The sequence below is a fragment of the Pygocentrus nattereri genome, chromosome 8 (assembly GCF_015220715.1).
Source record: "Pygocentrus nattereri isolate fPygNat1 chromosome 8, fPygNat1.pri, whole genome shotgun sequence".
Taxonomy (NCBI): domain Eukaryota; kingdom Metazoa; phylum Chordata; class Actinopteri; order Characiformes; family Serrasalmidae; genus Pygocentrus; species Pygocentrus nattereri.
In genome coordinates this window covers 9898746-9969086 of record NC_051218.1, presented here as the reverse complement: position 1 = coordinate 9969086, position 70341 = coordinate 9898746, and the positions used below count along the sequence as shown (strand labels likewise).

Genomic DNA, 70341 nt, shown 5'->3' with positions numbered 1-70341 from the left:
TTGGACATTTTGAATAGCAAACAAAATGTCCCTATTTGAGTTGTAGATATCACGATGCCTGGTTCCCATCACTGCCACTGTAAAGAAATCTGAGCTGGTAAGTTTCTCAACAATTAACTATTTTATGTCAAACAACTCTGAATGACGGTTTACATCTCAAAGACTTAATTATGCAGAAATTTTTAAAAATTGATAAGATTCTGATTTATTTTTTCCCCACTTAGGAATGGCTGTTTTGAATAAACACAACAAAAGTAGCTGTGAAACAATGAACACTTACCAAAGGATACACACACCATGTTTTCTGTAGGCAAATTCTTAAAGGGGCCTTCCAGTATAACAATAGCCTTTACTATGCTCCACAAATACATCACACAACCAATGGGAACTCTCCATCCTATTAACTGCAGCGAAGACATCATGACTGGTAGTGTAGCCACTGAAGCAGAAATGAATATATCGCTGCTGTCAGAACAAAACCACATATCTCCAAAATGCCCGCGACCCTGACGGAGAAGCGGCTTAGAAAATGGATGGATGGATGGATGGATCTCCAAAATGATAACTTTATAGGAGAAGGAAAAAAACATTTTACTTTTAATATAAGTCCGTGTAGCCAAGTCATTTTGGGCCATGTCTTTTGGTCCATTTATCACAAACATTACATACAATTTAAAAGGCAAGGCATTTTCAAAATATGTCAAAAACTGAAAAACAGTTGGAGAAAAATTAGGTTTTGTTATGACAGCAGTGATATATAAACGTGGTATTCGGCTTTCTAACAGTAATGTTTTCCGACTCCCTTCTTCATTAGCCAGTGAGCAGGAATAAAAACATTTGTAACAGCCAACCATAAAGATCAGAAGGGAGTTTTCCCTAATCTTTAAAGATTTCACTTACCACTGCAGGAGGCAAGTAAAAAATTGGTTGATGAGGCAATAACTGCAGTTTCATTACGTGCATAGTGCCTCTTTATAGATTTGAAGACAGACCAACAAAACGTTTTTAATCTTGTACAACCACAGTAGTACTTTTAGTAGTAGTATTTTGCACATATGCAATTCATATTTATTCTTCTTTTATTACTGCTGTATCTGATTTCAGTACCGAGGTTCTTCTGTGTTTTATTTGCCCCTTCTGTTAGAACTGATGTACATTTTTTACTACTTTACATATAAATCAATAACAGACCGAGTTGCAGGGAAAGGAGTGTTCTTTTATTTTGGGAAATCTATTCTCAGTAAAGTTTTCATGCATGTGAGTAAACCGTAAACACCACAGTACCCACTACAGTTCACATGGCTTGCATATGACTGCGCCCTGTTAACATCAGCCAACAGTTTAAGCCAGCCCCATACACCTCAACGCCAATCATTTTCAGACAATAAGGCCTCTCGGTGAAGCTATAAGGCACTTTTTTTCCAGAGGGGGGGGTAATTACTGTACTGATTAACATACATGTCTGCTTCTAGCACGCCAATTAGAACTGTAGTGTAGTTCAGGACTAGACAGAATTTTCTACAAAGAACCTTCCTTAACAGCGATATTGCCGCAAAAAAACCTGGAAAATTGTACCTTTACTTCTACTTCAGCAAAGGTGGTCATCTAACAGACTATATCTGTCAATCTAGGGCAAAGTATTTAGCACAGAGGTGTCCAACCTTATCAGCAAAGGGCCGGTGTGGCTGCAGGTTTTCATGCCAAACAAGCTGGAGCTCAGCCGATTAATCAGTTGGTCTCCTTCTTCAGCAGTTGATCAGGTGAGCTCCTGTATTGCTGGAATGAAAACTTGCAGCCACATTGACCCTTTGTGGATAAGACTGGGCACCCCTGATCTAGGATATGTACTGATTAACAAACACAAAAAAACTGTTTAACATTGCCTCGGTTTGGTCATGCTGCGCTGTCAACACTAAAGCACAGTATTACTACATTACATTCAAAGCTGGATTCTGCTGGTGAGGTAAAGCATAAATATCAAAATTTACAAAGGGCAAAATACTATATAGTATAATAAACAAATTGTCTCCAAAATAGTTCAATATAAATATATCAAGATCTACTAAAAAACTGATCTGAATTCAGGACCCCAGTGGCCTGTAACCTGAAGTGACTCATGTTTCCTATACAGAATCTACTTTAAAGCCATAGTTTGTTTCAAACGAGGGAAAATAGTAAACCGAATAGTGAATGGCTGAGTGTTATAGTGTATGGAGGAGGGGATGCAAGCCGATTCACATTAGGGCTGGTCTGAACAGTGTTTCACAGGCTTGAAATGCTCGCTGAAATTTCCAAACAAGTCTTTGTTCTCAAAATGACTCTTCAAAACTATATTTGAAGTGTTTTTAGCCGTCCCTCTCAAGGAACAGATACAAAAATATAAGCCAGTATTTTCTCCATTTGTATGCGAGATCCAGTCAAATCACACACTGCCATTTTTTCCGTCTTCTATGCTGAAAACAATACTTCACCAAAATGTGATCTCCTCATTGGTGTGGTAGTTTGAAGTGCAGTTCCTGCCCCGAACTATCCATGTGTGGAGTATTGTCGCAATAAACAGATTCACTGTTTATGCTCTTGTTTAGACCCTCTATAAAATCGTTTAAATGGAACAGGAAAGGAGAAAAACGAGATGACGTTCTTGTCTGAAGCAGTTACGCGGGGGAGTTGAGATGGAGGATGTGTGGATTGGATGCATGGCAGTACATAGATAAGGATCACTATACTTACAAGTATGATATTCTCGACAAACTTGTCACGGCTGTGTCTCGTCTCAAATCGTGAACTGAGCATTGTTCTTCTGATGAAATGTGCTTAGACTAAATAGAGAAATGACTACCAATGTAACAAATAAATACTCAAGAATTTAAAGGATTCAGGCCAGCCCTAAATCACAGTGACCTATAACCAAACAAGTGTTGATGAACACTTCAATGCCTAAACCCTATCCCTGAAAAAGTGTTAAAAATGGTTATGAACTGTTAAAAAGAAACAATAGCAGTAGTTGCAAGCTGTGTAACAGCAAGATTAGTCAAAAAATATGAAACGGTTGATTTTGGCATTGCCCACAGTAACCTGTTAGCATCCATTAATCAAGTGCTGGTGATTTTGCCTTAGAAGACAATTTCCTTTGTGATAGTGACCATTGGCCTACATAACAATTTACTGATTTCACTTATTTTTAGATCATTTCTGTCATAGATGCACCCAAACAAACTCACTCACACACAGATTCCTTTCACTCCTGAGATTAAAGACAATCATGGTGCCATGGTCACTGATACCAAGAGCTGCCACTGCTGAGGTTCATCAGACAAATATTCATCGCAGTCATAACAAAATCTCATGTCCTCGATATGGTAACATCATAGTAGGAGAAAAAAATGTTAGTTTTAATGTACATAGCATTGTTTTTGTTAATGTAACTCGAGGCCATTTCTATTGCTCCTACAAATGTTTACTCAATATAAAGAGCAGCTTTTTTTTAAAAACTAAAAAAGCAATAAGTAAGGTTTTGAGATTTTGGTATGACAGCGACGATATACAACAAGTGCTAAAATCTGCTGAGCTCCGACGCTTTTCAGTGACGCTGCACTGTCCATTTCTATGACCTGACCAATTTGAAGCCCTGGCCAGTGTCGAGCACTGCCGGAGGGAACCAGTTGAGTTTGAACCTTCGCAAAAAGCGCAGACAGATGCCACAGAGCAAAAACAGGTTTAGAGCACTGCACCAATGGACCAGCTGAACCACGGGGTATGTCAAACGGGGGAAATACATCTTCCAGTGCTTAGCCACATCATTTCCTGTAGGTAAGTGGAGCTTGTAGTCCCCCCAGTGTCTCGAGAGGCCGTATATCGCCATTACAGTTCTCCCTCGTTCGGCCCATCGGACACAGCTGTCTGGGTTGCAGTTGAAGTCGACCCACTGGGAGGTGAAATCTCCAAGCTGAGGGGCATTCTGGATCTCCAGGTCCACTGAGTTGGATAATGTAGCTCCTTGTACGGCTACATACATGTCCTTCACCCTCCGCACCTCCTTCACCCAGGGGAGGGAATTCTCAGTGTCCAGAATTAGAATGAGGCGAGAGCAGTAGCCGGCATTCTTCTCTCTCCAGAGCTGCACGATCTCGTCTAGACGCAGTACGTCCCCACCTGAGGGGAGGAAAACAGACCAAAGGTTCTTAATGACAAGAACCTAACATACCTGGAACTGGAAAGAAAGCCATTTACATCTAGTGCTGGAGGAATTGCACCTAAGGCACATCCCCGCTGGCGAAAGAAAAATCATGTTTTCTAACACTATAAAAGATGCATGAGGCAGCTCTCTGCCCTGTGATTTCTTCTGAGCGAGCAAGTCACCTCATTCTAAACAGAAATTAGATCAGTAACTGCTTAGACTGATTAAACAGATCAGTAATAACAATAAAGCATGAATGAGTGATTTCTTGTTCAAAATGGCAGCCTGTGAAACAAACACCACAAACAAAATGGGCTGATCTAAATAAAAATCTCAGAATTTCAGCTGTTACATCATATTCTTTACATACTACATGATGGTGGCATTAAAGGAAAATATTCTATGAAATGGCAGAAATAGCACTTTCTTTGCACCTTTAAAGGTTAAGCAGCTCTGTCTAAAGCAGGTTTTCTTAAAAAAAGGCTCTAAAAAGTTATATTTAGATTCATAATTAGTCAACTGTTTTGTCACATTTCATTTATTTCCTCATTGCAGTTTCCCTCAGGAAAATATTCCATATGTGTCAGGGATTAAAGCATGTGGGCTGAACTGTAATCACACAGTACTTACTGCTAATCCTCCTTACATGTTGGGCTATACAGCTACACATGCACCCTAGTGCTGTGCTGTTTGACATAACTCACATTTGGTAGGAGGTGACATTTCAACTAATGTGATCCATACTAACGTTTAAATCGGCTAAAGAGCACAAAAAGGTATGAGAAAAAGAATCCAATCGATAACATATTCTCTATTCCTCAGATCCTCAATCCAAGCACACGGACATAGTCAGTTCCCAAATCACCTGAAGAAAATACAAGCCTGTAGCATGATAATTACCTGGGTCAGGTGTTTTAGGAGCTGGAAAAGATTAATAAACATAGGCTGGATATGTGACCCTGATTAGGTTAACAAAGCTTCCCTCTCTCTAACCTGCCAGTGCCCATTCTCCAGTGCGGTGTGTGTGGCCACTGTAGAAGAGGACATAGGTGTCAAAGCGTGGGCCGTCAGCTGTGTGGGCCTCTAGGAAAGAGCGGAGTTTGGCCTGTATTGTGCTCAGCGTCAGTCCGCTGGTGGAGTAGTCACAGCCATGTGTCTCGATCATGTGGTGGGAGAAGAAGCGCTGCACGCTGTTCAGCATGCCTGTGGAGCGCAGGTTCAACTCCTGCACCTGATCTGGAGGCAGCAGGGTGGGCTGACCATCCGGGCTAAGAGAAAGAGAGAAGAGAGAGAAGCCGACATCATTAAATATGCAAATTATGTCAAAATACAATTAGTCACTGATGATATTGATGGTTTTAAGTAAATAATGTAGACAGATAAATACATTTTATCTACCTGCAGTAGTTTGTAGGAATGACCACTGCATAGCCAACAGATGTACCTCCAAGGCAGTTTCCCAGTTCATAGAAAAACCCATGAGCAAGTGACTCCAAAGGCAGGACCAGCAGAAATACACTAATGAAAAGACTGTTGGATGGCTAAAGGATGTAAAATAAAATTTAAAAAATCATGTTATAATGACCTATAAAAACCCACACATGCTAAAAACCTTGACAGCTGACTATCTTTCCTTTAGTTTAAGTTTCTGTAATAAACTGTAACATCAAAAAAATTACAACAAAATGCAAACCACAGCTTACGTCCTTCACGACGCAGGCAGTAGGGCTGCACAATATATTGTTTGTTAATCATTATCGCAGATGTGCCCAAATAAAAATGTTTTTTTACTGCGTGCTGTGACAAATTTTTGATGCAGAACTAATATAATGCAACATAAGTAAATTATTTTAATGAACCTAATGCAGACCAGTCATATTATTGGTTCACCAATGCTCAATTAATATGCCACAAGGTGCGTCACAATATGTATCAACATAATCATAATTCTAGTATTTTGTCCATGTTGTGCATATCCCTAGCAGGCCACGCACAAACCTACCTGCCATGACAGTGCTCCAAATATGACTGTAGACAAGAGGCTGAGGAACACCAGGCGTTTTGAGATGAGGCAGAAGTGGCGCATCCCCCTGGAGGCCATCACCCTGTCCAGAGCTCCCAGCTCTGTCCTATGAACCACACAGGCTCTCTGGCAGTCGCTCAGCTTGCTGTGAAAACCCCACAGAGTGACCAGGAACACCACGTGGCAGATGATCCAGAAAATGCTTGAGGCTGAAAAACTGGGGATCACGATATACCACTGGTCCAGATTGCCCATCTTAAAAGCAGACAGGACCAGAAAGGCTATTTCGATGGCCAGAAGGGGCAGAAGAGTGAGGCGCCTCCACAGCCCACCTCTTCTCAAAAAGGGTGACCAGCGCTCAGTCACAGAGAGACCACTGAAATAGATGTCCAGGAGGGGCTCGCAGACCAGCCGGCTTAGGAAGCAGGCCAAAGCGTAGGGGTTTGTGGTTACCCCTAAAGACTTAAAAAAGAATACTGCAGTGACCACTGAGAAGCAAATCAGGTTGGGAAGAGCCAGGAAGGACTTCATTCGCAAGTCTGTGACTAGTGTAGCGACAGCCAGCGCCAGCACAGCCAGGCTCATGGAGTCCTGAGCCACTTGGGTGGTACTGGCCACTGCGAAGCCTGTAAGCTCCAAGGCCTCAGCAGACTTCAGCAGAGCAGGTCGATGCCTGGTGCAGCCACACACTCGCTCCACCAAAGCCCACAATGTCCTGATCAGTACACTGGCCACCAGCATGTAGCAGGTGATCTGTTCCTTTAAGTCCATGTCTAGGGAAGAGACGTTGAGAAAACACAGCAAGCCCAGCAGGAAACCCAACCACAGGTGGAAGAGACAGAGACTGACCCGTTCCATGCTGAAGTAGTAGTAGAAGATGCTGGCCATGCCCAAGACAAATAGGCCCAGGATAAAAATGACCAGCAGCACAGGCTGTGCAGTCCTCTCCCAGCGTACATACAGGCCCAGGCATACAGCTACAAGTAAGTTAAGAGTGGACAAGTAGCCCAGATAGCGAATGGACATCCACAGACTGACTCCTTTATTGATCTCCTCTAGTCTAGTCATCGCTGCATACAGCGAATGGCTCACACAGTAACGAAGTAGCCTGCACATAATCACACTTAACGCTGTTTCACACTGAAGTTTAAGTCAGAGAACTTCGTGTCTACTTTAGTGACATCGTAACTGCGGCATATAGCTACCCATTTCAGAATAACTAGTCAAGCCATCCTCAGCTGTGCAGCAGAAAAGCGTAAAGAGGATGTAAATGATACGACTACGAGTTTGTTTTCCTGCTAGCCACTCAGGGAAGTTGCTAGCATTTGCTAACTGGAGCTAGCTTCTAACAGTCTTTAAAAGTGTCGAAACCGCTCAAACTGTTTTGTACTCCCCCACTAAGTATGCAAACACAAACTCCGGAAAGCTTTTAGACTAAAGTGAGAAACAGAAGTAGTTAATGTCCTCGGCTAAAGCGATGTCAGTCCGCTGCCGGCATTGGCCACAAGCTAAGTTAGCGTTAGCATTAGCTTTTCCCTCGCTGGCGCTGAAATTTGAGAGACCGCTGACCGGACATTCGCGTCCGTCTGGGCTCCGGCAGGCATGGACTGCAGGGTCATACTTCACACAGTGGAGATCACCGAGTACGCGAGCGATTAATTCTACACAGCAACTCCACTACTTCCAAAACTTTACTTCACCATCTATCCCGGAGCTGTAAATAACTACGGCAGCCCTGCGGGGACACACTGAGATTTAGCGAACGCCACCCAAAGCTTCTCATCCTCTCTTCAGTACGGAGTCCCTGAGGCCGCACTGATTAACTTTCAATTATTCATGTTAATTGGGATTTATACGTTTACGAATTATACAATGTTGAGCCCACTATTTACTATTTCGAGGCCATGAATTAATATATTGAAGCCACAAGTTGCTCATAAATTGTGGCCCCAATATAATAATAATTCACGGTCTCAATTTAATAAGTCCTTGCTTCAATATAGTAAGTTGTGGCCTCAATATAGTAATTTGTGACCTCAAAATAGTAAATTGTGACCTCAATGTTGTAATTTGTGGCTTCAATGTAGTAAATTGTGGCCTCAATGCATTAATTTGTGGCTATGCATTGTTAGAAAAATAATCACTGTGTCACCTTAGTGGCTCCGTAATTGAAGGCTGAATAATTTTATTGAAGAATTTTAAATGATGAAAATAAACCTGATGTTTGCCTTGAGCATGTTCTCAGTTTTTATTATATCTGCCAACTATTATGTTAATAAGCAAAAATTAGCAACTGTACTCTGATGCTGCATTGTTTCCTTTGAAGTCATATTCAGGGCAAGCAAAGTACAGAGAAACTGTACTTCAGTATAGGAACTGTGTCAATATCTCAGTTTAAAGTGTAAGTATGAAGCCAAAAGGTAAAAGTCAGAAAGTATCAGCACACTCAAGTGCTTAAAAGTAAAAAATAAATGTTTTGAAAATAAATTGATGTGAGATCAGTTATACAGTAATTAATGGGTCGTGCTTGCCCCCCCCCAAAATAAGAATAAAAATAAAAATGTGCAAACTTCTGGTCAATTTCATTTCACATCAATTGCTATGAACTTGGTTGGATGTTTTAATAAAATAAAAAAAAAAATAAGATGGAGGGGAATTTGACTGATTGACAAATGAATAAATCTAATGGACTTTGAGATCTGAAATGAGTGGAGCTGTGAAGATGTAAAAGAAAATGTAAGGAGTTAAAGCTGAGTAAAAGTTTTCCATTTCATTAATAAATAATAGTACAAATCTTCTAAAATAACACTCATGTATAGTAATTAAAAACAACCCCGAGTCATATAAAGAGCTAAATTGTAAGAAAAGCAAGTTATTGTTAATTAAATAAAAAATAATCTCAAGACACCTTAACATATATGGAACACTTTTTGTCTTTTCTCTTCCCCATTTTATACATTTTCTTTAGATTTGATTTTTATCTTTATGCTCACCTTGAATTATGTGCTGCCTACATTTCTTTTCCATGTATTCTTGTCAAATTTGACTCATTTAATATGCTGTGACCAGCTTACCAGCTAAATGTTGTAACAACAGCTTCTGTTGTTATAAGTCTGTACACGTCTATAACACATCTCCGTGAACTAAGAGCAGACATACTTATTATAGACCTGTGGCCACTATTATTATTAACAAGACATGAACTGGACCCTAAATCAGCACATCTACTTAGCTTTGTGAAGACGCGCACTGAAATGTACATCTATGGAAAAAGAAGGGACATCTGTCATGTTACTCCAGAGTTCATATTCACAAAACAGCTCACAGTAATGGCTACAGTTCCTCCTGTATTTATGAAGGTCATGATCACAAAAACTGATCTATACCTGCACATATAGCTTCACGTCTGCTATCCATATCTGGTATAAATATAGTATAATACATCATTTTAGTATAATTGATGAATAACACATTATTTTATCCAGTGTACCCTGCATCTCATTTATCTACCTCAGGCTCACAAATTGTATATATGACAATGTCTAAAACTAATCCATAACTTATATTAGTGTACAAAAACTATATGTTGAAATGTTGCAATACTGTATGTATACTAATTTTATATACTGTATATAATTATTTGCTCATTTTCTTATTTTTTTGTATATTAAATACTACAAAGGGGCTACACAAGATTTTCACTCACTTTTGCACCTGTGTACATGTTATGTGTGAAACATGGTTTCACCTGTGGTTTGTGAATTTAGACACTGATTCAACTCCTGAAGGGCTTGATTATTTGCCAATGAAGGTGAACAAAATATGAAACTGTGCAGTGAGTGTGGGCTACAAGACTGGAGGTGGCTGAACACTGCTAAAAATTAATTTAAAAAACTGGATAAATAAAGCTTTATCCAGATTTATTCACATTAGAAAGCAGTTAAGTTCAGAGGAATGTGTTGCTGAAAATCAATGACGTACAGAACAGCCTTGCACCACATCACTGATAAGCGCAGTCAAATCAAATGTAAAATGATTTTTATTTATTTTTGTGTGTATGTTTTTGCATCTATAGCCAACATTTATATTTAATTATAAAAGGAGCAATGTACAACAATTCACACCAACAATCCTGAAGTCGAACACTGAAGAGAAACTATTTATGCACACAGTGGATCAGGGCCATGGGAAGACAAGGCAGTACAATGCAAGAACACATCAAGTAAAGCAGAGTAAAAAGCTTTTTTGTTGTAAAATGTCCAACATTCTCATGAATTAAATACACACTAAACACAAAGCCTATAAATACTATTGCTAATGCGATTAAAGTGGCTGACAGTATTTAGTGATGCTATTTATCACCAGCTGGTTAAAGGCCAGCATTTTCTTTCAAATGTTCAGAGTTTGGTTTCTGATATTCATAGAATTTCAGGATTTGTCCATCCTTAAGCAGCAAACCACAATCACAATTCTCTCAACCTTCTTCAGATGCAAAAATACAGTTTGGGCTAAAAGGCACCTTAAGGGTTTATCTGATTCGATATCAAACAGGCGAACCAGTGTTTCACTGTGTGCCTTCACCACTGTCATCAAACAATGTCTTCATATAAAATGACTCACATCACAATGAAGGGCTGGTATTTTTGGCATCCTTAAAACTGACTTATGCTTTCAGAAATGTGTCAGACTGGAACAATATATGCAGCCACTCAAACAAAGCTTTCAGAAATTAAACACTTTCGTTTGATGGATTAATAAGAGCCACTGAATCATCTGTGTATCTTGTACGTTGTCATACAGACAAAGAAACATTCAGGTCAGAAATTGTGCTGTGGTAACGTCTAACAAGGAATAGTTCAGGAAAATATCTAATTTACAAAATTTTCCACTATGCCAGATGTAACTGATTAGCCAAGACATATTTGGTGTCTATTAATTATGCTTCTTTACACAAACCTAAAAAAGAAGGTTCTTCAATGGTTGTTTAGTTCAGAAAACGGTTCTACCGAAAATAGATTCATGAGCACTCAAAGAGCCTTTTGCATGATTAAAGGGTTCTTTCAGTCATGAAATGGTTCTTCAGATTGATGGAGAATGTGCTGCAGATGGTTCTATACAGAACCTTGTAGGAAAGGGTTCTATATGGCACCAAAAAAAGATACATCTGTTGTTACAAGCTTGACATTTTTGGTGCTTTATGAAACCCTTTCCATTGACCCATCTGCAACACATTCTCCATCAATCCAAAGAACAATTTCATGATGCAATGAACCCTTTAATCAAGCAGTGTTCTTTGAGCATTCATATGGTTCTATACAGAACCATTTTCTTAACTAAAGCACCTCAGTTTTTAAGAATGCTAAACTGCTAACAAACACTTGAAGCCAACAGTCACCCAAATTGTTTCTGTAAAAATAGATCTTTGAAAAAATGTTGTCAATGTGGTTTATGACAGGGTGTCTCAGCCTGTGGATCATGAACCACTAATGAGCCGTGAAGTACCCTCTAGCGGTCCACGGGCCTGAACTCAGAGGGAGTCAGTAATTTGTAGTGGGATGGTAACAACACTGCAAGCCATAAATACATAAGTGGATTTTGATTTCAGTTGATCTTTCCGATTTTGATTTCAGTATCCCTGTGGGCCTCTTTGTAGTACAGGTGGGCCTTAGGGTGGAAAAGGTTGAGAACCCCCGGTTTAGGACACAGTGTGACTTACTGTACCCTACAAATATGAACAAAACTTTTCAGTGTAGCTGAATTCTGGGGGCAACCATTTTAGAGACCAGAAATAGTGCGAAACTTTTTTAATTAAAAGTTTTCTCATTTTTAATAGTTCACAGTAAGTCATACTGTGTCCTAAACCACACGTACCAGTCTGCACAGTTCCTGGATACGTTTTGAGAGAAATTGTGGGTATCCGTCAGGTATCAAGTCTACGGACTTCTTGTGCTGGTTAGAAACATTAGCCATGTAACTCCAGTTTAAAACTACAGAAGCAAAATCTGGACACCCAACGTGTTTTGGCTGATTGACTATATCTAGACTGAGTGGAGAACTGGGTAAATTTGATCATTTCCACTAAACCATTCCTCTAAAATTATGGATCTATTGCTATTCTTATGAGAAAGCAAGAGCAACATCAAGTAGCTCTTATTAAACGCCTCCGTAGACAGTGTTCATAAACAAGTGCAACTGCTGCAGTGAAAGAAACTGCCTATTTCACAGTGAAATACAAAGAGGGTGTAAAGCACTTGGCACAATTACACAACAAGATATGAAAGAAAAACCTCATTGAGGTAAATCATCCAGAAAAGTTGAACGGTTTGGTTTAAAGTTTTCTCCAAACATGTAACTAATATATTTTAGCCACAAAGGTTCAATGTATGCATCTAAGAGCTAAATGAGTTGCAAATCAGTCACACAGTAAATAATGAAAAAAAGTAGCTTTAAGACATTGGTATAAGTCTTTGAGAATCATCCTTTGATTTGAAAATCTTCAGTGAAAGTAACAAATCATCATTCAGTATTCAGTAAAGGCATGGCAAAAAGGACAGAATGCAAGCCTGTGTCGAGGACAGAAGCCTGTAGGTTACAACTCTTACCTTCCAAAGTTCACAGCTACACAACTAAAAAATATTAGGTCTTTTTGATCAGAAGATAAGAAAAGGTCTTGCACAACATCCTTTCAAAAACCCCTATAAAGGGGCAAAACATCCCCCCATCTTAGTCTTGTCAAAGATTGTTCTTATGAACTACAACTACCTTGCATGATTTGTACCATGGAAAGTGATCCATTAGAAAACAGTTACAGTCACAGTGTCACATAAGCAAGCCAAATACACATAGCCTACGTATTGATACTGTTGAACACCTAAAATGCTACAAATATCACTGGCAAATCTATACCAAAAGATACTGATATAAAATTGTACAAGCTACTGTCAGCGTCCAACAGCAGCCAACCTATCGTGAAATGATCAAACAGCGCTAAAACTCTCTACGGTAACTAATCAAACTACTGTATTTTTTAGCCACTGACAATGTCTGAGTCTACAATACAAAAAGTCTATGTTACTTCAAAAGGTTTTGACAAATCCTGTCCAGATGACACTGTATGAAAAGTGGACTGAGAAAGAGCACACAAATCCTTTATCCTGAGCTCACTCAGTGGCTTTACTTACAAAATCAAACCCTTTCAACTACAAAACTATTATCAGTTTCTTTTCAGCGTGTGGATATGTTTAAATGTGTAAAACACAGTGTCTTTCACCTAATAAATTTTCAGAATTCAGATTCCGAACCACCCAAGTGTAAACGTTTTTCTCCCCAATTTAGTCATAATCAATTCAAAATGTAGTAAAACACATTATCACCGACAATCTGAGAAGGCTTTGCGCATAAATGAAGAATGCTACCTCAAAATCACCAACAACAGGGGGAGAGAGTGATCCTGCCAGTTGCATTCTCATAAACCCCCAGATGGCACATGATTTGAACCTGAATCCTAACAGTAGGACTCACCCCAGGACATCTTTTCCCCTACCAGATGTGCCATTTAGGGGGGGGACATCTGTGTAAACATCATCTTCAAACTTTGTGCAAACTGCATCATAAAAAAGCAGGGAAAACAGCCCAGCGTTAATCTGCCAGTGCAGCTGTAGGGCAGCAAAGCTAGGCATTTGGAAGTGGGGTTCAGCTGTGTAACAGAATGGGGTCCTCCAGCTCATGAAAAGGTGCTGAGCTGCTTTGGCTCTCGCCAGAGTCGGAGTCATAAGGAGCATCTGGCAGCTCTGCAAAGCCACGCATTAACTGGTCATCCTCAAAATCAGAGCGCGTCGGTTCACGGCAGTCTGTGAAGCCCTCCTCGTCCTCCAGCATGTTGAAGTCCTGCGGTATGTAGAGCATCTCTGGGTAGTTGTGGCTCACAAGGTCGCTTGTGGTGGTGATGGAAACTTTGCGAAAGGCGATGAGGTGCATGTGCGAGAACTTGACGTACTTGTAGCGTTTAAAGCCCAGTGACTCTACAGCCACACGCCAGCTGCGCATCATGAGCGCATGGCGGCCCTGGTGGGAGGAGTCTGGCGTGATGATCAGGAGGAGACCATGCAGTGTGAGCAGTTCATGGGCCTTCTTGCAGCACAGCCAGCGCTGGTATGGTGAGGGGAAGTACGACAGGAGCAGTGAGAAAACCACCACGTGAAATAGCTGTGCTGGCAACGCGTCAATAGGAGCACGGAGCTGCCGTAAGAAAGCTTCAAGTGCATCAGTGGCCAGCTGCAGAGGCTGCTGCAGCTGCAGGTTGAGGAAGTCACACTTGTACACACTCTGGAGATGGAGACAGAAAACACAAATACAATGGGTGAATCTACAGGATGGTTATGAACAGGGCTGGGAGGGTTACTTTAAAAACGTAAACGTAAAAAGGTAATCTGATTAATTTGTTACATTTGTTTTACTTGTCGTTAATTAAAAACATTAAATTAAATAAAGAAGAGAAAAAAAAGACTTTTACAGGAATTTACAACACATCAAACACAAATACTGCAATGCCTTATGAACCAGAATGACCTATTATAGGTGATATTATAAAGGAGCTAGATATTAAATATATCACAGAAAAGGTCAGTGATCTCAAACCTAAATGGAGCAATATATGGAAATATTTTAAACAAAGATAACAAATTCGACCAACACTATAATGTCTTGTGTTTAGATTTGCTCCCCAGAAAAAAGGAGTGATTTTTATGGTTAAATAAAAGAAAAAAATAAATATGCTGAGACTAAAAGCTTATATACTGCTAGAAACTATAACGCTCTCCTGGGACTTTTCTTTATTTGCTTTATTTGTTAAAAATCATGGCATGTTTATCATGCCAAAATCACAGGATCACTCTGGCAGAAATCTTATTTTGAAACCCCCCATCAACAATTATCATAAATAGAGGTCATTCTAAAAACTAACTGCCCATCCTTTGTGTTCTACCTGCTAAAAGGCTTTACTGGTTCATCAAGTTTCATGATGGTGCATCATGGCCAAACTTCAATGGTCGTTTTCTTTGTAGATGCTTACTAATCAGCTCTCGGGGTGCATGCGTTTAAAAAAGGCATCAATTTCACATAAAAACTAAGCTGGAGCTCATCGTCTTAGTTACAGATAATGAACTTTTTGAACACATTTTCAGACTTTGCACGATCATTTTAAAACTATAGAAGAAAGAAAGCAACCACAAACGTGAAAATAAAAGTCTACCAGTCGTTGGTTGATTTATAATCAGTAAAACTGATTTTAAAACTAAAATTTTACAGAGCAATAAAGAGAGACTAAAGACTTTACTGGCAGATCAGTTCACAGCTGTAGAACCTGGTGTTGTGGAAGATAATGTATACGCCTGGTTGGGAAAATGCTGCAGATTTCAGGCCTGGCAATAAAAATAATGTACTAGCTAAACTTTCTGAACAAGAGAAAGATCATAAGACTGGCTGAAAGAAAAAAACATGGACTGCTGCTGTGAGGGCAGTTCTTCAGAATTCTCTCCTGGCAGCAGGACAGCCTCTCCCCTTTCCTCAAATGAGAAACTTCTAAGAAAACTTTCAGAGTAAAATGACACGTTTGCTTTTGAATGTAATCCTGTTGGTATTTACCCTGTTTTTATAATTGTAATCTGATTGCAGTTACCTTTTTTGTAACCTGATTATGTAATGCTGTTACACATATTCTGTTATTATTCAACCCTGGTTGAACATATATTTGTAGCACTAATAGCATTGTAGAATTGTATAGCACATAGTGTAGTTACAGAAATCCAGAAAACAGTAAGGACTATTTAAATAATACATTATTAGCACGTGTTATTGTGTATGCATACCTCCACCGCAGGCACTATGTCAATTCCTACTGTGAGGAAGTCATCAAACTTCAAGAAGGGATTGAAACAACTACCTACATCCAGCAAACGCATCTTCCCAAACTGGAAACTTGAGCTAAAACTGAGCCAAAAGAAAAAGAAAAAATATATAGAAATCAGTATACATAATTACTAAATATAGCATTACATTAGATTACTGCAGTTATAGTCCTGTGAGATTTCCCACTTCTTAGTTTTAGAGGACAGTGGGCCTTAACCTATAATATGAAACAGAAGCAGAGCCTGTTTTCTGCACTCAAAAATTACAGTTAGGTGACCATAAAAATAACTTGGAGTAAAAAAATCCAGATTGGGAACTGTAGCAAACCTAGGCAGAGAGGAGTCTGGTTGAGCATTTAAAGGTGCTCCATTTGAAGCTGCAGCATGCCTCGCAGCCTTCTCATCCTTCTCCAACACCTTCCTCATCCCCCCATCCATGAAGTACTCCTGACAAACACTGAGACAGGAAAAATCACAACAAAACAAAAATGTGACACACATTAATGCTGAATTCCTCATATAATACTGATAACCCTACAGTAACTGGAATTTGGCCCATTACTGCATTGTTAGCATGTGTGCTTCTATGTGAAATGTCACTTTAAGATTACCGAGTCTCATCAAGGTTACCTCATGGATTAAAAAGCTCCATGTGTGTGCAGCACATCTTATATCAAGTTGTTTAAGCAAATAGTACATTACATAACACTGCTCACCTGCGACACCACTCAATGCGGCCCTCTCCTTCACACTTCTTGGCCCAGTGGTTGTCAGCAAGACTCTTCATGGCAAAGGCATATTCACTGAGAGTCTGCTCATCCTCACAGTGTTCACGCCATATCTTCTCAAAGTCCCCCACTGCATCCAAGCAGACAGCGATCACAGGTACATTCAATGTAACAGACAGGCTTGATAACAAACATCAGCAGATAATAACTTGAAAATGGAAATGGTTCAACATTAAAATACGACCTACATTTAGAGAGAAAATCAATTCTTTTTTATTTTTTCATTTTACTTTTAAACTCCTGATGACTTGAGCTATGCTTTAATAAAGGCTGAAGCCTTTTCCTCTTTCCACCGACTCAGCACTCGAAGTCTTTTTATTCAGTTGGATTTTTTTTCAATATAAGCTCAGAACAGTTAAAAGTATAAGTGTATAGCAATTGATTTAATTTGATGTCTGGGTCCTGGGAAGAAAGGAGTGCTCCTGGGCCCGACACTTCATAGTGTGAGAAAGCTACGGTAATTATCTTTAAAGCAAATCAACTGACTACCTCAGTAATATATCAGTATGAAAATTCTGAGCCAATGACAGACAGTGAAAATCGATAAAAAAGTAATAACACTCATGTAATGTAACGCTGCCAATATCGCCATCTAAATAAATGCCATCGTTAGCATTAATTTACATTTAAAGGGGAATTCCACCAATGTTTCAAAATTTGTTAAGATGTAAACAAATTTTGATGTGAAATGTTCCTTAGAAACTTACCAAGTCAGAGTTGTTCACAGTGATAGATACCAGACGTCTGAAGCACATAATGTCCCTCAAAAGCTCACTCACAGACTGTTATTTCAATTATTACGAATACGCTGCCTGATGTCTGATACATTTTCATGATAGTTTTCAGATAAAATTTTGGCCTAAACAAATGGTTGGAAATTTCAAATCACTGCAAAGAGGCATGCAGAGAATGGTAAGGCAAAATGAAAACTTGTTTTTTTTTTTTTCAGATTTACTGCTATTCTGCAATTATCAATGTACCAAATGAAAACTCAGAAGCTTGAAGGATCACTGGTTGTTTGAGAGTAAATATAATGGCAACATTTACATTGTAGAAAAACCCTGGTTCCCATCACCACCACTGTAAAGAAATCTGAGTCTGCAGGTTTCTCTGCAATAAATCTCAGAACTGAATTTTGAAACATGGTGGAATTTCCCTTTAAGGCAACATATATTAAGTTCACTAAAGTAGTATAACATTAAAAAAGCTTGATCAGAGCAAACAGGTTAGACTGTATCAAATTAGAGTAAAACCTTTACCTACTTTTGCATGTCAGCACTTATCCACAGCTGATGTGTGATAGTACTTAAACTCTGACGAGACAGACACCCAGAATACCCCAAAATTGAATTATTAAAAAATTGAATTATTAAGTAAGCCACAAAAACAGCACCTTGTGAGTCCACATCGAGAAATAAACTTTGCCTCAAAACAACCTGAGCAGGGCTTGTGAGCACAAGCAAGCTGTCCCATGACCAAGTAGAAAACACTGGCTTTATCAGATTTGGAGAAAATTAGACAACAAGAGCGACTGAAACAAACTGCAGTGCCCTTCTAAGTATGAATATTGTGCCCGGCAGACGAGATCATGCCTTCCTTATTATCCCATTGTGGGGCCTACTGAATGGATTACTGTGTGCTGGGCTGTTAGGCCACGAGCAGGAAGATCTGGAAAAGTTTTCTAGAGTTATGAAATGTTAAAAAGTAGGCCATACAAACAGAATTATACAAGTGTAAAAACCTATTATTAAACAATATTTTAAACCAGAAGTGTCCAGTAACAGTATGACACAACACGTTTTTGTTTATAACCTGTATAAACTTAACAACAAATAAAGAAAACAAACAGACATCAACCTCAACACTTCTGCTTTCTTAGTTTCCATGAGCTACTTCCTGTCAGTGACATCACCTGGACCACTTAACTGAAATCATTTAGGGGTAGAGGCACATTTCAAACCCCAGTAATTTTCCCTTCGCATGTCAAAGAGTTGTCTGAGCAAGTGTGACAGTTCACCGAGGTTCAAAGTGATCGCAACAAATCAGATTCACTCAAATTCATGAGTGTTCAACACCTGTAAACTCCAGACTTTACAAGTTCTCAATCTAACTCAACACACTTGTCAACTGGTTAAATGTGCAGGGGCTCGTGTGTTACTGGAGTAGATACTGGGATGTCAAACAAATAAATAAATAAATAAACAAAAAAGTTAAAAGGCTGCAGGTCCTGTCGCCTCACGCACCACTTTAAGAAAGGTCTAATTGTGGTATTACATAGAGCAAAACAAGACTTTACTTTGCCCCATTAGGAGGAAAACTGTCTGGCAAACTGAAGGAAACCTTGTGGGCTGCTGTTTGCAGAGAGCGTCACAACTTGTGGACACAGCAGGCGAATTTGGGCTGAATTCTGGCAGCGTGAGTTAGGAGTTAGCTAACTATGTGCGCAATAGCTGTCAAATGAGCCAGTCCAGCATTCAGAAGCAGTCACGCTTTTTCTGAAGGCTTCAGTCATTTTCTCTACTTCAAATAAAAAAGTTCTACGTGCTGATTTTATGCTGTCGTTGTGAATTTAACACGCTGGCGGTCAAAATGCGAAGTCGGCCAACTCAGGAAAAACAGGAACCAACTCAAGTCAGACGAAGCTAACGCGAATTTTGTCGTTCCACCTTAAACGGTGCAGCGGCACAATTTAAGGTGGAACGTTAAAATTCGAGCCAGAAGCTGGAGAAAATGAAGCCAACTTCAGCCTCGTCCAAGCCAGCAAGCATTAGCTGACCTAGCTAAACCTCCATCAGCCTAACTAACGCTAGCTGGCCCCAGCTAACGAGGCGAAGAAATGACAGCAGGAGCTAGCTAGCTGCCTAGCGAGCGGTTAGTTGACGTTAATATGTCCTGTGACAACAAAAATGACGAACACAGAATGAGCGAAATGGTGCTGCTTATGCTTTCGTACCAACTTTTCGTTGTTTTTGAATCAGTCCTGCCTCGGTTAACCAAACCAGACACCGAAGCTAACTACGGTAGCTAAGGTTAGCTGGCTAACCGCATACCTTCAATATATTTCCTCCGAAGTTTTCGGTGGACGCTTTTCACAACACCCGACAGTTTCTCCTGTTCTTTCTGCTTGCATAGGTCTGTCGGGACAGAGGGGCAGAAAAACTCGGGGTCGCTTTCTGTCTGAGCATTGTTCTGTAAATCCATAGCACTGATGTTCTTGTGCTGCTGCACCGGCGCGCCGGGTCCACAAGCGCTGTGTTTTTCCCACCTGTTTTCCGACAAGCCCCGCCTTCTGCGCGCTCTGATTGGCTATTAGCTTTTAGTCATACACAGGCCAGCGATTGGACAGTTGAGCCGTCTTTCACGTTACCGTAGCAACCATAAAAACAGCGTGGAACCTGAGAAGCTTCAGCGGATCATAGCGGTTATAAAAAGCAGGACTGACATGAGATTGATCATAATTTATCACAGCCATTTACAAACAATTATAGGTATACTGTACATCCTTTAAAGTCTGGACGCCACAGGAAAAAATATATAGCCACTTAGTAAATTGTAAAAAAATTAGAAAGTTTTCCACAATAATGACTTACTTTCTCATATTACTGTCTTAGTATCTCACAATTATGACGTAGCATTTCATAACCATGATTTATTTCTAATTAGAATAGCTCTGAGAAAGATAATTATGAGATGCTAAGTCATAACTATGATATAGTAAGTTACTATTAAGAGACACCAAGTAATAATTACGAGACACTGTGTCATAATTATGGAAAACTTTCTCATGATCATGACTTACTAAAAGGCTATATATTTTTTCCAGTGTCAGAAACGGGCTTCCATGTCTAAGAGATCATTCACAAATTTATGCAAAATCTTGTCTCAAAACTGTAGTAAAACAATATCTCGGATATCAGGGAGTGTATCCATAACCATTTCATGTGATATCTTTCTGTGAGGGAGCTTTTAGAGACATGAAACTCTTAAGATGTCTGGTTCCTTTCACCACCACTGTGAGCAATTCTGACTAGGTTTCTCTGGAACGGAGCACTTCACATCAAACCACCCTGAATGACTTGTTATATGTGTATATTTATGCAGAAATGTCAAATAATCTGTATAATTCTCCTGTAACAGTCTGCCAGTGCAGCAGTCAAGACTTTTTGATTTTGTAGGAACCTCAGCGGGTCTGTAGGTCTAAACTGTAACATTTCCTTCAATGACTTGAAGGTTTTAGTCATTCTGGTCATTGAATGTCTACTAGTATTGAGTCAAGGTAACGTGTGTACTAATGAATGCCAGGTCTTTCGGTGACCTGAGCAGACATTATAACAGCAGGCCCTGGTCACGTACAAGGACCTTGTAAAATCCACAATTAAGAAAAGATTCCCCAGAACAAACTGGCTTGAGCTGTTACAAAAAAAACTTTTGCTGGCAGATAAATCAAATTTGTGCTTTAATTAATGCTTATTGCTTGCTTAAACTGAAAACAAACCTCATAATGGAGAAATTATTCAGCTCTATAAGTTCTGATGGAGTATTTTATAGGCCACAGTACAGAAAATACAATGACTGTCGTCCTTTTGTGTTTCTTTTTAGAGCCTGAAATGTCAACATGCTTGCCATTCAGACAGTGTTAATCCTTGAAAGATATTTCTCTGAACTTCTCTGATGGGTGAGTGCAGCTGTGCACACTGTTTGCTATAAATTTCGAGGTAAAGGTCACAGATATGTTGCACGCTATTAGCTGACCACTTTAAAGCACATGCAAATAATGTTATACAGTTATGGGAATCATTAATCCCACTGCAAACTGACTATAAAACAGTTCTGCACTATAATGAACAGGGCCTGTGAGATACATGCTGAATTTGACTCATATGACACCTGAACTGTCTTTTAGGTAAAGCTGCTGTTTAGCATTTAGCACTTCCTTGAATGAAGTAGTGTCTAAATGCTTTGGCTGTGGCATTGTTGTTATCCTGTGTTCGTGCTTGAGGCCTGCTTTTTGATTTCATGTATATAGACAGATGCTACTTTATAAAGGAAATTTTTCAGGAATGAACCAAAACTAGACAAAACTAATACGCACAAGCTCAGACGTGTATTATAAGAGGAAGAATATGATCAGGAAAGATAAACAAAGCAATCACCACAGAGATAAATGATACACGTACAGTCGTACCCTCAAACATGTTTGTGTGCTGCATTTCATTAAAAAAGGTTTTATTCTTTCAACAGAGAGACGTGTTCATGTCCAGCACTCGACACCTGTGTCTATAGAACTGTCTGACCACAGCAGACTGTTGTGCCAACCTTTTAAACACAAGATAACACAGCGTTTTCAATAGTCTGGAGGAGATAACAGTACAAGCACCAGTTTGAAGAACACTGAAAAATGGGTTTGGATGTACAAAGCTCCTTAAAACACCACAATGGTTTTACATTTCAAGTGAGAAAAAGAATCATTTCTCAGTTGATGTTACCTATTTGGTTGACATTGACTATCAGAGCACCTCTGACACTTCTCTAAGGCCCCTTAATGTTGTGTATAATTGTCTACATTTGTTTTGAGGTGTCCAAATAGAACTCACCATTGTTCTACATGAGTATGAATCGCTTAACTGGTTGCAGCTCAAATCTAGAAGGCCTTTTCACTTGGTTCAGTTTGTCTTCGTATGTGTTTATTTGAATTGTCCCAGTTTTTTGTTCCATGTGGATCCTCATATCCACTCAGACATATGCAGTGTCCCTTTTTGCTTTGTCCCTAGAATTACAAAGAAGTTGGACAAGGGGCATTCAAATCCAAAGCCCTTTCTGAGATATTTCACTTCATTCCATTGTTTCAGGACATCATATTTTCTCATCTTAAAACTATTTGTTTATACTTTCAATCTTCAGTTCATTTGCAGCGCGCTATGAACTGCTTCAATTGCCCTTAATGCTGATGCAACTGGTTTATTATCTTTTGGTTGTTGTAGTTCACATTTTTGTTTCTTTAATAATTTTTTCTCTTGTACAACAGCTGAGTGCTCAGGGTGTAGGTGGGAAAGGCCAACTGATCTGTCTGTATTTGTGCATTTGTAGTATATGTCATGTTGTTTTTGTCTGTATTTTTTTATTTTGTGTTTGTTTATAGGGCCCCTTGATAATGAGATGCTACATCTGAAGCAACTAACATTTCAATACATTCAAATACAAACAGTTGTGAGAGCATCAACATGATGAACTAATGAATAAGCCATTCCTGGGGAAAATTTTGAGAGGTAGAACAGGAAAAACACTGCAGCAGCCATGGCAATGGTGGTCCAGGATCAGGACTGAGAACTACTGGCATGAAGAATATTATTTTCATTTAATATATTTTAAAAGTCAAAAATTTATCACGATTGGCTCCTCCCTCTCCATGTGCTTTTTGTTTTGGTTTAGCCCATGTGCATTTGTTTTGGTGTAGCCCCCTGGTTTCAAGACTCCGCCTCTGATTGTCTCCACCTATTTTCCACCTGTCCCTCGTTTTCCATGTGTAAGCCCTGTGTTTGCCCCTTCTGTGTCTGTTTGATGTATGTTGGTTATTCTGGTTACTGTTTGCTTTGTTTGAGCCTCTGTCTGTGTTTGAATGTTTATGCCTGTGTTCATTTTGTCTTGTCTGCCTCCTCGCTCCCCGTTACACCATTATTGTTTTTTTTAAATCAATGCAGTCATGACAGTTTATGTAAAAATACCAGATGTTTAAAATATCACAAGTGGTCTCCTTTAGCAGGTTTTGTCCACTCTCTCTCTCTCTCTCTCTCTCTCTCACTCACACACACACACAGACACACACACACACACTAACAGCAGGCCATGTAGAAAAAGAACAGAGTGAAGGACACAGCACCTCCACACTCCGTGGGTTCACCCAACAACACATGTAATATAAATGTGTGGGGGTGTACAGTGTGAAGTATGGAGCTCTGCTGATGACATCCTGTATAAATAAAAATAATGTGTGGCCTTATTAATGCGTGGGAACAAGATCCTAATGAGTAGTCACATCTTAGTAAGGTGTGGGGATGATTAAGTCGTGGCCATGACATAGTAAGGCATGGGAATGAGATCATGGCCTACTAAGTTGTGGCGACGCCACACTTCCCACGCTTTACTAAGTCGTGGCCACGCATTATTTTTATTTATACAGGATGTCACCAGCAGGGCTCTGTAGTGAAGTCATTGAAAATGTGTTATTTTATATGTTCTTCACAGAAAATGAGCAAAGGCCAAGAATCTGTGGTTGAAATAATAATAAATTGCATCATTTTTTTCTTTTGGTAAACTATGAAAATGAGTCCCACAGACCCAACACCACACAAGGGTTAAACACCTTCATATAGGTTTTAGAGCACCATGTAGTCTTTTATATAATTAAGTTGTCAAATATTGCAGGATAGGGGACATTCTCAGCAGGATACAGGTATTACACAGAAAAATATTTTGGTTTATTCTAACCACCTTTTCCTGACCCTGGGCTTGTAAATGTCTTGATCAACAACTTTTACTGTATTAATTGGTTGTGTACATAAAATTGTAGTCACAGTGTTAAAAGTTTAAGCCACACTATGTAAGGTTTGAGGATTTGGAGACCTCTCTGGTGAAACTGTGTAATTACATGAAAGTTGCCCCTTCCCTGTGTGGATGAGTCTGATGATTGTGAACATGGCGAAAGAGTATTCAAAGAGAACATATCTTCCGAGGAAGTGAATGAATTGTCTACTATTGTCATCATATCTTCATCAAAATAATGTTGGTTTTGCAATTGAGGCCTAAACATGCTTCTTTTTGAAGGTCCTGCTTAATGCTGTACGTTCTGAGCATGTGTGAAGTTAATATTTTGTGACGTGGTGAGAAATCCAGCCTGACATGTTTGACTTCAAAGTTATTTTTTTCAGGCTTCTTCAGCTACACAAACACATTTTAGCTTCGTTTTTTCCTCCTTACACAGTAACACCAGTTCTTTTTAAAATGTTAACAAAAAAATTCACATAGTTCAACATTAATGCTAGTTTTGATGAGAACTGCTATAATAACAATCATGTAATACATAATATATGAAAGTTAGCTGTCAAAACATTATAAATCAATTTATTATGCAATAATGTTATGTAACCGTTTACTCTAAGTGGTCCTGTGAACATTCCATTCATGCTTGGCACTTTCAACACATAATTTGAATAAACCTGGTTTACTTTCTCTGCAAACATGAAAGATTTGTATCAATACATCCAAACAAAATGGAGCTGAAATACAAGCTAATGTCCAACATTCTCGATTAATAAGAAACAAATAATCCGGCTGTCCGTTCTTTCCTTAAAAATATAATTTACATAACAGTAATGGTTAGTCACAAAGAAAACACATAAATTCATCAAGTTCTTTTTAGTCTTGTAGTTATTTAGTGGGTTGCGTGACCTCTGATGGTTCAGACTCTCCTCGAAAGTAAAGCCAATACAAGGCAAGCAAGTAGAGCACAAAACATGCAATGAAGTCATAATAGTGTGCAGTCACTAAAAATACACCCAATAAAAACATGTACCCCATCATTCTTGACATATTCTCAGAGGAGAAGAACTCTCTCCACCAGAGCACATTACGCCCAATGACCTCTTCCTCTGCGTCTGATAGAGGTAACGTGGCTTTCTCTAGCTCCATATCTTCTTCTTTGGTCAGATCCTCTAGTGAGGCATTGGGCTGGTCTTCATTTAGGGATTCTGAAATGGAAGGCATGGGTGAGGGCATCGTCCTCGTTCTGCTCACGGAGGAAGGCCTCTTGCTGTAGCTCCCACTGGAGGTGGTATCACTAAATCCAGGCTGTTGTGTGCTCTTCAATCTGTGGAGATATAGGTCCATTTCATCATCTGTCAGAGATTCTGTAGACGCACTGTCACCCATGTTGTTCTCACCCTGTGCACTTATGTCCTCAGGGTTCTCCAACAGTGTGTTGACCCCTGCAGTAATACCCTCAGCAGCCTGTTGTTTCTCTATTTGACAACACACCCCTTCTTCTCTTTCACTCAGTTTCACACCACTGTTTCCTGTCAGGGTTTGCTGTAATGAGCCGGTTGAGTCCAGCGGGATCTCTTCTTCTCCACCCATAGACCCTTCTTCTGAAGTTCTAGCTGTGCTTTTCTGCTCCTGTCTGAGATGAACGGGACTTTTAAATGAATCTACTTTAATAACGCTTTCTGCTGTTGCCACAGACGTCACTCTGCTGACCCTCTCCTGCTCCTCAGTCTCCAGTTCAAGAGACAAATGATCTACATCATCCTTCCCTTTGCCCATATACAGCTCTGTGTCTTTTTCCTTCACTTCCTCCTCTTCATCATCATCTATGTAGAATAACTCATCTTCAAAAATGTCTTCATTCCCTAATTCTTCTTCATCATTTTCTTCTTCTTCCTCTACTAGTTCATCTTCTTCTAGTTCTTGATGTTCTTCTTCCTCTTTTTCTCCTTGTTTCTCTTCTAGTTCTTCTTGTTTTTGTTGTAGTAGTTGTCGTTGTTCCTGCTCTTCTACTTCTTCTTCTTCATGTTCTTCTTGTTTTTGTTCATGATGTTCCTCTTGTTTTCCTCTTGTTTTTGTTCTTGTTTTGTCTTCTTTTTTCTCTTCATTTTCTAGTTCTTCTTGTTCTTGCTTTGCTTCTTCTTCCTCTTCTTCTCCTTGTTCCTCTTCTAGCTCTTCTTGTTTTTGTTGTGGTTGTTCTTTTTCTCGTTCTTGCTCTTCCTCCTCCTCTTTCTCCTCTTTCTTTTTTAGTTTGTCTTCTTCTTCTTCTCCCAGTTCTTGATGTTCTTCTTCCTCTTCTACAATGTCCCTTTCTTTTTCTTGTTCTTCTCCTAGTTCTTTATGCTCTTCTTTCTCTTCTTTTTGTTGCTCTTCTAATTCTTCTTGTTTTTGTTGTTCTTCTTCTTCCTCTTTTTCTCCTTCTTCTTTTTCCTCTTGTAGTTCTTTTTCTTCTTGATTTTGTTCATGATGTTCCTCTTGTTTTTGTGGTGGTTGTTCTTTTTCATTTTCTAGTTCTTTTTGTTGTTGCTTTTCTTCTTCCTCTTCTTCTTTTAACTCTTCTGCCTCCTTTGTTCCCTCTGAAACATGCTCTGACTGATGTTCTTTCTTGTCTTTTGATTCCTGCTCTTTATTCACCTCAAAGTTCTCTACACATTTGTCTCCTTCATAGATTTCAGCTTCTTTTTCTCTTAAGACACCGTCACTGTTGCTTTTAAGTATTGACATTTCTTCATCTTTATCTAAAGGTCCGTTTAAACAAGCAGAAACCTTGTAGTTTGGCATTTTAAATTCCTTATTTTTATGCATTTCTAAACTTTCTAAACCATCCACTTCATTAATTCTGTCACTTTTTGATTTTATCTCACTGCTGACATGACAGGGATCAGTATCAGTATAATGACACATGGGGTCTAATCCCTGGGTCACATTCGTGCCCCCTATAATTTGGAATTGGGCATGTGTAGTGTCAGCTGCTATTTGGATATCGTTAATAGATATGAGGTCTGGACATTGGGTTTGGATGGGGGTCAATGAGGTTAGATTCTGGGATGGTGTTGGAGCTTCACTCTGGCAAAGGTTAGGTGTGACGTTTGATGAAATATGAGTATGGAAGAATGAAGACTCTGAAATAGGACTGTGCCTTTCCTCCAAGCTTTTGCTGCTAGGCCATGTTTCAGGGGAGGTGGATTCCATGGAGGTTTGCATTCCTTCTGATGTTTGGGGTTGACTTGTTTTGGCCTCCTTGTTTTGTGTTTTAGGGATGTCAGTGCTAAGTCCAGTTTCAAAAGATATGTGGGTGACTGAGCTGTCCATGAATGATGCCTTTTCAGCAACTACAGAGGACGATGTCTTGGCATTTGCTCTGTCTGACTCAGACAGTGAGGTCAAATGCATACAGTCTAAGCGGACAGGCTCATGTTGTGAGTTTTCTGAAGAACATTCACTCTGTGAATGTGTGTTGTGTGGTGTTCTGTCCAACAAATGTTCGCTTTGTGAAATAATTCTGTCCTGTATTTGTTCATCTAGATCAAGTGCACATTCTTCCAGGGAATGAGTTTTGTTCAAATATTCCAGCTGGAAAGGCAGGCTGTTTGCTAAATATTGTTTCTGTGTAGGTGCGACCATCTGTACCATTTTTGATTCTGAAATATACACATCCTGTGGGTCCTCCATGCCGGTTTTAGAGTTGTCACAGCAGGCAGCCCCCAGTTCTTTAAGTTCTGAATTTGTATTTGTTCCAGATGAAGGTTTCTCAGTGGTGTTCTTTGTGTTGAATAAATCTGGTGGAAATGGTTCTTTGCAGATCCCTAGATAAACATCATTAACCACATGTTTTTCAGATGTGTATCCGTTTGACCTTGTTTCCAAGCTCTGTGCCCTGGGATAATCTTGGTACGTGACTCTTCTCAGACATCCATCTTCCAGTTTCTCAACTGCCGTTCCAGTGTCTAATTCTCTGCTTCTTTGGTCTCTTCTTTCAGTTTCCATTCTTTCAAACACTTGATGATAGAGTGGAGCCACTACTGTCTCAAACGTGAAGTTATGTCCAAAGGGTTGACTGTCTGGACTACATTCTAAGATTACTGTGTGATTTTCTTCGCCTCTACTGCTGGTTGTGTCAACTGCACTCCCTATTCTTTCTATAGCACCTTTTTCAAAGCATTCCCATGCTTTTTCCACACTCTTACTAAAGGATGGTTCCGTGTTTTGGCACTCAAGAAGTTGCTGGGTGATTGAAACAGTCTGGCCAGTAAGTGTCTCTTTGTTCTGGCTGTTGTTCACTTCTTGCGAGGCAGAGCTTACTGAAGATTTATGGCAGTTTACAGGGTCCACAGGGGACAGCGCTGCATGAGATAAGGAGGCTGTTAGTTCAGAGTGCATTACTGGAATATCTTCCTTGTCTTGTGTTTGAATATGTCTACTGGTAATTTGTTTGCTATCTGCATTCACAGAGTCTGGGGTGCTACTATTGTTCTCAGCATCAGCAGGTGAAGGTGAGATGCTATCCATCGTCTCTGTCCACACATTTTCTTGAGGTGCTGAAAGGTTTAAAGGTGCCTCCACTTTTTCTGGAACAGGTTTTTCCATATTTGCTGCTTCACTGGTATGTTTGTTAATCTGTTGGAGGCCATTTTCCTCTCTTTCAGCAAAGTACTGGCGTACTTTTTCCAGTCGTGCAGCTTTTCTCCTGCATCTTCTGCTGCGGTTCCTTATATTTTCTTCCTGTAGATGGAAAAGCAAGATTTAAATAAAGTTCTTCTTTCTGTTTTTCAAATCTGTTTTTCAAATGTGGGTCTTTAGGGCACCAAAAGTGATTCTTCTATGGCTATTTATGAACTGCAAAAATGACATCTAAGCAAGTAAAAACATCTTAAATTTAGACAATATATGTAATACTTCTCGTTAAGAGATCATTGTAAGAATATTATAAGCTACAGTATTTCTATATGTGTTTACTTTGTAAGTCAAAGTGTTTCCATTGGCAGATCATTTTACTTGCTTTCGGAAAATCATGCAAATGAGTTTGCTTATTACAAGAAAAAATATTTGGAGCAAGTAAAATTATCTGACAAAGGAAGAAGACAATTTCACTAGACAAAATGACAACAGTAAACATACAACAAAAAATACATAGAAATAAGTTATATAATCTTATAGCATTGTTACAACCATGTCATAATGTGAAAATATTAGATTTATAAAGTGGTTCTGAAACATTTACACTTGCCTAGATATCATGATTTGTAGTGTGGCATACTTTTTAAATGCTGTATGGCTTTTGTCATATTTGTCAGTATCAGAAATTGTGTAAAACATTGTCGATGTCCAAAGAAAAACGTGTATCTCCGAAATGGTACACAGGAGATGGCAAAAATGTTCATTGCTTTCAATGAAAGATAATGTAAAGGGTTTTATTCCAAGGAATTCTGGAGTATTTCCAGTCCATTTATCATGAAAATTTCACACAAAGTAAAGACCACCCCTCAAATGATCTAAAAATCTAAAAATACATGTTCTTCTTTGGGCAGTGACAATACTTACACATATTCACAATCACTATATAAAAGCCCTTGCTCTTTTGCCAAGGAGTGCAACCTCATGTGTTTTATTTAGCCTACTGGTACAGTGTGGTCAAGGCAATGCATGTCAAAGCGTAACGTCAGCAGTCACATGACATTCCCTCAGAAAAGGAGCAGCTGGTCTCACAGTGTCACAGCATTCTCATCTGTCCTATACAAGCCTCCAGGTGTTCAGCCTGGCTATTTACATTTACTGCCTACACTTGACCCTTACCCTCATTCCATAATAGTTTCTAAAGAACTTTCTCTATTTTTAAGATGACTCTTGACAAAAGAACATTCTGAAATAAATGAAGTCCATTGCTAACCGCAGTGTCTAAATCTTATTTTTAAAAGTGGTGACAAGAACTCCTTACAAAGCACAAGGATATATTAGGGTACATATGTTTGAACTGACCTCCAGTTTCATGTGTTCCTCCTGCATGTTTCCCTTCTTGACCGCTACAGGTTCAGTAACAGCAGCCGTCCCACAGTTCAGGATTATTTCTAAAGGGGACAAAAAAATTGATGTAAGTATCTACACTCTTTGTCCATTTTATTAGCTTCAATTACCATATAGGTGCATTTTGTAGTTCTACAATTCTGCATAATTTGTTAGCCTTTCTTTACCATATCCATCAAAGGTCAAGACCGTCACAAGACCCCACTGAGCAGGTATTATCTGCATGTCAGTGCAGTGCTGAGAATGATCTATAACTGTGAGAGTCCTGTTAGTGTATATTGAACAGTGAGTCAATGAGCAACTGACTGAAAAATGCTACCTGGGATTTCCTCTGTGCTTGAGGTAGAGCTGGTCTCAGAGGAATAGTCATAGCTGAAAAAAGGTGGAACAATGAATAGTTTGTATAAATACACATAATGTCATGCAACCCTTTTAAAGATTAAAAACCTGCAATAAAAGTAAGTTAACAATTTACTTGATTCCTGCTGCATAACATTAACACAGCCATGCCATAAACATGGTATGACAGATGTTATATGTTGTATTGAGGTTTAAGTAAGAATACAATGTTATGTTTCCATTACCAATAATTCTCATGATAGATACCTTGATCTTTGATGCCATGATGGCTAAATAGAGTACACAGCGAGAATGAACATGTGAAATAAGCTGTTTTGACATCAAATGTTATGGCATCTGTCATGACAATTACTGTTAATAGTGACATGACATTACATGTTATAGTACTGAAAAAAATGTGTCATGACAAATCCTGACAGCATATGACATCAGCTATGAGGTGTTTATAGCATGATCACATCAATGTTATACAGCAGAATTCAAGTAAAATGCTGGCAATTAAATTGCTATATAATTTTAAAAGTGTAAATCTTTACTACACATGCTTTTATTCTAGAATGAGTAGCCTCATAGTAGCCTCATATGTATATGTATATATGTATATATACTATCATGGCTCATGAGACCTCTAACCTGGTTGACTTCAGACAGCTTTTTCTTCTATGTTTCTTCTCATTTTCACCCTCTTCTTTGGCCTTTTCATGACAAAACAACACATAGTTCTGGCCACTATTGTTAGCCCAGAAAGTTCCAAAAGGTGTTTCATATCGAAGACAGAAATCCACCCTGGCTCCTTGTTTTCCAAATGGGGGTACCAGCGTTAGCCTGAAGGAGAAGCAGTCTGTGTTGCTATTACTTGACCCGGGTACATACTCCGCTAGCAAGTCAAAATGACTGCTCCAGCAGTCCAACGAGGTGCGGATGAAGACCAGCTTATCAAAACACAAGTTGAGCACACGAATGATGCCTTTCAGTGTAGTGGTGCCTGGAAGAATCTCCAGACTCTCCAGCTCCAGCTTATTCTCCTGGACTTTCTGGGCCAATTCCTCTGGTGTGGCTGGAAGAGTGAACAGCTGGGACAGGAAGTATTCTTTCACCTCATTCAGATCAGCCTCCAAAGGATCTGGGGCCCAGGAATCAAACTGCTTGATGGAGACCAGACTCAGTCCAAAGGCATCTGCAAAAGACACCCTGCGGCTGCTGGATGGCGGAGGCTGGGAATCGTCATCAGAGCAGGAAGACGCTGAGCTCCGGCGGCGTGGGATGGGAGAGGATTTGGGTTTGATGCCTCCAAGGCCCAGGGGCTCCTCGTCATCTTCCCAGGGACATGGTCCTGGCAGGCCCAGAAGATTGGAGCCATCCTGGCTGGAGCTCCAGACTTCTCCCACCGCAGGCTCCATCAGGCAGAGTGAGAGAGAACCCCTGGGTGGGACGGCCAACAGCTGACACGCAACACACTGTGACTTAGCAGACCGAATCGAGTTACATTTGACATTGTAGCAAAAAGCCAGCACTATAAATAGAGGCCCAAACGACTTCAGCTATGCAGCTGAGGCTCAGGGGGAATGCTCTAAATGTAACTTCCAAACACGTCAAATATAATGTGACAATGACACTGAAATGAACCTATGGTTAAAGAGGAATTCCACTGATTTTTCAAAATTTGGTAAATATAACCATTTGGACTGGTTTTGATGTGAAATGCTCCATTGTAGACAAGTTTTCTGAGCCAGAACAGTTCACAGTGGTGGTGATAGGAACCAAACATTTTGTGTCTCTAAAAGCTACATTCTAGAAATGTATTAGCTGAAATTGTTACAGATATCCTGCCTGATGCCTGAGACGTTGGTTTATGATAGTTATGAGATAAGCTTTTGTCTTAAAACATATCTAAAGAAAGAAAATGACTAGATTTGTGTTGTAGAAATTACAACCCCTGCTTCCTATCATCACCAATGTAAAGAAAACCCAAGTTTCTTTGCAATCCCTCAATTTACAGCCAACTGCTCACAATTACTTTGATAACATCTCAACAATCTAATTATGCAGACATTTTGACAAATCCTTGCAATTTCCCTTTTAAGGAAGCATCCATTTTCAGTCGATTTTTAGTGAGACATGCAAATCTGTTGTTTTCCCTCTGCTTTGTGAAGAGCACTCCATATGTTTTGGTAAGGCCCCAACAAAAATCTCAACTCTATCAGAATTTATCAGTTTTTCTGTTTTTAAATGAATCTGTTTCCTTAGCAAAAAACCTCAATATTTAAACAAGAATGTTTTCTGTCTGTTGCAAGACAGGAACTGATAAGACATTCTGGGCAAACATTCTCTTATCAGTGTCAGCGTTTCATAACTGCAAACTATGCCAGTGGGATTGTATTTGGCTCGACATACTGCGCTTGAGTCCACACTGTTTTAGGCAGGCAACATATAAAAGAGAACTCAAGGAAATGTGAATGAATAATACTGAATCCAGCATGGCACTCAGCATGTAATTCCTCTGTATTAAAGCTCCTGAATGCTGAGAACTTTATGCCACATTAGATGGACGAAGAACCATAAAGAGACACATCACAGTGGAGGACTGGATGAAATGACAGATTCAGTTGAGGAATGGACTGGTAAGAATATAGATGGGACAGAAATGGAGGTCAATAGAAGTAGAGATGACGTGGAGATGGAGCAGAGGAATAGACTCAGAAAGGACAAAGCTTCCAAGGATCTACACCATGATAAAGAACAAACTGTTTCTCCAGAAGAACTTTCTTTAGAAAGCACCAGCACTCGGCACCAAACCCAAAGAAGCAACAGTGCATTTGAGGAAAACCAGTTACAAGTCTCCTCCAAGCCTTCCTTGTCCTTTGTTGCTTTGATTGCCAAAGCCATCCTTTCTTCAGCCTCCAAAAAGCTCAATTTATCCTCCATCTACAGGTACATTGAAGAGCACTTCCTGTACTTCAAGACCACACACAAAGGCTGGAGAAACAGCATTCGCCACAACCTGTCTCTCAACGACTGCTTTGTGAAGCTGGGACGCTGTGAAGATGGGAAAGGTCACTACTGGGGTATCCATCCAGCCCACTTGGCTGACTTTCACCGTGGAGATTTCAGACAGCATCGCAAGGCCAACAGGAGGAGGCAGCTGAGAGTTGACAGTATGACTGAAGCCTGTAGCTGGATGGCACAATGCTCCTTCCTAGAGTACTGGAGCAGTGGTGCAGCTGCTGGTGGGTGGGTACAGATGGGCTATCCATGGGAGATTGCACATCCGTGGAGCAATGCAGTGTTTGCTGAATGGATGTATTATCCAAACAAAGTGTATTTTAATGGTCTCCAAAGCTTTGGAATTCCTGAAGTGCCACTGTGTAGAGTAAATGGGATATATACTCTAGGTGCAGTCTAGTCGCCCTAGTCATTCCCTGCAAATTGGACTGCACAGGGTGCTCAGATATATTCAGGGTGATTCCGAACCACAGGGAGTTCCACTGTTAGGGAACCTCAAACTGCACAGACAGCAGTGAACAATTGTTTATCGCTTCACAGGAGGCTGCTGGGTCTCTTGAAGACGTGTGTTTGATTATGTTCCAAATGAAGGTATTTATCAACTCCAGTTACCTTAACTGATATCCAGTGCTCAAGTGTGTAGGGACTATAGCAGTACTGCTTAGGCACCCTGGAATGGAACACAGCAAAGAGCATGTTTATTTGCACAACAATGTATGACATACAGTAACATTTAAAAGCTGACACATTCATACGTGTTTTTATCTTATTCAATAATAAATATACAGGGTAGAATGAAATACTATATAGTTATACACTATACAGTTATATGCAAAAGTTTGTAATTTGACTAAGAGGGTTGAAGCTTTTGCAGATCACTGTATGCTAGACCGACGATATTTTTAATATATTTTATTCAACATTTCATCTTTTTTGGAACAAAAAGAAGACATAAAATGATAAGTATTTATTTTAATGATTGGTTTACACCAATGTTTTTGTCACCTTGTCATTCTCAATCATTCTGGAATCATCTACAGCTCTGTTCATCGTTTTTGGACACATATAACATTTCTTTTCATTTCATTTATATAGCTGCTAACCAGCACATATCTGTGAAGCAGTAGCTTAGTGGCACCATAATAGAATTATTTTATACATGTATCTGTATGACTTTTTAAAATTGAAAATAGTGATTTTGAAAGCTGATGCACATCAACAACACTAAAAGTTTTACCATAGTAAAAATTCAACCCTTGTTGGTACATATCGGCCAGCTTTATCCTTTTTCAGCAACTGAATCTCTTTTTGGGCAAGAATTTTGTGACTTTTGCATTCACATCTTTTAGAGGTAGAACATGAATTTCATCACTGTGAAATGTACTGCACTTATTTCCATGAAACAATTAAACAATGCAAATAAGGTGGTATTTTTACTTGATTAAGCATTTATTTATAATGAACTAAACATATATGTTTAGTTAATGTCGCTGTGACCTGACAGCAAGAAGGGCCTGGGTTCAATTCCCCAGCCAGACAACCAGTGTTCTTTCTAAGTTCTCCCAATGTCTGAATGGCTTTCCTCCAGGTGCTCCAGTTTCCTCCCACAGTCCAAAGACATGCAGTCAGGTGAACTGTGGATGCTTAACTGCCCCTACGTGTGAATGTGAATATGTATGTCTATATGTCTGCCCTGTGATGGACTAACAGCCTGTCCAGGGTGTTTCCTGCCTTACTCTCAATGATCACTGGGATAGGCTCTAGCACCCCCCACGACCCAGAAGGACAAGCAGCTTAGAAAATGTATGTGTGTGTTAGTTAGCTGTGTTGCCAAGAATATAGCCTGTGTATTTAAGGTGGTACTTTTATACACTGTTAAATACGAACAGCTGTTGAAAAATTGAAAAGCAGGCCTGTTTGATCTGTTTACTGTCCTTGGGCAAAGACTGAAGATATTTTTAATATATTTTAATCAACAGTTCATCTTTTTTGGGAACACAAAGAAGACATTAAATGATAAGTATTATATTGTAATGATTGGTTTACACCAATATTTTTGACACCTTGTCATTCTCAGTCAATCTACAGCTCTGTTCATCATTTTGGACACATACATTTCTTCATTTAGACAGAGGTGGACGAAGTACACAAATCATGTACTTGAGTTAAAGTAGAGATATCCAAGGTAAAATATTACTCCATTAAAAGTAGAAGTCCTTACTCTAGATCTCAACTTGAGTAAAAGTGCAAAAGTACTTGCCTTCAAATGTACTTAAGTATCAAAAGTAAAAGTACTAAAAGATTAATTATGACTGTGATGTCCTGTTATCATTTTTATAACAAGACTCGCTTCATGAACTCATTTTAGGTGAAAATACTCCAGTGTCTCTCTTGGTTAACCAGTCTTTTAATAGAATGTCATTAATTAGTGACGCTGACATCTATTAAAATGATCACAAGCACAAAACACTGAGGGAAACAGTTTCCATCAGGGAGAACCGAGTGGCTCTGAAATCACTTTTACACACAAGCAAAGTTTCAGTTTAAGATAACTTTGTAAATTAGTTACAAGTTGAACTAACTAGCTTTAAACTCAGGATCACAAATAAGTTTTCCTTTACTGTATTGATCTGTAGGCCTCTGTTCATAAATATAAACTAATTGAAACTAATTTACTATAAAATGAAAGTGTTTGTATGAATTCAGAAAAAAAGAAACATGTCAGTCACGACTGCATGTGTGGACATATTTCTATATTGTGGTCTATTTACACAAAGTTAGGTTAGTTCATCATTTAGGTGACGTATGTCCTCCCAAACTTTTACGCTGCTGCTCTGACGTTGAACCGTGTGCTGCACTGGGTCGGTATGACCAACAGGTCAAAACAAGCTCAGAACAAAGTGACCGCTGTGCCCTGATTGGTGTTCTTGCTTTACATTTCTTTTGTTTTGACATGTTACATTTTTATACACACAGAAACCAAAAGTAACGACAGATTTCTCAAAATGTAGTGGAGTAAAAAGTCAGATATTTGGCTTTGAAATGTAGTGGAGTGAAAGTAAAAAGTCAACCAAAATGGAAATACTTCAGTAAAGTACAGATACACGAAAAAACTACTTAAGTACAGTAACGAATTACATTTACTTAGTTACTGTCCACCTCTGCATTTATATAGCTACTAACCAGCTCATATCTGTGAAGCAGTAGCTTAGTGGCAACATAATAGAATAATAGAACTTTTATACACAGTTAAATAGGAACAGCTGTTGAAAAATTGAAAAGCAGGCCTGTTTCATCAGTTTACTGTCCTTGTGCAAAGACACATTTATATACAAAAGTTTTGGGTTTTGTTTATTGTGTAAGTGAATATACCACATGCTCTACAGAGAATAGACTTCTGCACACTTTACTGCATTTTTTTTGGCCTGTGCGAAAGTTATGGCACTTTTTATGTCTTATTTTTCCAATATGTTAAAAGCAAATAAATAGAAATTCTGCACTAAAATTGGATGTTTATTCCCTGTTACATTTGTTACTGTAGAGTGAAAAGAATGGAGATGGAGGCCAGCAAAGTCCAGATCCAAGGTTCAGATTGTTTTATCCTTTCCATTTCAGAATATGAGTAGAATGTTTTCATGTCTTCACCCTCAGGCCAACTTAATACCTGCAAAAATATTAGACATTGCAACAATGAAAAATGGTTTCATGAGTACATGGTTATAATGGGGCTGTTGATTAATTATGATATATAGGAACTTACACATAAATGTAGATCATTATATGGGTCATTTCATAATATTTTTTGTTCTGTTTATGAACATATAATGGTGTTCACCTGTAATAGCTTGGCTTGAATGGTCCATTCTTGTTCACACCAATGTACTTGACCTGCTCATCAGTGAGCTCAGTTAGATGGGCATCAAAGTTCTGGAGGTGCAGGGCTGCTACAAACTCATCTGAAAACACATAATATAACAAACAAATGATTTATTCATTGATATATCATTAAATAAATGATAAGGGTAAGCATGATTCTCTGCTGCAAGCCTTACCCATTTTCCTGGGGAACACATAAATGTCTTGCTTGTAGCCTCGTTCAGGAGCATTAAACAGCTCAATCAATGCCAAAACCTAAAGACAAGAGAGGTAAAGGTCAAGAATACACTCAATGTTTACAAGAAACGATGGCTCTGTAAATTGCATTAAGATCTTTGAGTTCAACTGTAAATAACCTGCACACACACCTGGGTTGTGGCTGTGATGGACAGCACATAAACAGGCACCGTTGAGCAACTCAGATTTAGGAGTCGACCCTTCAGAATCAGATATAGCCATATAGTTATTATACACACAGACATTTCTAAAGTGCTGTTTGACTATCATTGTCTGGGAAATGTGCTTATTAAAATGATTGATTTATAAAACAGCAATGAAATACAGTAAGATAAATATATCAATGTTGAACAAGCAGTCTAATATCTTATAAATGATAATCTCAATAAAAGTGTTTTCCTCTAAACAATGTAGTTTAATAACAGTGGGTTATAGTCACCAAGCAACACAAGCGTTGAGAATTTTTCTACAAGATTGCCACATTAAAACAGAATCATCTGAAGTGTGCTGTCATGTGTATATATTATAGTTTATTACACAGTATTACAGTTTTTTTACAGTGTCTTTGAGTGCATCTCAGCTAATCAGCAGCTGTTTACACCTTGCATCAACATTTGATTTCACCTGCCACCTGAAAAGCCAGGTGTAAACACAACCACAATGCACTGTGAATGCATGGTGTAAACAAGCTCTATGAGTTTAGAGACCACACTATCCATGTTATATTTACAAATTTTTTAGATATTTATTCTTAATTTATAGACAATCTAATCTCACCTCTGCTAGCAGTACTATTATTTTGCCGTCTGGCCAGATGATGTGATCCACATGTGCTCTAATACGCCGCCACGTCAGCTCAGGTGTCATTAGGCTGGTCTGAGAACAGAGGACATACGGAAGCAGTGAAGCATGTTATAGCACTGAGCTGAATTTCAACCAGCCCTCCAGTTTCTTAGGATTGGGAAAGACAAGGACTGATCTTAAATCAGCATGCTTACTCTCTGGTGGAGAGCTGCATGGGGATGAATCTCTGTCCCTATGCCAACTATCCCTGACAACTCTCACACCACCCACCCCACACCCACGTGGATCACCACTCTGTCTTAACACTTTTTCACTTTGTCTTTGTCTTACTCAATGTGCCGCTATGTTCCCTAATATGGCCTAACAGTGTATAACAGCACACCTGAAATGTTAATGCTAAATTCTATTGTCTATTGTAAGAGACACACATCAGAGCTTATCTTTCATTAATTTTTTCTCACTATAACAATATTGCAAAAAGATGCAGCCACATCTGTCTTACTTCAACTAGTATTATCCACCAGCTTAAAACTACATTTGTGCAAGTATGATTTTGTTAATATCCATTTCACAGGAACACAGGACCTCTTATTAGCTTCTGACATGGGTATAAAACAGCATGTCAGGCTATTAGGTGTCCCTCAGGTATCATATCAGGTATCACATTTATTCGCATTGGAAACGCTGGCTATGAACTAAAACTTCAAAGTAATTGTGGATTCCTACACAGTTTGATAGCAGTGGTTTCTGAGCATTGTTTGGAGGACTGAGAAAATAAGGTATGAGGTTGGTGTGAATGAGATTTCAAAGACTGTGTGCCCCACCTCTGGGCCTTGATCTCACCACATCAATCTCTGTGTTGGAGTGTCCCATGTTGCATACAATACAGCCATTCTTCATGTGCTCCAGGTGTTCCCGCAGGACCACGTTAATATTTCCTGGAAACACAAACAGAAAATGATCAGACCTCACATCAGTGTATAAGTGTATATTAACAACTGTATGTCGCTGTTGTCAGAAGAAAATCTTGTATATCCAAAATGAGAATTTTACAGGAGAAGGAAAAGAAACCTTCATAACGTTTAATGTAAGTTAGTGGAGCCAGACAAAGACGAGATATTTAATGTTCAAACGGATAAACTTTATTGTTTTTTGCAAATATTCACTCATTTTGAATTTGATGCCTGCAACACGTTCCAAAGAAGTTGGGACAGGGGCATGTTTACCACTGTGTTACTTCACCTTTCCTTTTAACAAGTGTTTGGCAACTGAGGACACTCATTGTTGAAGCTTTGTAGGCGGAATTCTTTCACATTCTTGCTTGATGTACAACTTCAGTTGCTCAACAGTCCGGGGTCTCCGTTGTCGTATTTTGCGCTTTATAATGCCCCACACATTTTCAATAGGAGACAGGTCTGGACTGCAGGCAGGCCAGTCTAGTACCTGCACTCTTTTACTACGAAGCCACGCTGTTGTAACACGTACAGAATGTGGCTTGGCATTGTCTTGCTGAAATAAGCAGGACGTCCCTGAAAAAGACGTTGCTTGGATGGCAGCATATGTTGCTCTAAAACCTGTATGTACCTTTCAGCATTAATGGTCCATGCCATGGCCCATGCCATGGACACTAACACACCCCACACCATCAGAGATGCTGGCTTTTGAACTTGTGCTGATAACAATCCAGACAGTCCTTTTCCTCTTTGGCCCGGAGGACACGACGTCCATGATTTCCAAAAACAATTTGAAATGTGGACTCGTCAGACCACAGGACACTTTTCCACTTTGCGTCAGTTCATCTCAGATGAGCTCGGGCCCAGAGAAGCCGGCGGCGTTTCTGGATGTTGTTGATATCTGGCTTTCACTTTGCATGGCAGAGTTTTAACTTGCACTTGTAGATGGAGCGACGAACTGTGTTCACTGACAGTGGTTTTCTGAAGTGTTCCTGAGCCCATGTGGGAATATCCGTTACAGAATGATGTCGGTTTTTAATGCCGTGCCGCCTCAGGCATGTTGGTTTTCTGCCTTCCTGCTTACTTGCAGAGATTTCTCCAGATTCTCTGAATCTTTTGCTCACGCAGTTGTTCACAAAGTGGTGAACCTCGTATATATATATATTGGACTGAGAATAGTCCTGAAGAACAGGGTAAAAGGGAGCTAACAAAGTATGCAGATGTGTGTATGTTTGTGTGCTTGTGGGGTGTGTGTAATGTATGTTATTAGAATGATACATCTTAACAAATGTGAAACTTACCTGTGCAGGTAATAACAATGTCCACCATTTCTATGACCTCGTTCAGTCTGGCCAGTTGAAAACCATCCATGCTGAGATACACAAAGCAAACATCAGTGATGATATACAACCTGCTGTACAGCAGAACACCTGATCCTACAAAGTCTGAGGAGATAAATAACAATTAGCTAAAAATCAGTGTGTTTACCAGGCCTGTAGAGCACAAATGGGGTCAACTTCTGTCACATACACAATTGCTCTCAACCCTTTCAGTGCAGCACAGCAGCCTTTTCCCACCTATATACAAACACATACAGGACAAATAACTGAGTCAGACCAGAAGAAAGCATAGTAAAGTGCTTTATTTACAGATGGAATGTAATGATGGGTCCTCTACCTCTCCATAACCACAGACAAGCACCTGCTTCCCACTCAGAGTAACATCAGTGGTCCTCTTCAGTCTGAGACACGCATAAAGGAAAATAACTATTATTAAAACTAAAGCAATATATGTCAGGTGGTGTTTATTCAATGGAACTAAACAGGCTAGTGATTCTCAAGCTCAGACCTAGGGATTCATGCACTGCTCCTTTTTATCCTTCTCTCTGCTCTGAAAATCCAGATTCAACTCATTGTTTAATTATTAACCCAAATAGCTGTACTGCTGTCAGTTACTGCTGTCATTACACTATACTATTTATAACTCTGTAATTGCTTGGTTAAAGACATAGTTACGTCGTTAAAGTCACGGGTTTATTACATCTTAAAGCTTATTACTCAGTAATTGCTCGGACAAAACGCTAATGCCTGACTTATTCCTCAGTTTTAGGAGGCTTCTGGCCATTTAAAGGGCCTATTTCACTTGCATTTGATTTACATTCTATTTTGACAGGTTCAAATCTTTGTTTTGATGTCAACAAAGGAAAGAAGATGTGACAAAATATGTAAAGGACAGTGTTTCTTTCAAGAAAACAAGATTGTACACAACAATAACTTTTCATCAAATTTAATTCATAATAAAACATTTCCTCTTATGCTTACAAACACAAATGTGGAATGGATTGATACATTAGAATCTGCATTTTTGGCTGAATTCCTTATTTCAATGAAATATGAGTGAGACATCTTGAACCAAAAATAATGTTATGTTGTTATGGCCAGTGATAATAAAGAAAGCTGAATTTAGGAAATTGCAGAACAGGGTCTCCCCAAGATTAGGCTGGTAACTATTTTACTCTTACCCGTCCAGTATAGACTCCTTGCAGAAGTAGAAGTTGTCAAACTTTTGCTTTATCACTGACTCATTGACATTTATGGCTGGACCACACAGCTTTCCAGTCTTATACAGCTGGTGTAATCTAAAAGAAGGAAGGTAAAAATGGTTACTTGTGTCTTCCTAAGATATGCTATCAAATATACACATGTATAAAGGTATAAAGGTGAGTTGTTAATTGTATGACTAGAATATATCTCAACAACACAAGTTTCTTGATACCTGTGAACTCCAGTGACACTCTCTTCAACAATGCCCTTGATATTCTTGAGGAGTTGGGGATATTTCTTATAGATCCAGTGTGTCATATCTCCTCCATCATCAAGAATCTAGTAATGAAGTTAAAAAGGTACTACAATCAAAACAAATGTAATATTTTGCCTATAACTTATCAGATTGATTAGGTTACTGTTGGCCCTTTGTGTAAAATGTTGTGACTCTATTGAGCTGCTAGTGAGCAATGAGTCGTGAAAGGGAAGGGGTGAAACTTCCTACTGAGAGAAGCAATCCTGTACAACTGAGACAGTTAACAATAGCATTCAAACACAACAAGAGTATGATTTGTAATCTTCATTAATTATCATGAATTTTAATTATCATTCATTAATTCAACACTGGGAAATTTTATTTTGGTAGAGTGGGGCAAAAAAGTATTTAGTCAGCCGCTGATTGTGCAAGTTCTCCTATTTAGAAAGATGAGAGAGGTCTGTAATTTTCATCATAGGTACACTTCAACTATGAGAGACAAAAAAATCCAGGAAATCACATTGTAGGATTTTTAAAGAATTTATTTGTAAATTATGGTGGAAAATAAGTATTTGGTCAATAACAAAAGTTCAACTCAATACTTTGTAACATAACCTTTGTTGGCTGTGGACAGGTGTCTTTTATACAGATAATGAGGTCAAACAGGTGCCATTAAAACAGGTAACAAGTGGAAGACAGAAGAGCTTCTTAAAGAAGAAGTTACAGGTCTGTGAGAGCCAGAAATCTTGCTTGTTTGTGGGTGACCAAATACTTATTTTCCACCATAATTTACAAATAAATTCTTTAAAAATCCTACAATGTGATTTCCTGGATTTTTTTTTTCATATTGTCTCTCATAGCTGAAGTGTACCTATGATGAAAATGACAGACCTCTCTCATCTTTCTAAGTAGGAGAACTTGCACAATCAGTGGCTGACTAAATACTTTTTTGCCCCACTGTAACTAATATTGATACTTTTACTGATATTGTGCTCCACGTATAACTAGGTTAAACATTTTAGAGAGTGTTACTGAAAAGATTTGTTCATTACCAGGTTTGGCTCCCAGCCTTCCACGTTAACACAGCTATCTATACACCAGAAGTAATCATCTTCAGACTCTCCTTTCCATGCAAACACAGGTACACCTGTCAAAAACATAAAGAAATTAAGGGGTGACTGAATAGTTCTTGGCTTGGATTAAGGTTTTGGGAAAAAACTTTTATAGGTATATATCTTTTATATAATGTGGAGGTTCTTTGAACTTCAAAGAGGGTTTTTGTGCACGCACATCTGATTTACACAGATTGTTCTTTAAGGAATCATGAACTGAAAGATTTGTTGCAATGTAAAAATGTCTTGTTTTAACTTAAAGCGCTAATGTTTCGGCTACCTTAAAGTTTCGTTTTATTCCCTGTCAACTTACAAATAACTCCAAACTTTAAACCAGACTGGATACTAACTTTAAGGTAACCCCCCCTCAAATTTTATACAATGTATGATTCCGAAAGTGCTTCTTTATTGCACTGTTCCAAAGCGACTATACCAAAGAAGGAATAATCCTTCTTTTAAGTTTATCAAATAAAATGTTTTGTCAAGCTATGAATTTGCATAAATATGCATACAATGTTAATAATTGACAAAATAAATACTGAATGCGTTAAAAGCATTGCTTGACCCCCTGCCATCAGAGAGACAGTCCTGGACCACCAGTCTCAGGAACAGTTTCCACCCTTCCCTTTTGTCAAGAACAAAAATAAAGGTGTCAGAACTGGTTCTTTGCAGTGATAAAAACGCTTTTGGTTCGCTAAAGAACCTTTCAACACTTTGTCTTTTAAAGAATGATTTTCACTGGAGTGACACCATAGAAAAAACACTTTTGATTCCTTGAAGAACCTTCCAGAGGATGGTTCTTTAAAGTAGTGTTTCCTAATCTTAGTCCTGTAGGCCCGGTGCTTTCCTTTCTTTAATGCACCCACTTTAACTCAGTAAGAGGTTGTTAGTTGTAACAAGGAACGAGAAGGCGAGCGCATATGCAGAGATAAGTGAGATTTATTAAGGGCAAATCCAAAATCAGGGTCGAACCAGTCCAGGGTCATGGAGCCAAAGCGGATCACACGAGAATTAGACACGACGAGTAACACACCAAACAAATCCTAATCAACAAACTGTACAAACATAACACCAACACAACCAACATACATCAAACAAAGCAAACAGCACGATCAAACAAAGACCAGTAACCAGACCAGGGAAAACACAAGGCTTAAATACATAAGGGTAACGAGGGACAGGTGCAAACAGGTGGAGACAATCAGGGGTGGAGTCATGAAACGAGGGGGCAGGGCTGGAAAAACCAAAACAAATACACATGGGCCAAACCAAAACAAATGCACATGGACTGAGAGGTGTCAAGAACTGCTTCACACGAGGGGCAGGAGTCAAGTGCAAGTTTTAATTCCTGATGCAAGGTAGGTAATAACAAGCAGAGGGTCAGAAATCCAGAAAAGCAGGCCACAGAAAGCAGACAAATCCAAAGAGGGCAAATCCAAAAGGCAAGGTTAAAACACCAGAAAACCAAATCATAAACATAAACGCTCAGAATTGTGGAAACACCAAACAAGACTTCGCAATGAGCGCCTGCAAACGCAGGGTATATATACAAAAGATGGCAGACTAAAGAGGTCAAAGGATCAAGAGATGCCTAGTATTCTGGAAACAGTGTGGTGGGGAGGAGAATGGCAAGCGGCAGATGTGACATGAGGGGCCAATCGTGACATTAGAGAGCTGATTAGTTGGGCAAGGTGTGTTGGGAACATGGAAAATGTCCTAGAGGTCCACTGCCCGCTACACTAACAATGTACCTTTAGGACCAGGGTTAGGAACCACTGCTTTACAGAACCATTTTCATAATATATGTCTTTATACATTTTTGGCACATAGCCATTAACCCACATGCTACGGACTATGAATGACCACACAAGGAGTTCTTTGCATGATGCCATGGAAAAGTCACTTTTGGTTACCTAAAGAGAACCTTTCAATGGATTATTTTGCTGAGAACCACATTTATAAATATAATGCATGAGAGTGAAGAACTTTTACAAAGTTTTAAGAACCTCCACATAATGTAACGGTCCTAAAGAGAATGCTTAAAGTGGGATAGAACCATTGCATTCTGTGAAGATTCTTTACAATTTTAAAAACATACAAATCTCTTTTTCAAATATGGCTCCATAGGCAATCAAAAGTGGTAAAAATGGCATTTCTCAAAGAGCTTTTTATATCATCAGTACTTCATCAGCCTCATATCTTACTACTGCAATACGCATCAACTCAAGGCACTGTGAACGTACATCAGGCTGTTCTCTGTTGACCTCTATGCTGACCAACACTTTCTTTCATTGTTTTACAAAACTGGTAGGGCTGCTCTGTAATCCATGAATGTCTGCCTTTTGATTTCCAGAGGACTGTAATATTATACTGTCGAAACTGGAGAGTGTACTGCTGTTCTTTGAATAAGTGTGATGTTCCACTGTGGTGGGAGGGGGACACACCCTCAGTTTCATTGAGCCACTGATTCTTTTCAATCTGCTCCTCAAAGCTTTCATAGCTCATGATCATTAGCTTCTTCGATAAGCTCGGCTGTCCACCATGCGACCATCAAAATTAGTAATGTATGGACTGGTCTTGGCAATTTGTGGCTGGATTTTGAACCTGACCAGCACAACATCACCTAACTGGCGTACTGTCCGTAACATCACTGGAGAGCAACCTGATCTGGTGCTACAACAAGGCATATGGGACATCTGCTGGAACATAATGAAAAAAGGACAGAAGGACTTGCTTTGTACCCGCCAGGACCAAGACTACTTCAACAGCCAAATCATTGAGGTTGCGCAGTGGATGACGGTGGCATCTCTGGGTGCCACTGTGGTCGGTCTTATTGTAGTTCTCGGAGCTCACGGTTGGATAGAAAAAATGAGATGGTTGATAGCTGGTCTTGGAGGATTTATAGTCATCTGTTCAGGGGTGGCAGCCATCATTCCCACTGCATGGTATGCTTATTTACTGACTGACATTCCCTCTCCGTCCACCAACATCAGTTTGGGACACTGCATAGTTCTGGGATGTGTCGGTGGGTTCATGGAAGTCCTGAGTGGATTTATCATCTTTGTTGGACTTTGCAGAGGCTCTTGCAACCAAGAACACAAAGAGAGACGTGAAAACACTGCTCCAGATTCCATACGTAACCCATTTCCCTTTAGGAAGATCTCAAAAGAGAGCAATGTTCCATATGTTAGAGATTCACTGAGGGATGATGATGATGCTTTGTGATTATTTTTAGTGATTTTATGCAGTAGAACGCTTTGTGTTTCAATCAAAGATTCAAGTTTATCCAATCAGTAAATGGTTTCTGTTCTTCTAACAATAAATTTAGCATACGTCTATTGTCAAATGTATTTTCTTAGTGAGGAAAATGGTGTAGCAAAGCCTGGTATACTTTGGGTGAAATCTGACACATTAATGTTCCCCTACATTTCACAAGGGATTAGGGAGGATAACATTACAGGGATTTATGCGTCACGTTTTTCATCCTTAATGAGTGAAAACATCTATTATTCCACTTTCTGTCAGTGCCCCCTTGTGGATCTACCTACCTACTTGTCTGTCTGTCTGTGCCACTTTCTATCTTTTTCTGTCTATCTGCCTACCTTTTCTATCTAGTTGTGTTAATTACTCTTGTTTCTACACCAAATCAGACATAACATTATGACAAATTGTTATGATTATTGTTTCTATGCTTACTTCTATGCTCATTGTTCATTTTATCTATCTATTACATGGTGATAACTAATAATCCAGTGCTTACCTCTTTCTGCAAGTGCTGCAGCCACTTCATTCTGGATGGAATAGATATTACAGGCAGCCCATCTACACTGAGCACCCAGCGCAGACAGAGTCTCCATCAACACCTGAGGAATGGTCACTCTTCAGCACTGGTGCACTTAAAATAACACCACTATCTACTACAATGACTGTAACAGTGGCTCTTAGGTCACTAGGACACTTACATTAGCCTTCCATGCAAATCCATTATTTAATATGTAATTCTCAAACACACAGATGGTCAGGATTTCCAAACCTTTCTAACGGTAACAAACTGCTGCATGAGTGAATTTGCGATCATATGACTCGATGACTTTGAGGTAATGGAAAAGTAAAGGAGTGCACTTCCATAATGTCTGAGGCTAAGTTCCTTTGAATTGACTTTACATTGAAAGAACAGTTCACTGAGAAATCATTTATATGATTTACACGACTAGGTAAATATATTAGAAGTCTATGTTGCCTAAAATATTTAAGGTGACACAGATTTCTAGGGCTTGTTAGCTACATTAGGCATACCACTCTAAGAACGCCCGACATCGTTTGATCCCTCACAGTCCCAGTGCTTCACCAAACATGTCTTGACTGTCCAGATACATTTACAATAGGAAAACCGTTGACTAGATTAGATTAGATTAGATTACGAAACAGGCGTACACACTTACAGCCGTGTGTGCAGTGATGTGGGTGCAGCCCACTATTCTAGCACCCACTAGTGGCTTCTCCCCCTGGGCAGCCTTTCTCAGGATCATCAGTGCTGGCATCTCTTAACCAAAGAGAAGCAAAAAAATCAACTTTACAGTAGAAACACAGAGCTGTTATTTAGGAGAAAACTAACTGTACCTAGCTCTGCTATTTCTATCTCTCTGCGGCCGAAGGCTGCCTGATGGATGTTCTTAATGCAGAAGTCCTTACTTCCGTCAGAGTTCTTCTGCTCCTTGTTTCGAGGAGAAACCTCATCTTCTAAGCTTTCTTGGGTATGAACAAGAAAAAAATGTAATATTACAATGCAGTAACAATCAGTAAAAACATCAGTTTTATGCATTACAGATATTAAAAATCTGATTCCACAAAAACCTATTTTCTGAAACCAAGAACATGCATTATGATAGAAATATTGTATGTTTAAACATGAAATAGTACTATACTAGCTTGACAGCCACTCTGAGGTCAAAACTCGTGGATTTACAGCACAAAACTTCTAGCTTTATATTTTCTCAGCTTAGTTTAGTTCAAAGTTCTTCTTCAATGTTTTGTCTTCAAAACACATTAGTTTGAATAAGGTGAGCTTACTAAGCAAAAAACAGTAAATGTGGTTGCATCATCAAAAGCAGATTTTTTGTTTATTTTTTTTATTTTTACTCAGCTCCTGCTCTCGATTTAGTCATTGCCAGTTCCTACCCGCAAGCAATGACTCTCTCATCACATGGTGCCCCCAGCCTGGGGAGGAGTTGAGGGCATCCTCCTAACAAACTACTGGCTACAGAGGGTTGAGGTCTCACCATTACTTTAACTTGTGATGTCTCTTCTCCAAATGAACAGGCGGCTCAAAAGTCAGACCACTCAGAAACCATATAGTCACAGAAAGAAACAATGAGAAGATATCAAAAAGTTACAATTAAAAAAGGCTCAAAGGCTACAACTGTGTGGTGGGGAGAGTTGTAGTCTGTGAGTGGGAATTAGCAACTTAAACTTTTCTTTTGTTTTAAGCTCAACTTGTAGTACTAAAAAGTACTTTTTTTTAAATTACTTTTTTTTTGTTTTAAAAAAGGAAACCTTGTGACTAAACTAAGTTCAAACCTATGCAGAAGGTTGTTCATTTTAAAGTTTTAAGTTTTTACAGTGCAGAGTTTGCTTCATGACTGCAGTCATAGTCGTAAAAGTTTGGTTAAATGACATGTTTTTTTTTTTCTAAGAAAAATATCTTATTTTGAGTTACAAAATCAACAAAACATGTCATGTGACAAGCATAAAACAGTGTTCAAATTTATACTAAAATGATCGTTTACTGACAAAAGAAATACACAGAAATGGTATTGAATTTACTTCCAAATGCACATAAATAATTACATTACATCAACACAGTTATAAGCAAAGTGTCACGATTGGCCCCTCCCAGTCCTGTCCATGTGTTTGTGTTGTTTTGATCTTCCATGTGGATTTGCTTTGGTTTAGTCCAGCCCCTCATTTCATGTCTCTGCCCATGATTGTTTTCACCTGTCCCTCGTTATCCATGTGTATTTAAGCCCTGTGTTTGCCCCTTGTGTTTGCTGGTCTTTGTATTGGTCTGTGTTGTTTGCATCCTTGTTTGCATCCTTGTTTGCATCCTTGTTTACATCCTTGTTTGCTGTATTGGTGTTTACTGTTGTTAGTATTTCTCGTCATGTCTGTTTCTGAATCTCTCCATGTTGGCTACATGAACCTGGCCCGTTATGACCTCAAAAGTCGCTTACCTCCGCACATGCGTCCGCTACCTCGCTGCCCGTTACACAAAGTAAATAAGCAGTGTTGATGTAATATATTGTAAATATGTCAAAATATTGTGCATATTGGAACAAAGTAAATTCAGCAGTGATTTTTTTTTCCATCTTTCGGTAAAAGTTTCTGGATTCACATTGTTCTGACTTAAAAGCAGAACACATACGAGTTTTGAGAATATAGCTGGTTGGCTCTGGCACCTGAGCTACGTTTGTCTCCAGAAGAGTGGGAGAGTGAGTGGGACAGTGAGCGGCGGCCTGTTCTAGTAAGCCTCTCATTAAACTCCTGCGGCTGCTTTGGGGCCTGGATTTGCTGTCGGAGAAAAAAAAAAAGGATAATCAGCTTGAGAACTTGCAGGACCATAGTGTTTTGGCTGTGGTGTGGCAGGTAAAGCTCTATGTTCAACCAATGACATTTAACTGCAACTGTTCTGCTAAGCCTGGGGAACAGACTTACAGTCTGAATGACTGAATGACTTACAGCGGCCCTGTTTTGTGCTCAAGTGACAAAAATCTCTTAAGGTCAGTCAGTGTGTGCACATACACACAAAGCAGTCTGATCTCATGCACCTGCATATAACTATTTAAAGTCCACAAACCGGTATAACATAGAATATGATCCTGTTTTGAATCAGAGCACTCTGAATATGCTCAGACAGTGTTATTACTTGCCTTCAGTAAACGCATTCAAAGAAGAAATAAACTGCCATAACAGCTTAATGGACAAATGTGAAATGCACCAGTAATAGAATGGGCAGTATAGTGAGAATTTTGATAACATTACCTAAAACAAGTGCGAAATGTTTAGAAATAAGATATAAGTGCACATCAACTCAAAATGGGAGTTATTTAAGATCATTTCACTTGACTAGATGCCATTTTTGCAGTGTGTTTTTTGAGTATAGCTTACTGCTGCTGGACTGTGACTTGTCTTCTCCATTTGTTGGTGCAGCGCATCTCTATGGACACAAGGGGTGGTTGGACCTGAGCGCACTCAGAAGGAACTTTGGGCTGCCCAGGTTTGAGTTTTTTGGGGGGAGGGGGTTTTAGGAGATCTCTAAGTTTTCTTTGTTTATTCCAGATCTGTACATTGTGAAAGCACATCATTCAACACAACACTTGAACTTCAGCTTTATTACTTGCTACATCTTAGACTTGATACTGTACAAGACTGTAACATGAACATGATTCTAAAACTGACCATGTAACTATACAATTGTGGTCTTCACAATTCATCACCACAACAGACAGAATATAATCCTCAAACTGCAGAAAGTTTCACTGGATTAGAGTGTCTGCCAAATGCGTAAATTCACCTGATGGCTTGGATAAGAGCTACACTAACGCTAGCTTGGTTGTATTTATTAGCCTGTAGATCAGTGGCTACGCTAGCACTTAGGGTTGGTTGACAGCACACTGTGTTCTTATTTTCAGGTAAAATGGTTGGATGTTTTTTTAAAAAAGCTGCAGCATGAAGTTTGAGTTTTACAATACGTTTACGTTGCATTTTCTTCTGTGAGTTTATTGGCCAGAAGTAAAGCAGAAATCGGATTACTGACTCATGCAGACCCAAAGTTTCCCCATTATTTGATTACTCAAGAGCATGTACACACATTGATTGAATTACTGACAAAATCTGATTTTTTGATGTAAATGTATTTGAAGGGAGGACAAAAGTTCAGTCAAACAAAACTTCAATGTACAACCATCAGTCCTCAAAGTTTTTCACTTTAGGGAAGTCTGCTCCGCTGCTTCTGCGCTCTAAATAAGAGATATCTTGTGACAGAGCTGTAGGTTCTCTTTCTATACTGTGGATGTGGCATTTTGCTATAGATGTGATCACAGAGACTGTTCATCTCAGAAAAACAATGGTTAATGCACAATTACTGTTATTTGCTGAATTTAACATATTGATAGAAATGCTCTGTGCAAAAGTTTGTTGAAATATACCTGCCTGAGGTTTGACCACCGCGTTTCAAATGTAAGGTATTAGGTCAGTTTTACTTCTTCAGTCTCAGTGTTTTACTGGTTTCTCATCAAAGTCTAAAGAAGGGACCTACAGCTCTGTTTATCATCCTAGACATCTAACATCCTAGATCTAACTTTTTAACAGCCTCCTGCTTATGAGTTGAAATCTAGAATTTGATCTAAAGTGGTACCATTTTAATAGAACTATTTCAAATAACTGCAGAATTTGACCCCATTAACAGGAATAAACAGTATTCCAAAGTTGACACTGATGTACATTTAAAATCTATTCATTAAAAAAATATATCCCAATATATTCCAATAGAAAAAAGAAGTGATTTACTGAAAAATCTACACATCTTCCTTTCTCCAAACATAAGTGATTGGCCAAGATGAATCTGGTGTCTAAATGTTTGCTTCTTTAGTTTTTCGCTGGGACTTAAGAGTACATCTCAGTACCTTTAGTAAGGGAACATAATTCCATCACAATCCATTGAAATGATATTTTCTAAGTTGTACTGACTCCACACACCCCGTCTCTCCTCCACGCTTTTTATTTTTATTTTATTGTTCTGTTGCGATGACCGCTGGGATAGGCTCCAGCAGCCCCCCGCGACCCTGATGGAGAAGCGGCTTAGAAAATGGATGGATGGATGGATTTTCTGTTTTAAAACATTCGGTTATGAAAAGGAACAAATATGTACTTTTCACCTGGAAAAAATGTACATTTACATTGTTTGCACCTTAATAAATGAAAAGCGTACCTGCACACAACCTTTATTTACAACGGTTTTGGGTTCACAAGCGTTCCATCCAAAGTGGCCAATAAGCACTTTATAGACAAGGCTGTTATTTGGCTTTTTTTCCTTTGCTCCACAACAGAATTGTAAACCTTTAGTCCCATACATTTGATATTTCATACACCTTGTCATTCTTTTTTCAGATTTTATTATTGATTTTACTATTACAATTTCGCAAACTAGGTTCTTTTTATTTTCTCTATCTTGTTTGTATGTTTATTTAATGTATGTACAGTAAATAACCTGAGCTTCAACAACAACAGTTCAACATACAAATGTCCTCTGCATACACATTACTGCATATGATAAATAAACAGACTTGGGGAAACTCACTGTCTCTGTCCTGGGTGCCTCTCTGGCAGCTTCGTCGCTGGCTGCAGAAGCTTCTTCAGTGCTGAGGAGATATGCAGACCTGCGGGCCTCAGCGGCCTCCAGCATCCGCAATAGCTGAGAGCGAGCTGCAGATAATGAACCTGAAGCGCTATTAACAGGCCTCTCATTGGCTGAGGACTCTGGACTGAGATTCTCCGTTTCAGCTCCGTTACATGGAGGGGTCAGCAGTGTTGATGGTTCGAGATGTGAACTGTTCTTGAGGCTGCCGTCCACTTCAGTGTCAGCCATGGCTGTAAAGCACGGGAAACTTCTGCAGACAGAGCTTGTCTCCTCACTCTGTCTGAAAGACCGGGCTGGTTCTAGAGGTACTTAAACATTACCTTCATGACAAATGATTGTAAAAACATTTGCCAGCATAATGGAGCGTAAACATGAGGGTAAAGGAGGGTTTATAAACACTGTGCCCTTTATCAGGCAATAGAGTCAGAGATATGTAGTGACCTCTGTGATGCGTCACTGAGGAGTCATCAGATAAAACAACATATGTTGTTGACACAAAGTGTCCGTTTCATTCTGCTAAAAGTAACGATTAAAAGAAATGGAAAACCTGGTATGGAATCTTTACAGTATATGAAGGTTCTTTAAACTTTGCTCTGGAACATACAAACACAGAGCTGTTGGTATGAAAATTAAGATTAAACTTTAAGATGCCACATATTCAGGGGTTCAGATTGACCTATTATGATCTATTATACATACGTATTATAATAAATCAAAATGTATTATAATATGAAATACATGCATTTTGGTGTGAACCTTCATTAGGAAGAGTCATGAAGAGGTGATGAAGGCTCACGCCAAAACATGTGGAGAGATAAAGATTTGTTGCCCATAGCCATATTATACTAAAAGCGTTTTAACTCTATGATTTTTTATAATGGTGATGCTTTAAATAATCCTTTAAAATTTCATTTAAAAAAATTCTGTAGCATCACTCAAAGTAACTCTATTTATTGCCATCTTCATTTGTCTATATATATGTATACTGTATACATACACACACATATATGTATATATGTGTATATATATTTCACTTCTGTTTGAACTAAACTTTACAGGAGAAGGAAAAAACACACTTTACTTTTAACGTAAGTCAAAAGAACCAGATTTTTTTCTAAGTCATTTTGGCCATTTCTTTTGATCCATTCCTCACATCCATTCCTACAATGTAAAGGGAAAGATAGAGAGAGAGAGAGAGAGAGAGAGAGAGAGGAGAAGACACTGTTAAAGTTAATTAACGACATTAATGTTTTTAGATAGTGAAACTGAAATACTGATTCAGTTATGTATTTGTTATACATACAGTTTACTGCAGAACACATTCACATAAACATCTTTTCTGTTCTCTCACAGCCATTTTCTCATTAGTCTCGAAATGAATACCTGTGAATGTAATTGTTTACAAACTCTATTTTAATCCTGACATCAATGACAGTCTTATTTTGCTCTTATTTTGAAGCCACAGTCTGTCTTTTACAAACCTGCTAGAAGCCTGCAAGTTTCACAGAGCTGATGGTAACAAACCCACCAAGTGTTAGTTAACATGTGTTAATGCTCTACTAACATGTCAGAATAGACATTTACAGGGACTTTCAACCAGAAAGTGTTTATTTCTTTACTGCATATCATTTCGACATGTCTGTGACTGACTGCAGGAGACTCCAACACGGTTTAATCATGTGGTGGTATCTGTAGAAATGGACAAAAATCAACCAGTTCATGGTTATTAATCATGAAATGAACCAATCACATCGTGCTCCATAAAACTGTGAATTTTTTTTCCTCTCTATAATCTGTAAGGCCTCTGGAACAAAAAATATAAAGTAGGTTTAAACAAATTTCTACAGTGTACTTGAACAGGCCAGTAAAAAAATCTGTATATCATTGCTGTCGGAACAAAACCTTGTATCTCCATTTTTGCCATTTTTCAGTTTTTGACATAATTTGAAAATGCCTGTTACTCCTTACATTATATGTAAATTTCATGAAAAACGGGACAAATTAAATGACCCAAAATTACTTGGAAAAAACTCTGGTTCCATTGACTTACATTAGAAGTACAGTTGGTTTTTTCCTTCTCCTGTAAAGTTCTCATTTTGGAGATACTAGGTTTTGTTCCGACAGCAGCAATATGTTGTTTTCATAACACTAACAGTGTCAAAAAGGAGGCCTAAATAAGTAGAATTCAGAGGAAACCGATAAATGGTGTAAGTGGAGCTGGCCATGCTGTCACAGGTCTCATTATTCAAAAGTAAAAGGTCATTAGGTCATGCACAGCAAAGTGTAGATGTCGTGTAACATTGAATCTTGAACGTTCACTTCAGTACTTATGTTTGTTATAAACAGACCTTCTTAAAGAAAGAGCAGAAAAAACACAAACAGAAACATGCGGACTGAGGAGAGTTCTGCTTACAGAAAACTCGCTGCTGTTGACTATACAAAGACCGTCAGAATACGCCTGCATCGCCTGACGAATACACACACAGCTTTTCATTCGTTCTCCTTCTTTTTCCTTCCCTTCTTTCCCTTTTTCAACATTGGTCACAGCCTTAGGACATTTAGGAACAGAGGACTTTATAAACCTGGGCCTTTATTGATTTTTTTTACAATGTCTTTGTTTTGGACTGTGAAAATCAATTGGCTGTTAAATGTTTAGCCTAAACACAGTGTTTAGCAATTTGGTCATGAAATCTCCATCTGATGCTTTTGGTCATGGTCATGAAGTAAAAAATAAACAAAACTATATCTCTAATTCATCTGTCGTTTTAATAAGTGTGTCTCCAGAGGGTAAAGGTCTGCCTGCATGATCTACAATGAAAATACACATGTATCTCAGAGTCATGCAGTCACAATGAGAAAAACTGCACCACTACTAATTATAACCTAGACTACTGCTGCTACTACTACAACTACTACTACAACACCTACTACAAATAATAATAATAATAATAATACAGATACGAGTACTATTACTAATCAGTACTAATCAGTACTAATAATACTACTACTCAGATCTAACACACCTTGTTCAGATGCCCCTGAAGACCTTCATTTCACTGATCAAGAGTGTTAGGGTTGAAGCTAAACTCTGCGGGTGGTAGATCTCCAGGACCAGGATTAGTGTTAATAATGAAATAAAAGGCGAGCAGTTTAGAATACATTTTAGGCATAATTTTTTTTTAATCCAAAAAACTTTGAAAGCATCTTGTGACTTAGTTTATTTGTCATCAAATAATGTAGTTCATGAGACTTTTTTATACCATATATCCTCCCAAATGCTGTGAAATAATATTTCCAAATGAATTATATCTTTTACAACCAACAGGTGGCAGTATATTTCCATGGAGGGGCTCTTCAGTCACTGAGTCAAATTGATCATTTGGTTTTGGCACTGCATTTAAAAACATGGCCACTAGATGGCGGAGGCAGTCCAGTGCTCCGAAAACGCTGCAGCGATAACATTCAACAATTTGTAACAGTAATTTGCAACTGAAACATAAAAGTGTATATTTAAGATATATAAAGTGCTTCCTTTTACGAAAAATGACAAATAAGATTTAAACAGATGACATCAAGAACAGGTTAACACCAAGAACTCTATTTCCCACAATTCCGAGTCTGTTGCCCCAGAGCTCCACCGTCATTTCTGTGCGCTGTATTATTGGGCCCCGTTGTAAAGTGTAAAGAGCTGTTGTAAAGTGTAAAGAGCTGTTGTAAAGTGTGGGTCTGCAGGCGTTTTCAGGTCATTTTTATAATGAAACACCGCTTACTTTACGGGATTGTTCGTTGGGCATGTGTGCGGCGATGTCCGAGACTCGTTCTCTCTCCGTCTCGTCGAGCGTTTTCGGAGGTTTCTGCTCCTCCGAGCGGCGCTCTGAAACAGTGGACTGTAGTGGTCAGTTCTTTTGTCAAAATCAAATGCTGTCTTCACTGTAATATATCAGTACGACCACTAGACCCGCATGCCTTTCCGGGAGCAGACCGGGCGTTCATTACTCTCCTTGGAAGCTGTGATGTGCAGGACTTCAGTCTGGACAGCTTTCATGTTCACTATGATGACCAGAGCAAAGAACTTAGTATTAGGAGCTCGGATGAGTCCAGCAGTAATATGTCTGTGGAACTGACAACTCCGATTAAAAGTGGTATGTGTTACCTGTGGTAAAAGTTAGGTTAGTGTTTATTGAGGTTTTGTTAATATTCCTCTTTTTTGGCTTTAAGAAATGATTAACTGGCACAAAGAATATGAACCTTCTGGTTGAATGAGGCATATTACGCTTCTGTTTGATCCAGGCCTCTTTTGCTTGGTAGGTCAAAGGTACTGTATTGTACTTTACTGAGATCCTGGGTGAAATTCCATGAGTCCTCTGTGTCTGACAGCATGACTGTGCATTTGACCTTGTAGTGAAAAAGCTAGAAATGATTCAAGTCCTCATACTTGACCAGTGAAACCAATCCTGATCTTTCATAGTTAGTCTAAGAAGGTCAGTTAGTGAATTTTATACGTTTTCTTTTTATTTTGACACATTGTCAAAGTGTTGTGCATTCATTTGATTCTTACTTGTCCCTGCAGACCTCCAAGTTGTTACTCAGGGAACGGGCAATGTGAGGATCCAGAACATGGAAAGTGACCTCTGTCGGGTTCAGACAGAAAGAGGTCACTGTGTCCTTCAGTCTGTAAAGGTAATGTGATCTAGTCCTTTATACAGAATAAAGCTGTGTGTCTATTTGTCTATCTATTTCTCTCTCGCTCTCACTCTCTCTCTCTGTTTGCCTGCCTGCTTGCTTATCTATCTATCTATCTATCTATCTATCTATCTATCTATCTATCTATCTATCTATCTATCTATCTATCACTGTGCCTATCTACCTGCCTGTTCATCCATCTGTCTGTCTATGTATGTATCATGATACTTGTGCAGTATCATAAATAGAAGGTATCATATTATATCACATTAATAAATTATTAACTAGTAATACTGTCATTTTGATTTTTAGAGTCATAAAGTTCAGATACAGTCTGGTGGAGGAGACATCATAGGCATGGGTACTATACACGGTGACGTAGACATCAGTGCTGCTGGAGACAGTGTAAATGCCACACATCTTAATACAGGTTCTGTACATACAAGTTACATTGTAATAATGCTGATAAATCTGACTATTTGTCTGAATTTTCCAGAGTGTTGATATTAAAAAGATGCAGGGGACTGCCATGAGTGTGTCCACAGAGCATGGTCCACTAAAAGTGAAAGCCATTTATGCTGAGTCGAGTTTAGTGGCTTCCTCTTCAGGGAAAATCCATATTGGACATTTACACGGTAAGAAACAGGAGCATAAAGCTATTGTTTAGTTTCAGATGTGTTTGTGTTGGTTCAGGCTGTGATGCCCAGTCCTCTTCAGGACAAAAAGGAATACACAGTACAAAATTCTTGGGCACATTACCATTTATCATGGCAATATATTTGGTTGTGTATGTAAAAACATCATATGTCAGTGTGTGTGTGTGTGTGTGTGTGTGTGTATATATATATATATATATATATATATATATATATATATATATATATATATATATATATATATATACATACACACACACACAGTATCTCACAAAAGTGAGTACACCCCTCACAGTTCTGCAAATATTTTGTTATATCTTTTCATGGGACAACACTATGCCCATGACCGATGGCCCTGCTTTTGTTTCTAGCAATCAAAGTCTGTGAGTGCAGTCCAATATGCGTCATTGTGCTCTAACTAGACCACTTAGTCTAGTGCGTACAACGGTCGGAGTTGTACTCATTGCTGTCTCAATAGAACACAAGTAGAATACATAGCATAGTGCGCAAAATAACTAGAATGGCAAGCAATAGTTACACGTACTTAGAACGCGTAGTGTAGTGTGTACACCTTGGCCGAGTGTTCTAGTTAGGAAACATGGACGTGTGTTGGAACACAGCCTGTTTCTGCTTTGCGTGTCAGTAGCCAAACAAAATGTTTCACTGGATTCTCTTGTTGCCTCGGTCTTGCATAATGCTCATACATCAATTTTATTGGTTGAGAAGACCCTCATTAAGCTGCGATTTATTTTATTTTTAAGCATTGTGGTCTTTCAGTGGTCTTTGTTTATATATAAATAACCAACCAAAATCTCTGAGGAATCTTTCCAATACCTTGTTGAAAGTATGCCACGAAGAATTATGGTAGTTCATAAGGCAAAAGGGGTTCCAACCTTTTACTAGCAAGGTGTACCTAATCAGTGTACAGCTTGTATAGCAGTGCAGATTTACTGTCCTCTGAAAAGAACTCAACACACAACCATTAATGTCTAAATAGCTGGCAAAACAAGTGAGTACACCTCACAGTGAACATGTCCAAATTGTGCTCAAACTGTCAATATTTTCTGTGATCACCATTATTATCTAGCACTGCCTTAACCCTCTTGGGCATGGAATTCACCAGAGCTGCAGAGGTTGCTACTGGAATCCTTTTCCACTCCTCCATGATGACATCAAGAAGCTGGTGGATGGTGGATAGACGCTCATGCGTCTATTTTTTTCAAGCCAACCTCTGGATATGACGCTGAACACATGGACTCAACTTCTTTGGTCGACCTTAGCGAGGCCTGTTCTGAGTGGAACCTGCCCTGGAAAACCGCTGGATGACCTTGGCCACCATGCTATATAGCTCAGTTTCAGGGTGTTAGCAATCTTCTAATAGCCTAGGTAATCTTACTGGAGAGCAGCAATTCTATGTCTCACATCCTCAGAGAGTTCTTTGCCATTAGATGCCATGTTGAATATCCAGTGGCCAGAATTGTACCCAAAACACCACATTTAACAGCCCTGCTCCCCATTTACACCTGGAACCCTGTAACTCTAATGAGTCACATGACACCAGGGGGGGACAATGACACAATTGGGCACAATTTGGACTTGTTCACTGTGAGGTTTACTCACTTGTGTTGCCAACTATTTAGGCATTAATGGTTGTGTGTTGAGTTCTTTTCAGAGGATAGTAAATCTGCACTGCTATACAAGCTGTACACTGACTGCTTTAAGTTATGTCCAAGTTTTCTATAGTGTTGTCCCATGAAAAGATGTAAAAGATATGCAGAAATGTGAGGAGTGTACTCACTTTTGTGAGATACCATATATATATATATATATATATATATATATATATATATATATATATATATATAAAATTAAAGACACACTGACTACCCATTTAAAAAGCTTTTTATAAATTTTGCATAATACTAAATATTTAACACATTACACTAATTACAATCTCATTTTTCAGTATTTAGTTAGTAACACTTTTAAAGTCTTAAAGATTCAAAGGTTTGTTTTGTACTATGTAGGTGCACATAATATGCATGACTAACATGCTATTATTTATTGTACAGGTGAAGCACGTGTGCAGAGCGACAGGGGGGATGTCATCATTGGTATGTGAACTTTCTCAGAGGATCTGTCTGAATTTGACTGCAGTATTGAGTGGCTGTTGTGATCCTGCAGACAGTTCGAGTGGTGCTCTGACAGCGGTCACTAATGCTGGAAACATTGATGTATATGTGAGCCAAACTGGAACAGCTGATCTTCATACCCAGCAAGGTATTTTTATACACCAAGAATATTTCTGACACCTTTTCCTGTAGGAACTGGCTCTGTAAGCAAACCACAAAGAATCAAACATTTCAGTCAGAACATGAAGGTGAACTAATAATTTATCTCTTTCGAAACTTTGCATGCAATTTCAGTATGCAGTGTCCTGCACATATAGTATTTGGATGCTTGGAGGCATTTTTTATTTCCATTTTCATTATGCCTTATAATCACACATTATAAACAACTCTCTGGTCTCAGCTGGGCTACTTACTAATATAAACATTAATAAGATAAAATGAATAAAATGGGCAATATGACAATATTGTGTCAGCATTGCTAGAAATTACATCAGTGTTTTTTTCTAGTTGTATTGTCAGTTTTAAGACATTGACCAACTGCGTGTTTTATAAAACAAATTTTGGCCAATGATAGCTTGCCAAAATAAAAAAATAATAATAATAAACTACAGAATGAATAGAGTTGTCTTATTTTTCTGTGTTGAATAGTTTGTTCTTAAATAAAACATTGAAACTCTGCTATCTCTGTTAACTTTTTTAATATGTGGCAGTAATTTTTGTACCTGGTGCCTTGTATCTGTTCCATAACTTGTTGGTTAACCTCAGAAAATAATGAATGCCTGTGTATAACATATAGCAATTTTTAATGAAAGTGTCATCAAGTTTTGTGATATATATTTTTGTCACATCTTCCATTTTAATATAAGACACAATAACAAGAAATTACAGGTTTCAGTAGCTCAATTCTCCATGGCTTTCTTCCTTCTCTGTGCTTAACTCACACTTCTGTAAAGGTGCTGTGAGCATCCGTGTGCCGGCCACTATGAAGGCAGGGGTCCAACTTTGTGGGACCACGGTGGACATCAGTTCAGAGCTCTCTCAAGAAGCAGAGCACCATCCAGCTGAAGGGAGAACTGTAGTTGTGGGTGAGTAACTTCTTTATCTCTGTGTAAACTGGAGGTTGCACAACTTCAGATTTTTTAAAGTTGAGTTATGTAATGAAAGTTAAGTCGATGTTGACTAATCTCTAATCACGTCATGAATAAAACCACAGCTGAGGCTATAACTTTAAAAATCACCATCAAAGCCAAACTCCACCGCTTAGTAGAGAGTGACATACCCTTTCCAACAAGCCCTGCATCACGTTACTAGCCTTCAGGAAACCAGAGATATGGACCATGAAATCACCAGGCTCCTCATCTGTTGTCTTCTTGGAGGCGTCTGTGTTGGTCATCATAATCATGTGATCAGCAATTTGTCTGTACAACCCTAGTGTTAACTAAAGCCCTGTTCAAACAGCATTAGTTTTCCATGGAGAGTTGAGGTAACGCCAGTTTACCACCAACTAGATAAGAAAATGCACTGGATAAGAAATGTCAGTATAAATGACAGATAGGAGTTGCTGCTTGATTTATGCACCATCTTTACTGAAGAAGAAGTAGAAAACGTCAAAATGTTTACTTTAGCTGTTATTTTGTTTTTGAGGCAGTGAGAGTAACAGAGCATTCTTATTCCTGCAATATTTCTGACCAATAAATAAACCTACATGTGTAAATACACATATGTGTAATTTGGTGCATTTTGGCCATTAGGTGAAACCAACTGAACCAAATTAAAAACAAACAAGGACACAAAAACCCAAGCACTGGTGTGCGTAAATGAACTAAGAGTAAAAACCACATCATTGATCCAAACCTTTTCCATCCATGGGAGAGCTGCAGTTTTTACAGAGTGCATCTTTCTTTCTGACGTAGTAACAGCATAGTTCCAACATTTGAACTGGGCTGCTCTGTATGCTCAGCATTATATGTTGTTTGTGTCAATATAAACAGGATCCCACTGAAAATGAGACTGTTGTCTCAGCAGGACTTCCTGTATAAAATGGTAATGATAAATAAAATAATGGTAAAGCACATATATTCCATTAGGAGAAATGTTAGTGTAAGCCTCTGTTTTCCATACCATCCCTGTTATTTTTGCTTTAAAGTGCTTTATGTGGGATTAAAAGCTGTAAAAGAAAAAAAAGCCACCCAACACCCTAGGTATTTTCTATCTTGCACAAATAGGTTTTAAACACAGGTTGCATTTCTCAATTTCTTTCTGGAGCACTGCTGCAAAGTGTACTTACACAAGCATGGTCATTGTGCTGTACATTTAAAGCCTTGGGTTTGTGTTTGTGCAGCCCAGCTGAACAGTGGCACTGAGGAGGACTGCTGGATCAAAGCCACTGCGGAGAGAGGCACCGTGAGTCTGAAGACCCAGAGCTGGTTTGAGACGCTTAGACTGGGGAGCTGAACTGGGATAAAATGTTTGGTTAAATATCACATTTGGAGAGCTGTGATTACTTAAATATAACTGTAAGGAACTTTTTTCCCTTTACACAGTCTGCAGTGCGAAGAAGAACGAAGGCAGCAGCTTGTTTAGGCAACAAGAAAAAAATTCTGTTTGTCTTATTTAAATTATTACTATTTACAGTTTTACTAACAAGCATTTTCAGGGCTAAGTTCTCTTTCATAAAACTTGTCACACAACTAGTATAACGACACTCTGTTTGGGCCAAAACTATGAACAGTTGTATCCTTGTTGGAATAGAGTAAGATCATTAGATCTCTAGGGATCATTAGAAGAGAATTCAAAAACAGGTTCTCCAGTTCTCTTCTCACTCTGTCTCAGCCTTTAACACAACTGTGTATTTCTGTCGCCCAGTTTGCAAATAATGAAATGAACTGTGCTAAGCTGCAGGTTTCTGCTGACAGGGGTGTGAAGAGTTTTTAAAAAATGCACTTAGCGCTCAAAAATGCTTCTTAACTTTGAAAAAAAAAGTAAAAAAGTAAATAAATATATTTATCTCACTTGGTCACTTGTAATTTATTCAGAGGTATATTTTGGTTATTACATATTCAGTGTTTTGTACTGTTTACTTAAACAGACAACTGTACCAGCATATACACAAAGGTTCCATGTGCATTACTGAATTAATAGAGTACAAAAGATACAGTGTTGTTAATGATTGAGCATAACTACTTCAGTAGTTTACACATTTAGTTTCGGTACATCTTGAAGTGTTGTAGAGGCTGGTTGGGTGAAATCTCAAGTTACTGCAAGTTGTTCAGTGCTGCTGTTGTTGGAGGCAGGTTTCTCCTCCTCCCTGTGACTCTCCAGCTTGCTTGGTTTTCTGATGGGCTGCACCAGTTGGCCCATATTGTCAGAACCGTAGTAACAGGGCACATCATCATTGCTGTACTCCCTTTGCTGGACACGTGCCTGCAGCCTCAGAGCAGCCCTGTTAAAGGGGCACACAAATGGAATTGAATGCATCTTATTATGCAACAGTTCCAAATACACAATCTGATTGCTTGAAAAGCTGTTACATCTGATAAGACCATATATAGTATGTATCATTCTACTGACCACTGACTGCTAAATTACAGCAGTGGTTACTTTATTCGGTAACACTTTATTGTAGGGCGCTGTTTAGAAGGCTACATGACACCTACGTAAGCACTACATGACAACTGACACAAACATAAACATTTATTTATAAATACGTATTCCAAAAGGCGTGAGCGTGAGTCATAAAGACTGCTTTTGTCAACTTTAATGTCAATTTGACATAACATCTATGTCCAGAGACTTTTGGTGACATTAGGTTGTGTCATGACATTTTCTGAGGTGAGCATGTTATGACAACTGACTTTGTAGCTCATTTTCTTTTCTTTTTTGGTATGTCAGGGTGACACAGTGCATATAGTTTGAAAGAAGTACTGAAGTGTGTGTGTGTGTGTGTATATGTGTATGTATGTATATGTATATGTATATATATATATATATATATATATATATATATATATATATATATATATATACAGATGTAGATATAGATATGCAGTCTCAGTCTATAGTTCTCTGTCTTCACATTTTGTGCTGAATAAGAGAATCTGCTAAAAGACCAAATAATGTTGGTGTTAAGTAAAATAATTTTTATGAATCTTTGTTCAAACACAATGACATTGTAATGACACTATTATGTATATTTTTTCTGCCTAAGTAAAAAAATCATAACATGCCATGTCATTTCACAAATGTCATGACATAACCTAATGTCACCAAAAATCTATGTTTTATGACATAGTTGTTATGTAAAGTTGACATCAAAGTTGACAAAAGCAGTCTTTATGACAGCTCATGCCTTTTGGAATGAGTATTTATAAGTGCTTATGTATGTGTCAGTTGTCATGAAGCACTTATGTAGGTGTCATATAGCCTTCCAAACAGCGCCCTACAGTAAAGTGTTACCCTTTATTCTTATCTGCTGCTAACCTTTAACCATACCTCATTATGTAAACATCGGTCATGTGTTAAAGGACAGCATGCAAAAGCTTAAACACTGTAGTACATATTTTGTTGAGTAAAGTAAAAATAAGTTAACACCTCACCAGAGAACACTTAAATATGGCTTTTCCTGTACATTTCAGTGCATGGGTTCTATTTATTTGCTGAGTTTAAGATACCAAGGCCACATTATGTGTTTTATTTTTCTTTCCAATATGTTAGATTCAGAAAAAAAAAAAGCTTTTGTTCTCTGTAGAGGATGTGTTCACTTGTTTACACTTAGAAAAACAGCAAAAACACGATTTAACAAGGGCGCCCCAAATTTTTGCCAACAACTGTGTATAAATTGTACAAATTATATAACAGCATTAAAGTTAAAAAGCAAATCCTGCTTTTATCTGTTAAAACACTTACATTTTAGTTTTATATACTTAAGTAATGTCGATGCTTTTGACTTTCACTGAAGTATATTTTAAGATTTTGACACAGTACGTGTCTCACTTTTTCACTTAAAACAGGGGTTCCTCTGTACAAGTGCAGCTTATTTCCTTTTATCTTTACCATAATCTCAAAAGTAGCGCCACAAGCTGACCGCAGAGGTTGAAGAACACTCCAAATTTAATCTGAACAAAAAAAATCAACAAAGTTAGCAAAGCTATGCAATGATGCAATGATCTTAGCAAAAGCTGTCGGTCAAAGTGAGACCAGTTGCAACAGCATTACAATGTAATGTATTCAATATATTTCATTACTGAAATTAATGAAGCTGTGAACTTTCAGCTTATAGATCAAGTCGTAGCTGCTCAAAACAGACAGAAAGGGAAACGCTATCAGATAATGACAGGTATGGTATCTAGTAGGAATTGCAGTGATGCACAGGGCTCTATTTATGTTTCTTTACAGTTTGAGAACATAGCCGAAAGAGCGCAGTCGATTTAAAGCTTTATAGAGAGGATCTGTACCTTGTCGGAGAGTTTCCAGGGAAGCAGAGTCTATGAAGTCCACCTGCTTGAAGAAGTTCTGTGTGTTGACCATGACTGTCCAGCACATCTTGCCCTGGTCTCTGACCAAGCACCCACAGAAAAATATACAGTTCTCTGCAAAGGTTTGGACACCCCTGCCAAATATACATATTTTGTTGATTTTCGAAGTGAAAAGACATAAACACAACCTCTGCAGCAAAACAGTTTAAAAAACTGACATTTATCTGCAAATGTCACTGCTCAGTTATTTTACTATTCTCGTTTTAGGAATTTTCACCCGCTTCTTTTACGCAGATCGCTTCTGGTTCTCCGATGTTCTTGGGCCGTCTTACATGCACAGCATGTTTAAAATCTACCCACAGATTCCCAATGAAGTTAAATTCAGGGGACAGTGAGGGTCATTCCAAACGCTTCAGCTTGCATTTCTTGAAGTAGTTCATGGTGGATTTTGAGACATATTTTAGAGCATTATCCTGTTGTAGAAGCCAGCCTCTTTTCAGCTTCCGTTTCTGACTGACTGTGTCATATTTGCTTAAAGATGTTTCCAAAATACTTCCGGCTCATCTATGTTGTCTTCCATTTTTCAGACTTTTGTCACAGCTAAAGTTTCCTTCTCATGACTCTTCCATGCAGATCACGTTTTAGCAAGTAAAACCAACACCACTACTGTGTCCTTTGCTGTCATGTGGGGGTTTTGCTTTGCCTTTCAGCCCAGCTTACGAGCAATTCTAGAGTTTTCTTGGTCTTCTGCAGTTCTTCTAATCTGCCATTTCTTAAATACAGTGAAAATTGTTTTGGGATCTGTTCCTACTTTGTAGGCATCAATTAGCTTAATTTTTAGGTTCTTGGCCAGCTGCTTTGAGGAGCCCATGGTTGATGAGTGTTAGCACAAAGTTTGAATAGTCACAGAATTTACTACAATCTGGATTTGTCATCAGCAGACTCTACTTGACCTGCCTAACCAGTCCTAACAAGTCCATTAAGGAATGAAGAAATATCCAAACATTTGCATGTATCTACTGCTATTTTTAAATCAAATATAAATTAACAGTGTATTAACACTCAAAGAAAAATGTTATTTTTTTATTTTTGTAGTTGTATTCTTGAATAGTTTGCTGCACAGACTGTATATACTTATTTTCACTTGAAAAATCAACAAAATATTGTAATCTGGCCAGGAGTGGCCAAACTTTTGCATATAACTACAATAATGTAAACACTTTTATTATAGTCATTCACACTTTACTTGGTTAAATGGACATTTAAAACTACCTGAAAGTACTTCTGTTCTGTTTATGAGTCTTTAACCACTTGGCACCGTTCTGAAATAATAATTTTACTGATAACGCCACACTGCCAGTACTTTCTTCACTGCATCTGTTGCAAACAAAAAAACATGGTATTTTTGTTACAGAGATTTTTAAAATTGTTATCATAAAATTTAAAATGGGAAGATGAAATTGACACATCCCAAACACCAAACATTACCCTTTTATAATGAAATGTCTAGTGCTGACATAAAAATTAAAATAACACCTTGTAACATTTACTCATTTTAGTTTCCACCTGAGCACAGAAACCTCTCTATACTTTTCAACGTCCTTCAAGCAATAAGAGAAAGCCATAAAGTGATAGCCTGAGCTGTAACTGCAATATAAGGATTTGGGAACGTACCGGTCTGTTTGTGCCTGCGCAGGTGTACCCACTGTACCCAGATGGTGAAGACGCACCTCGTAATATAATGCCTCTCAGCCTCCTGAGTCACCAACAGCAGCCTGGCAGCCTCTGCTCTCCATTTCCAACCTCCTTCCAAGAGAGCACTCCATCATCAACTCATTCACACTTAGTGAGGATAAACAGGAAAACACAGCTTGTTTATTATTGATATTTTAATAGAACTGTGTCACATAGACCAAAGATGAGTTTACTATTACACTTATGTGAAGCACATTTTGGTCAAAGTCTTTCTCTTGTACATGCGACTGAATCTGAAAAACAGGTTTATAGAGGAAGGGCAGGATTTCATGGAAACTAGGGTACATATAAATGAAGCAGATTAAAAAGAAGGGACACCGGGTCACCTGAGTCTTCACAAATGTCATGCATCAAACTCTGTGGCAATAACTCTGTGCCTTGCTCAACATCATCAAAACATTTATGCCTGAAAAGTTATTGTACATTTAAAAGAATCAGTGTTAACACTTGGCATGACACAACAGTTTTAAGAGAAGCTAAAAGCAGTTACAGCCAGCTAGTAAAGCATGACGAATCAAGTTAATAACCCAGTGTTGCTATATCACGTCATGCACAGCTCACACACACTAGGTACAAACAGATCCCTACTATAAGAACACAGGTCTGCTATTATTTCACCCCCCCCCCCCCCCCCCCCCCCCCCATTTTATAGTGTTTCACATTGGCTTTGAATATGCCAAGTCAGAAAAAATGCAGCATTGATATACAATTTGAAACGTTTGTGTTTTTAGTTAATGCCTCACAGATGTGGATTAACTATGTTGTTAAAATACGTCAGAGTCTTAAATAAAATAGTTTAGTGAGCTTTGTATAGGCTTCGTAAAGCACTCTCCACTTAAAATACCTCAATTATACTAACCGCTATCTCGGCTAAGCTAGGTTAGGTTAACTGTCAGATCACGACGTTAATCACTCTGATAAGCTGAGGAAGTGAATGTTTAAGAAAATACTCTCTTAAAACGGGGTCTGAAATGTCGGGGTAATTTATTCTCGAACCTTACTGTCGAACCTGCATACTGTCAATTTTAACAAGATAATAACGTAACTACAATAATTGTATCAAAGGTAATAAAACTGGGAGATTGCATCGTTGCTAGCTTAGCCATTGAGCAGTCGGACTTGTGTTGCTAGGCAACCACTGTAATGCGGTTGGCCAGTAAAGCTAATTTTGGATAAAGAAAGTAATTAGTCTAGAAATAAGGTTATAAATGTTCTTTGTAACGTGAGACAAATGTGTTAGACATCTTTATTTGATAGCATACAATGTAGAACGTATATTTTTTTATTTAAAAAGTTATAATTTAATAGAAGATATCTGTATTTTTTGTATGTAATGTATTTACATAATGATGTTTTGGATAGATGCCAGACTATAGGGAAAAAAACATCATATGGATTGACATATTTGATGAGATGTCATGAGTTTGGACTCAACAAAATTGTATATCATACAGTTGTCTCTTATATTACAGAGGTTTATATTTATAAAGTAGAATGCTCTCTCTCTCTCTCTCTCTCTCTCTCTATATATATATATATATATATATATATATATATATATATATATATATATATACACACACACACATATATATAATCCTCTCAGTACGTGTGCAAACAAAGACCATTGGAATGCTTAAAAATAAAATAGAATAAAATAGAATTGGTGTATGAGTATAATGTGTCTGTATGTCTGTATTATGCAAGACCGAGGCAACAAGAGAATCCAGTGAAACATTTTGTTTGGCCACTGACGTGCGAAGCATAAACGGGCTGTGTTCCAACACACGTCCATGTTTCCTAACTAGAACACTTGGCCAAGTTCTACGCACTACACTACGCGTTTTAAGTACGTGTAACTATTGCTTGCCATTCTAGTTATCTTGCGCACTATGCTATGTATTCTACTTGTGTTCTATTGAGAACACTTAGACAGCAGTGAGTACAACTCGGGCCGTTGTACGCACTAGACTAAGTGGTCTAGTCAGAGCACAATGACGCATATTGGACTGCGGCCACAGACTTTGATTGCTAGAAACAAATGCAGGGCCGTCAGTCATGGGCTTTGAACAGAGAAAGGCGTCGTTAACTGAAATTATTATTTAAAGCTTACTAATGAAATGCTACGTTAATTGCAGAATGGGGGAAGATGGCTTGATACCACGGCTGGGTAATATGAAGGCTTTGTTGGGGATCCTGGCGGGAGCCGGAGCCTCTTACGGCTTATACAAACTGTTACGCGGAGGAGATGCGGAGATCAACAAAGCGAGCCAGAGAAAAAGTAACGCTAACGCCATGGCCGTACAACCGGGGAGCCTTGTGGCCAAAGTGTCTGGTTTTAATGTTGTTAGTAAGACTGACAGTGGGAATCTGACCACAGAAATGGCATCAAGTAAGTGGTACGGATGATTTAGCTAACTAAGTCATGTTAGCTCACTGAACTAAGTTACTAACAGTTCGAATACAAAGAGTATTAGCATGCTAGCTAGCTAGCTAGGTTAGTAATACTCTTGGGAAGTCTGTACGTTAACGTATGTGTTATTTTAAACTATAGGTACGTTAGCATGAGAGCTGTTGATATATAGTAAACTCTCACCTTGCCTAAAAGACCACTGGTTTTGAATTTTCTCGT

General features: G+C 38.7%; 7 protein-coding genes and 1 long non-coding RNA gene across 14 annotated transcripts in view; 4 read left to right on the top strand and 4 right to left on the bottom strand.

Moving 5' to 3' along the window:
- Positions 1-1195: 1195 nt before the first annotated feature.
- Positions 1196-7997, bottom strand: tmem168b (transmembrane protein 168b). The gene is made up of 4 exons (XM_017690343.2): positions 6180-7997; positions 5576-5718; positions 5171-5445; positions 1196-4152 (listed from the first exon to the last, which is right to left on the bottom strand). Exons 1-4 carry the CDS (start codon positions 7314-7316, stop codon positions 3605-3607), a joined length of 2103 nt encoding a protein of 700 aa, XP_017545832.1. The 5' UTR covers positions 7317-7997; the 3' UTR covers positions 1196-3604.
- Positions 7998-10341: 2344 nt separating this feature from the next.
- Positions 10342-20130, bottom strand: bmt2 (base methyltransferase of 25S rRNA 2 homolog). 2 transcript variants are annotated; one of them, XM_017690345.2, is made up of 5 exons: positions 19944-20130; positions 16822-16963; positions 16434-16562; positions 16067-16187; positions 10342-14525 (listed from the first exon to the last, which is right to left on the bottom strand). In XM_017690345.2, exons 1-5 carry the CDS (start codon positions 20092-20094, stop codon positions 13893-13895), a joined length of 1176 nt encoding a protein of 391 aa, XP_017545834.1. In that variant the 5' UTR covers positions 20095-20130; the 3' UTR covers positions 10342-13892. The 2 variants fall into 2 exon arrangements, with proteins under 2 accessions (XP_017545834.1, XP_017545835.1); XM_017690346.2 differs by lacking the exon at positions 19944-20130 and adding an exon at positions 18157-19061.
- Positions 20131-28785: 8655 nt separating this feature from the next.
- Positions 28786-36004, top strand: LOC119263840 (forkhead box protein F1-A-like). The gene is made up of 3 exons (XM_037540378.1): positions 28786-28922; positions 30456-30517; positions 33322-36004. Exon 3 carries the CDS (start codon positions 33329-33331, stop codon positions 34211-34213), a length of 885 nt encoding a protein of 294 aa, XP_037396275.1. The 5' UTR covers positions 28786-28922; positions 30456-30517; positions 33322-33328; the 3' UTR covers positions 34214-36004.
- A 1199-nt stretch (positions 36005-37203) lies between these two features.
- ahcyl2a (adenosylhomocysteinase like 2a) lies at positions 37204-53510 on the bottom strand. Of its 6 annotated transcripts, none has more exons than XM_017690348.2 (17): positions 52950-53509; positions 50050-50161; positions 48215-48343; positions 48037-48137; positions 47355-47457; positions 43535-43629; positions 42459-42565; positions 42205-42321; positions 41361-41424; positions 41172-41260; positions 40985-41055; positions 39574-39668; positions 38704-38802; positions 38058-38126; positions 37866-37944; positions 37649-37769; positions 37204-37477 (listed from the first exon to the last, which is right to left on the bottom strand). In XM_017690348.2, the coding sequence occupies exons 1-17, from the start codon at positions 53235-53237 to the stop codon at positions 37471-37473; spliced, it is 1746 nt and encodes a 581-aa protein (XP_017545837.1). In that variant the 5' UTR covers positions 53238-53509; the 3' UTR covers positions 37204-37470. The 6 variants fall into 6 exon arrangements, with proteins under 6 accessions (XP_017545837.1, XP_017545841.1, XP_017545844.1 ...); XM_017690352.2 differs by having other exon boundaries at positions 48287-48343; XM_017690355.2 differs by having other exon boundaries at positions 50016-50161; positions 52950-53228.
- On the top strand, positions 46130-46819 carry LOC119263904 (claudin-23-like). The gene has a single exon (XM_037540806.1). It carries the CDS (start codon positions 46136-46138, stop codon positions 46817-46819), a length of 684 nt encoding a protein of 227 aa, XP_037396703.1. The 5' UTR covers positions 46130-46135.
- A 3144-nt stretch (positions 53511-56654) lies between the features above and the next one.
- Positions 56655-63491, top strand: fam185a (family with sequence similarity 185 member A). The gene is made up of 8 exons (XM_017690358.2): positions 56655-57151; positions 57580-57689; positions 58005-58097; positions 58189-58327; positions 60421-60462; positions 60533-60628; positions 61434-61565; positions 62822-63491. Exons 1-8 carry the CDS (start codon positions 56764-56766, stop codon positions 62932-62934), a joined length of 1113 nt encoding a protein of 370 aa, XP_017545847.1. The 5' UTR covers positions 56655-56763; the 3' UTR covers positions 62935-63491.
- Positions 63492-63647: 156 nt separating this feature from the next.
- LOC119263802 lies at positions 63648-66050 on the bottom strand. Its single transcript, XR_005130533.1, has 3 exons — positions 65934-66050; positions 65533-65594; positions 63648-63922 (listed from the first exon to the last, which is right to left on the bottom strand). It is a non-coding gene; the product is annotated as an uncharacterized LOC119263802 (long non-coding RNA).
- Positions 66051-69677: 3627 nt separating this feature from the next.
- Positions 69678-70341, top strand: part of armc10 (armadillo repeat containing 10) — a 3662-nt gene continuing 2998 nt past the window's right edge. The window contains exon 1 of the mRNA XM_017690359.2: positions 69678-70101. Within this exon, the coding sequence (XP_017545848.1) occupies positions 69825-70101 (277 nt within the window). The 5' untranslated portion in view covers positions 69678-69824. The remainder of the gene's footprint in view (positions 70102-70341) is intronic.

Excerpts from the sequence above, each read along its gene's own strand:
- fam185a (XM_017690358.2), top strand. The coding sequence starts at position 56,764 with ATGAAACACCGCTTACTTTACGGGATTGTTCGTTGGGCATGTGTGCGG. Across the intron at positions 57,690-58,004 it reads GTGTCCTTCAGTCTGTAAAG|AGTCATAAAGTTCAGATACA; the intron begins GTAATGTGATCT and ends TTTGATTTTTAG. Across the intron at positions 58,098-58,188 it reads TCAGTGCTGCTGGAGACAGT|AGTGTTGATATTAAAAAGAT; the intron begins GTAAATGCCACA and ends TGAATTTTCCAG.
- LOC119263904 (XM_037540806.1), top strand. The coding sequence starts at position 46,136 with ATGCGACCATCAAAATTAGTAATGTATGGACTGGTCTTGGCAATTTGT.
- LOC119263840 (XM_037540378.1), top strand. The coding sequence starts at position 33,329 with ATGCTGAGAACTTTATGCCACATTAGATGGACGAAGAACCATAAAGAG.
- tmem168b (XM_017690343.2), bottom strand. The coding sequence starts at position 7,316 with ATGTGCAGGCTACTTCGTTACTGTGTGAGCCATTCGCTGTATGCAGCG. Across the intron at positions 5,719-6,179 it reads TTGGAGCACTGTCATGGCAG|CCATCCAACAGTCTTTTCAT; the intron begins GTAGGTTTGTGC and ends TACATCCTTTAG. Across the intron at positions 4,153-5,170 it reads TGGAGAATGGGCACTGGCAG|GTGGGGACGTACTGCGTCTA; the intron begins GTTAGAGAGAGG and ends TCCTCCCCTCAG.
- ahcyl2a (XM_017690348.2), bottom strand. The coding sequence starts at position 53,237 with ATGGCTGACACTGAAGTGGACGGCAGCCTCAAGAACAGTTCACATCTC. Across the intron at positions 41,261-41,360 it reads TTGTCTGTGGTTATGGAGAG|GTGGGAAAAGGCTGCTGTGC; the intron begins GTAGAGGACCCA and ends GTTTGTATATAG. Across the intron at positions 37,770-37,865 it reads TGTGTTCCCCAGGAAAATGG|ATGAGTTTGTAGCAGCCCTG; the intron begins GTAAGGCTTGCA and ends ATGTGTTTTCAG.
- bmt2 (XM_017690345.2), bottom strand. The coding sequence starts at position 20,094 with ATGGATTTACAGAACAATGCTCAGACAGAAAGCGACCCCGAGTTTTTC. Across the intron at positions 16,964-19,943 it reads TCGGAGGAAATATATTGAAG|TGGGGGACTTTGAGAAGATA; the intron begins GTATGCGGTTAG and ends GCTTGGATGCAG. Across the intron at positions 14,526-16,066 it reads ACATAGTGCCTGCGGTGGAG|AGTGTGTACAAGTGTGACTT; the intron begins GTATGCATACAC and ends CTCCATCTCCAG.